Source organism: Gossypium arboreum, chromosome 6 (genome assembly GCF_025698485.1).
Source record: "Gossypium arboreum isolate Shixiya-1 chromosome 6, ASM2569848v2, whole genome shotgun sequence".
NCBI classification, from domain to species: domain Eukaryota; kingdom Viridiplantae; phylum Streptophyta; class Magnoliopsida; order Malvales; family Malvaceae; genus Gossypium; species Gossypium arboreum.
This window is the reverse complement of record NC_069075.1, coordinates 9432986-9505074: the sequence shown is the minus strand read 5'-3', so window position 1 is coordinate 9505074 and position 72089 is coordinate 9432986. Positions and strand designations below refer to the sequence as shown.

The window sequence follows — 72089 nt, the reverse complement described above, 5'->3', positions numbered from 1 at the left end:
CACAGGTTCGCAACTCCACATGGCCTATCACACGGCCATGCTTCATCATGTGTGACAACCACGGACGGGAAACACGGCCGTGTGATATGGCCGTGCGAAAACAGGGTAAAAGTTATCTTTTCCAACACAAGATGCGATAAGTGCCCACGGGCGTGTGACCTGGTCGTGGTCAAATATTCCAAATGAACACGGGTGTGTGACACGCCCGTGTCTAGCACCCATAGACAACATTGTCAAAATAACATGGGCGTGCGCAGAGCTACACGACCGTGGGAGAAGCGAACAACATCACAGACGGTCGTGTAACATGATCATATAGCCACACGGCCTAGACACACGAGCGTGCCCTAAGGCTGTGTGACGATATCTCACTTCACAATAAACACGAGCAAGACACGATCCACATGGGCGTGTGAACCGGCCGTGGCACTTGAAAAATTGCATTACCTATCTTATTTTATTTTTCTTTTATTAATTTTTGAAGATTATTTCATTTTTAAACACGGTTTATCTTTATGATTACTATCAAATTAGTCACCCAATTCTCCTTTTGTCCTTCATGGTTGTCCTCCAGCTTTATTTCCAACAACTCGCCCTCGCTAATCCAGGAATTTCATCCATTTTTAACTCAGGAAGTTTCACTTTTCTCCCTATCTTATGAACTTACACTTACATTTGTCAAAATATCTATCTTTGTACATTGAGGACAATGTACATCTTAAGTGTGGGGGGTATTCATTCCACTATCAGAAAAATCCCTAAATGACTGCCTTGTTCTCTTGAAAAGCTCTCATATCACATTTAGGATAAATTTTGATTGATTTATAATTTTGATTGATATATCCTAAATTAAAACATAGGCATTTATGCATTGATTGTTTAAACTCTAAGACATTAGAGAATCAAGCATGATAAGTAGACTTTTAAGAATTTAAAATTTTAGGTTATTTTTCCCAAAGTTTAGGTATTACTTTGAGTTGGAATTCACAAGTTTTAAACATCAAAAAGCCATAATTTTTGTGAGATTTTTGAGCATTTTGATCATCTATTAATTTTTTCATGCCCACTTTTATTATTGCTTTGAGTGCGTCAGTATTGAACTGTTATTCTAGAACTTGCTTGATTATGCATGTCAAGACCACACCATTTGATTTGATATGTCAAAATGACTAAGGCACTTAGTATTAACTTACTCATGCCATGAAAAGCCTACCTCCACGATTAACCCCTAGTGAACCCCCTTGAGCCTAACAAGCCATTTCTTGTATTACCCTTAATATTAACCCTTAACCCATTATTGTTAAAATCCCCTAAATTAATTTAATCCCTATTTTTGTCAAGATTTGAACTGAAATAGTTGCTCAGCTATGTGTTGTTCTTAAAAAAAAAAAACTGTGTATATACATTAGTAGTAATATTTTGTTTTTGAGCTTAAGTATTTAAATTCCATATTCTAAGAAGAAGCTCTATTGTATGCAAGTGATGATTAAATCTTTTTCTAGTTAAGTGATTTTTCAGTTCAATATCGATTCTAATCGTTTCTTTCAACTTGTGACCACACCCCTTTACCAAAGCCACATTACAACCCTCTAAAGACCTTTTGATTGATGTATCATCTCAATTTATAGTGGTGGGAATTTGATTTTCATGCAAGCCTATGGTAATGACTTTTCATTATTAACTATTGAGTGCTTCATTTATTGTCCTTAAACACCTCGAGTGATTTGAGTGAATCTCTGTGACATTTTGAATCCAAGGTCATTACTTAGACGAAGGGAGACACCTATATTTTCATGATAAAGTGCTCAACTTGGGATGTTTGGAACTTTGATGTTCTTTCAGTTAAATTTTCAATGTATGATTACCTATGGATTATTTTGAGATATTATCGATAGGAATTATAGGTTGAGAAGGATTTATTTTGATTATGAATTGAGAATTTTGCTTGAGGACAAGCAAATGCTTAAGTGTGGGGGTATTTGATAAACCGTAATTTATACATATTTTTACCCCAAGCTTAACACATTTTATGGATGATTTTTCCTTAGAATTGGTGAATTCGATGCTCCTAATGCCTTAATTTCATGCTTTATACTTAAGAGTGCATAAGAGAGCGAAAGGAACGAGAAATGAGCCAAAAATAGAGAAAATGGGCCAAAGTACGAATTCAACACGGCCTGGACCTCCTCACACGGGCAGACCACACGGCCGTGTCAATTTGGCAGAATCAAAGCACGACTCACATGGGTGGACCACAAGGCCGTGCCTATTTAACAGGCTCAAGCACGGCCTGAAGTAATTGCACACGGGCGTGTCACATGGGTGTGTCCCTGCTGAGCCCAAGTTGAGTCCAATTCAGAAAAGGCTAATTTCGAGGGTTCTTAGGCATTCCAAAGCCTATAAATACACCCTAGAGGAGGAAAAAGAGGGGAGGCACAGAGAAGAAGGAAGGAATTACTCGAAGAAAGTCGATTGTTCCATTTTAGAAGTCGGATTCATCATCAAGACTGAAGATCTCCACTCAATTTCCCTTCAAGAGTTTTGGGTTTTCTTTATGTTTTGTATTCGTTATTCTTTTGAGATGTTTTCCTTTTTAGTTATGAACTAAATCCCCTAAATACCTAAGGGGAATTAAACCTAAGACGAATCTTGTTATTATTTTTTGAATTGTATGATAAATATTTAACTTGTTTTTAATTATGTGTTCTTAATTCTTGTTTTGATATCCCAGGATACTGATTCAAGATAAGCTCTTATTCAGAGGAGGAATAGACCCTGTTTAAGAGTACATTTGTCATAATTAAGCGGAGTTGATTGTGCACCTAGAGATAGGGTGACAAGATTTTGTCGGATTAGGGTGAAACCTAATAAAGGGATCCATAGATCGAGTTAATGCAACCCTAGGGTGTTAATTAGAGAAAAGTCTCAATTATTAAATCTAGGGATTAGACGTTATTAGTCTTGAATAGGGATAATAACATAACTTAGGGATCTCTACAGAGCAAGTTAAATGAATAAATTGTCCAATTCAGAGCCAGAATAACAAGTAAAGTCTAAGTGGATTTTTCTTTAGGTATTGTCTTAATTCAATCGTTTTCCAAAAGTAATCTCCCAATTCTACTTTCTTTGAATTCTTAGTTTAGACAATTAGTTAGTTAAAACAAAACACCCTTATTTTTAGGCTAGATAATAAAAAGACAGTCATTACTAGTACTTTTAGTTCTCTTGGGTTCGACAATCTGGTCTTGCTAAAACTATACTACTGTTCGATAGGTACACTTGCCTACATCGTGATAATAGTTAGTTTCAAGAATGATTCATTATAAATATTTAAAACCTGTCACACGAAAATCGCGACCACTTATTCAATGGAGCAAAAGTCATTGTTTAAGAGTAGATCATTCATAATTAAGCAGAATTGCATGCAATCCTAGAGATAGGCCGACATAAATCTGCCGGATTAGAGTCAAATCTAATAACGGAATCCATAGATCGAGTTAATGCGACAATAGGGGTTTTAATTAGAAAGAGATTTCAATTTATCAACCTAGAATCAGTTGTTTTTAGTCTCAAGAGGGATATTAACATAAATTAGGGATTTCTACGGATTAAGTCAAGTGAATAAATCGTCTAATTCAAAGGTAATAGGTGAAGTCTGAGTGGATTCATCCTTAGGTATTGTCTTCTCCATCGGTTTTCCTAAAGTATTTTCCAACTTTTATCTCTGTCGTAGTCTTAGTTAATTAGATAGTTAATTTTAGTTTTTAAAACATCTCTTCGATTCTCAGGCTAGATAATAAAAAGATAGTAATTACTAGTACTTTTAGTCCTCGTGGATATGATATTTCAGGTCTCACCTCAACTATACTACTGTTTGATAGGTGCACTTGCCTTAGTCGAATTTTTAGTTAGTTTTACGACCATCAAGTTTTTGGCGCCGTTGCCAGGGACTAGGATATTAGAATCACTTAATTTTTATTACTTTAGCCATTTTTACGTTTATTGCAATTTACTTTTTGTTTTTAATTTTTAATTTTATTTTCTTTAACTCTTGGCAGGTTTTTGACAATTTATGACTAGAAGAAACCCATCAGGACCTTTGCTTTTTGACAGTGAGATCGAGAGCACAGCTCGCAGAAATCGAAGAGGAATAAGGCGAAGCCTACATACATAGAGGAAGAGCGTGAGGACGATATACATACTACAACTGAGGAGATGGTGATAATCAAAATAATCCGTTACCTCCTGTGGTTGCTGCAAATCCCGTAGATCAGAATCCTGCTCCTCGTACTATGTATGATTATGCTAAACCTAATTTAACAGGAAATAAATCGAGTATAGTTAGACCTGCTGTTGTTGCAAATAAATTTGAATTGAAACCTAACACGATTCAAATGATACAACAGTTTGTTCAGTTTTATGGTTTGCAGGACGAGGATCCAAACACTCATTTGACAAATTTTCTAGAATTCTGCGACACCTTTAAGATTAATGGTGTTTCTGACGATGCCATTCACCTTCGGTTATTTCCTTTTTCATTACAAAATAAGGCTAAACAGTGGTTGAACTCGTTACCTCGAGGGTCAATCACTACTTGGGAACAAATGACCGAAAATTTTTTACTTAAATATTTTCCACCTGCTAAAACGGCTAAATTAAGGAATGATATCTCTTGTTTTGTATAGATAGATCTAGAAACTCTTTATGATGCATGGGAGAGATACAAGGACTTATTAAGAAGGTGCCCTCACCATGGGTTACCTCTATGGCTGCAGGTTTAGACTTTTTACAATGGTGTGAACCCCTCAACAAGGCAACTTATCTACACAGCCGCCAGTGGAACTTTAAACATCAAAACACCTAAAGAAGCTTATGAATTTATTGAAGAGACGTCACTGAATAACTATCAGTGGCAAGTCATGAGAACAAAGCTGACAAAAGTAGCCAGTGTTTTCAACCTTGACGCCGTCATTATGCTATCTAATCATGTAGAACTTTTAAATAAAAAGATTGATGGTTTGTATGGTTCTACTCAGGTACATCCAGTGATGAGGTGTGATTTAAATGGAGGAGGAGTACACAACACAGATTATCCATCCTTCAACCCTAGCACCGAGGAGGAACAAGTCCACTATATGGTAGTAATTCTAGACCTCAAAATAACTCGTATAGTAACACTTATAATTTAGGTTAGAGGAACCATTCCAATTTCTCATGAGGTGGTCAGGGATTCAAAGGCCACAACATCCTCCAGGTTTTCAACAACCATCTTACCAACAAGAGAAGAAATCGAACCTTGAAAAGATGTTCACAAAATTCATCTCGGTGTCAGAAACTCATTTTCAGAATACCAAAATAGTGCTTAAGAATCATCAAGCATCGATTCAAGGGCTCAAAACTCAAATAGGACAGATTACTAAGTTGATTTCTTAACGACCACAAGGTGGCCTACCAAGTAACACTGAAACTAACCCAAGGGAACAACTTCATGCGATTACTGTTCGAGATGAAGAAGGGTTAGTTGAACCTGAACCAGAACCAAAGCAAGGACTTGTGGTAAGTAATGGTAATGATGGGGTGAACCACAGTAAGTAGAAACTGGTATGCAAAGAGTATAAACCTCGTGTGCCATACCCTAATGCGACATGGAAAGACTACATAGACGAACAATTTGGTAAATTCCTTAAATTATTAAAAAAATTACATATTAACTTACCGTTTATTGAAGCTCTTTCGCAGATGCCAAACACAGTGAAAATTTTAAAGTAGCTCTTGGCTAATAAACTAAAGTTAGATGATGCATCGCATATGGAATTAAACGCAGTTTGCTCAGCCATTTTACAAAATAAGCTACCCAACAAGTTGAAAGATCCGGGGAGTTTTACGATTCCTTGCTTAATTGGTAATTTAAATGTTAACAATGCTTTGGTTGATTTAGGGGCTAGCATTAATGTCATGCCTTATAAAATGTTTAAACAACTAGGTCTTGGGAAACCCAAATAAACTAGGATGAGCATTCAATTGGAAGATAAAACAATTAGATTTTCTAGGGGTATTATTGAAGATGTGATTGTCAAAATTGATAAATTTATATTCCAAATTGATTTTGTTGTTCTAGACATGGAAGAAGACAGTGACGTGTCTTTGATTTTAGGACGACCCTTTTTAGCAACTGCTAGGACTATCATTAATGTCGGCACAGGAGAACTAATACTTCGTGTAGGGGATGACATGATTACTTTCCAAGCTCGTGATTCGATTAAAATATCTAGTAAGCAAGATGGTTATACAAGTTCTGTTGATATAAATAACATTATGGCTCAAACTTTTTTTCAGGAAACCCCTAGTGAGAACGTGATGGAGACACATTCTAGTCCATGTGACAAAAAACAGAACGAGTCATGAGGAACGAAGACTACAAATTGATGAACTAGACGAATGGCGAACACATTTCAATGAGAAACCAAAAGCACACGATAAATCAAAGCAACACCACGACAAGCGCAGGGATGAAACAATGCAATTTAAGGTTGGGGAAAAAGTATTGTTAGATGAAAAGTACCATCGAATTGTTACTTTAGAGCACAATACAAACGGAGCAATTCCTTTCATGGTATTGAAAACCTTCCCACATGGTACAGTCGAGGTAACACACACTGAATTCGAAACTTTCAAGGTAAATAATACTTGACTCAGACTTTATTTTGATAAAATTGATAGCAGAGGTAAGGAGTTTCAACTCTTCAATCCATCGTAATCACACGAAATTGAGGTAAGTCAAGCTTAGACTTTAAATAAGCTCTTCTCGAGAGGTAACCCGAGCACTAACACCACTAACTAGTTCATTTTAGCTATTTTTCGTGTATTTTATACAGGTACAGTGACCCACACGGCCTGGACACATGGGCATGTCCTTGACCATGTGAAAACAGGGCTAAAAATTCCCAAGTTTCAAGCCACACGGGCGTGCGACACGGCCATGTGGACCACACAGCCTGGAAACACAAGCGTGTCCTAGGCCGTGTAAAAATTGGAGCTAAATTTTTAAAATTTTAAACAAGTCAGAGTTACACGGATAAGGCACACGGCCGTGTGTTCGTACACACGGGTGTGTGGGATACCACATGGGCGTGGGAGAAGCGAAGGATAAGGAACACGGTCGTGCAACACAGCCATGTAACCCACACGAGCGTGTCCCCAAGCCATGTGACGATTGAGCATTCAATTTTCGCGATTAACATAGGCTAAACTCTAGCCACATGGGTGTGTGACACGGTTGTGTGGCCCAACACGTGGCCTTAACACGATCGTGCCCCTACTTTAACCTCCCAAACCCTAATTTTTTTTCCTTTCTTTTCTTTGTCTTCTTCTTCCTTACACCTCCGCCACAGCTTCCTTTTTCTCCACTACTCTAGCCATCATCGACCACAGCCGATCACCCCCCTCTTCACCTTCCTCACCCCAAAGCTATTTTCCCCCACCCTTACGCCTCACGCACACATATCACCTTCCCCCATCTGATCCCCCAACCTTTCCCCCTTGTCCCTTCCAAAACCAAACCGACCACACCAGCAGCCCCCTCCCCCATCTGACCGACCCTCTCTCGCTTCTCTTTCACCGTCGGCCACCTACCACCATCCCCTCCACCATAACAATCGGTTCTTGCATTCTCTTTTCTTTATTATTTATTTATTTATTTATTTTCTTTTCTTTTATTAAGTGAGATTTATTTTTAATTTTGTTGATTCTTAGTAGTTATAATATTATTTCTGAATAGCTGGGATTGGGGATTGCACTATATTGCTTCTTGATTTTCGTTCACCTACTATTTTACGCATAAAACCTTTGATATTTGGGTGGGCTTAGTGTGTCATCAATATTAAGGTCTTTAACACTTATTTTTTTCATTGCATTGGTTTTTATTTTTATTATTAATATTGCTCATTAATTAAATACACTGTTAGTTATTTATTTTCTGTTAGTTTTGACATGTTCAATTATTAGTGCATATAGGACTAGATTATACATGCCAACCATTTTTATTTTATCACACTAGAGTCTTCCAAGTCACACTTTTGTCTTATTCACATTTCTCCTCCTCAGTTTCTCGATAGTTTTGATTGGTGATATATATTCTTGTTTTACTAATATTGAACTATTCTACTTTCAGGAATACCATGACAAACACACGAGGCAAGAAAACTGTCGTTCCCACTTAGAAAAAGTGAAAGGGTCCCGGTGCAAGCTCTTCGAGCACTTCCACCGAAGCTCGCCATCTTCTGCTTTGATTCTCGTCAAGCCCACCTAAAGACCTGTTCCAGCTCTTGCGTGTGTGATTGCTAGGTTTGGGACGATGTATTGACTGGGCTACATTGGAACAGGTCGGACTAGTTGATGAGGTTCGTACTTTAATTACTACGGCACCATGGGACCGTTTCTTTGATATCGTCGAGCCCACATACATGGAGCTTACTCTAGAGTTTTGCTCGACATTCCACCTTCAGCGAGTGATGTCATCACATGACGAGCATGGTACCATTACATTCTGACTTGGTAGCTTAGTGTAACATATGAGCGTCCCTGAGTTTGGCACAGCTTTAGGCATCTAAACCGACGAGTTTATAGGTGCCAATAACTTTCTTCACCTCCACTGTCACATACATCACTCACCTTCGTGCTGTTGAATGGATCTCACAGCTAGTCAGATCCATTATGATGCGAGTCACTCGAAGGTGACATCTTTTTCTTCGGCTCTATGATACATTCATGCCTTATTAACTCACACCTTGACTGGGAAGAGAGAGAGCACCAGAGTAGTTAGCACCACCGATGCTTATTTCCTATGGAGCATCGCCACTAGTCACGTCTTTGATCTAGCATATTTTATAGCGCTTGCTTTTAGCCATTAGACGGACTGCCATAGGAGGGGCCCCATTTGCCTTGGCCCCTGCGTGTGTAACGCCCCAATTTTCGGGAATCCTGTGAATGTTGGCATAAGTTTAATTATGTTAGTGGGCCTCTAGAAAGCCCAAACTTAAGATAGAACCCGACAATTTTAGTTAATTTTGTTCCATAACAAAAGGGGTGAAATTATGAAATAGAACCTATGTGAAAATGTTTGAAAATGCTATAGGCTAAATTGAAGTGGCCAAATAAATAGGAGTGCAAAATAGGAGGATTTGCATGACAAACCTCCCATTTTACATGAAGTGGCCAGCCATCATGTTGTTGTAGGCAAAATGTGCACTTGATATCCATAATTTATAGTACAAATTGATACAAATTGATAATAGGTTAGGTAAATGTTCCATGATAATAGGTTAGGTAAATGTTCCATGATAATGGGTTAGGTAAATGTTTCATGATAATGGGTTAGGTAAATGTTTCATGATAAGAATTTCATGTCTTTTGTATTAAAGAATTAAATGGATGAAATATGAAGTTTTATTAAAAGAAAAAGGGGTGAAAAGAACAAAGTTTTGTCCATCTTTGTTCATCATAGCTGAAAGTTAGAGAAGAGAAAGGAGAGGAGAAAGCTCTTGAGTGTTCGGTCACCTGGGGAAGAAAATTGAAGGTAAGTTCATGGTAGTTGGCTTCTAACTTGATGTTCATGAGTTCATCTTGATTCTACCTTAACTCTTGAAGCATATTTTTGTTTTTGGTTGTATTGTGAGCATTTGGTCATGAATTAAAATGAAGGAAATGGTTGTTGTTTCATGTTCTTTTGATGAAAAATGGAAGATAAGTGAAGTTGAGCCAAACAAATGAACATGCATGTGCCTTAGATGCTAAAGGGAAAAATCGGCTAACATGTTGTGCTTTAAAATGATGAAATGGAGATTATACTTAAGTAAAATCATAGATATGTGATGATTGATTGGTGATATACATGTTTAAATAACATGCATGCAAGTTATGTGTGAAAGAGTGAATTTGGTAATAAATCTGCTTGGGACAGCAGCAGTAACGTGACTTTGGAAAATCACCATAAATTGTGGGAGATGAATTAGAAGCTGAATAAATTATGTAATTAAATCTTGTTGAGTCTAGTTTCAAATGAAATAAACGAGAACATATTTTGAATTCTGTACAATGAGAAATTTGATTCGTAATGAAGAGTGGTCAGATTAGTCAAACAGTGAAACATGCGAAACTTTGAGAAAAATCTGGTATTAATTGGCCAAACCAAAAATATTGAAAATTTTATGGATAGAAGATATATGAGTATATTTTTAGGGAAAATTAACGACACTTGATTTGGAGTTTCGTAGCTCCAGTTATAAATGATTTAGTGACTGTTGCTCAGGAAAACAGCTTGCAGTGAAATTATGATTATGTGGTAAACATTGACAAAAATTTGTTAATGAGTTGCTTATTGATTTCTTATAAGCTTACTATGATCTGTAGGTGTGGTTGGCGAATATTGTAAGGGGTTAATCGTAGTTCGTATTTGAATAGTTAGATTAATGTGTTAGTAATCCAATTGTAGGCGCTTAGTGTGTGGATCTCAATCAAGATATCGTCGCAAGCAGTGTGTAACTAACACCCTCTTTCTTAGTCTGGATCGGCAAAAGTCGAAAAGCGAAATGCTGAAAACGGTATTTTGTAGATTTGCGAGTGTGCGAATGCTCGTGAGGTAAATCGATTAATGTTTTTGGTAAGCTGCAAAATTTGGACCGCAAAGTGCATGATTTACGTGCCCTCGATATTTTTGGGCTTAATGGGCCAAAATTGGAATGATGGGCCAGTGGGCCCAATTTGGTAAGAACCCTCGATGCGTGATTACATTAGTACGTGAAAAGTAAGAATATGCATGAAAACCCTAAAATAGATAAATTACTGAAATACCTTTAAAAGTGGAAAATTTACAGTTTTACCCCTAGTAGATAAATTATCGAAATACTTCTAGGGTTAAATTGACCTAAATGCATGTTTGACTGTTGTTATTTACTGCATGCCATGTTGTTATTATCTGATGCATGGGATTGGGATATTGACGGAGGAAGTACTGAAAGTGGCTTGTCCACATCTTGGAGGTTTTGCCTCAATTCTTTGTTAATCGAGCAGACAAGGTGCAAGCTGTGGAGTGTTAAATTTGGGTGGGTTGAGCTATTCCCCACATGGAGTGTATGGCTGATGCGGGTGGAGTGTACTTGGTTGGTGGGTTGAGTAGTCTCCCAAATGGGCTTGCATATGTTATTGATGTTGCATGTATTTCCAAATGGGCCTATGGGCCATCTTGTTATCTGAATAAGGGCTAAGGCCCGTTTATTATGTCTGAAAAGGGCTCGGCCCGATACCACTGCACATACTGAATGGGCTTAGGCCTAATGGGCTTGAGCTAACTTGGGCTTTGAATGGGTTTTCCTTACACACTGAGTTTCCCCAAACTTACCCCTTTTATTTTCATCCACGCAGGAAATCCCCAACCATAGTGGGCTTGGAGCTATGAGGGAATTCGGAGTGGCCACTCGTTCTGAAAGTTTGATTTTCTTCTGGTGAACTAGACATCCTTTTTTTTACGTTTGAAGTTTTAGGTTTTTAAATGTAATAAGGCCGCTTAATTATTTTTGATGGTGTTAATATGTGTTACTAAGATAAGTATTACTTATTTTAACTATTGAAGTTGGAAAGCTTTAGGGCGCGTTTTCAAAAACAACAATTGATTTCAAAATAATACGACAACAAGCAAAGCTTCCGCAATGAAAGTATTTTCCAAAATTAATCACTTTTCCTAAAAATGACTTAATCAAAATCAGTTTCCTAGAAATATCCATGACGTTAAGGTGTGGCAATAGCGGTATGCATGTCTAAGATTGGATCCGAAGGGAGCTTGGTACTTAAGCAATCCGATGGACTCACCACCTCTTTTCCGGTTTCCTACCTGGTGCACAGCTTCCATTCACTTTAACCTTTAATGAATTAATCTTTTGAACATCAAGTACGATTTTCTGGACTTAGAATGGAAAATTTTTTTTAACGTTTTTGATGTGGCATGCCAGATCCGGCCATAACTTCTGGGCCGGGTTTGGGGTGCTACAACGTGACTTGCCTCGCTCAACACTTCGACCTCTTTGACACTCTAGAGACGTCATCAGCAGTCACACTAGTAGGCCAGATGTGTCCTCAAGGAATATCTAGTATGATCCACATAAGGATGATAAAATGACACGATGGAATTGACCCCCCTCAGTAGAGACTCGTCCATTCTGATGACCAGAACGAGCCAGAGGACATTACTGATAATGTCCCTCCCTCTCACGAGGACCTACACCCACCACCACCACCACTGAGTCACCGACCTCCTGCTGCCACTTTGACAGACATATCCGAGCGACTCACTCGCTTTGGGCAGTAGTGTTTTAAGTGATTAACAGCATCGATGCCGCTCTTCAACAAATTTGCCACCACCTCCACATCTCTCCTTCGGCACCGTTGACCCACGGGGCATCCGATGATGAGGACCTCTAAGTCCCTTTATTTATTTATTTATTATTATTATTTTCATTTAAATTATATTTTGATTTTTATCTATTTTTGAAGACTTATGTTTTATATTTTTAACTATATTTATCTTTATGTTTTTTCTCGAGTAACCCTTTGATTATCTTCCACAGTTGTGTTTATTTTTTTACTAGTAACTCAGAATCATGCCTTTCATTAGCACTATCTACAATTCTAGCGTTTGCTATTCCAAGGATTTCATCCAAAAATTCAAGGCAGTTTCGCTTCTCTCCCTCTCTTCTGATATTATGATTATATTGTTATTATGTATCTTTGTACATTGAGGACAATATACATCTTAAGTGTGGGGAGATTATTTAGATGATTATTAGAAAATCCCTGAATTTTTATCTTGTTCTCAAATAATTTTCTCATCTTATTATTAGAGCAAATTCTAATTGATTTATGATTTTTATTGATATGTTTTGAATTAAATCCTAGGTAATTGTGCATTGATTGTTTAACTTTAAGACATTAGAAAATCAAGCATGATAAGTTGAAACTTTTGAGAATTAAAATTGCTAGGTTGTTCCCTTGAATTGGGGTATTATCTTAATTTTTGAATTCATAGGATTGGCATCAAATATCTATAATCTTCGTAAGATTTTGAGCCTTTTAGAGCATATATCTTTGTTGCTCACTGATTTTATTAGTTATGAGTGTGTCAACATTGATTTGTTATTCTAGAACTTGCTTTGATTATGCATGTTAAGACCACACCTTTGATTTGATATACTTAAATGATAAAGCCACTTAGGTTTCAACCCATTTACTCCACAAAAAGCTTACCCACATAATTCACTCCTAGTGAACCCCTTTGAGCCTTAACTATTATTTCCTAGTTTTCCCCTTAATAATCCTTTTTGATTCGTTAAGAATTTCTCCCTTTTCATTGACTCCTTTTTATCGAGATTTGATTTGATTAGTTACCTAACTATGTTCGTTCATTCCAGTTGCTGAATTATTTCTTATTATATATTTTCCTTTAAATACTTGTTCTTATACTTAAAAAAATGTATACTCATATTCATTCAATTGCATATCGTTCTAAAGAGCTTGGGTAAGTTAAAGTTGTTATATTGAGAAAAAGCTCACATCATTAGTTTCGGATAATTCAAATTTTGGCATTTTTTTGTAATTCAGTGATTAGCTTTTTTTTTCTAAGTTTGGTAATGTATTAAATTAGTGTCGATTCTAACCCTCTTTTTCAGCCTTTATCCACACCTTTAACCTAAGTCCCATTACAACCTGGTTAAAGACCTTTTGATTTGTGTATCATCTCATTCATAGTGGTGGAGATTTGATTTTCATGCAAGCTTATGGTAATAACTTTTCATGTTTGACTATTGAGTGTTTAATTATTGAACCTTAAACACTTTGAGTGATTTGAGTAAATCATTAGTGAGGATGTCAACCTTGTCAATTTGGAATTAAAGGTGATTACTTAGATAAAGGGGGATACCTATAATTTTATGATTGAAATGCTCAATTTGGATTGTTTGAAACTTTAATGTTCTTTTAGTTAAGCTCTTAACGTTTAATTACTTATGGATTATTTCGAACATTATCAATGAGAATTATAAGTTGAGAAGAATTTATTTTAATTGTGAGTTGAGGATTTTGCTTTACGACAAACAAATGCTTAAGTGTGGGGATATTTGATAAACCGTAATATATACATATTTTTACCCCATGCTTGGCATATTTATGAATGTTTTTTCCTTAATTTTAATAAATTTGATGCTCCTAATCATTTAATTTCATGTTTATACTCAAGAGAGCTTAGAATAGCAAAAATAGCAAGAAACGGGCCAAAAATGGACAAATTGGGACTAATTCAATGTTTCACACAGCCTAGGCACTTCCATACGGGCAATTCACACACCCGTGTGTGAAACATGGGTAGACCACATGCCCGTGTTTTATGGACATGTCAACATGAAACCAAGTTAGAATTACATACAGCCTGAGCATTTTCACACGGACGTGGCACACGGCCATGTCCCTATCGAGCCTAAGTCTAATTCTACTAGGAAAAGGCTAATTTTGGGTTAATTTGGGCATTCCAAAGTCTATATAAACACCCTAGAAGAGGATTAAAGACACACGCAGGGTAGAAATCAGAAAATACCTTATGACAGCCATCAGAATCAACTCGGAGGCAGGATCTACATCAAAACTAAAGATTTCCATTCAATTCCTTAAGGGTTCTTTGGGTTTCTTTATGTTCTGTTATTTTCTAAATCTTGAGATGTTTTCCATCATTATGAACTAAACTCCCTAAATACCTAAGGGAGATGAAACCTAAGACGGATCTTATTACTATTTGAATTATATGATAAATACTTGTTCTTATTCTTAATTGTGAGTTTTAAATTCTTGTTTTAATATTCTAGGATATTAATTCAGGTTTTTGATATACTTATTCAGTGGAGCAAAAGTCCCTATTTAAGAGTAGATCGTTCATAATTAAGCGGAGTTGCATGTAATCCTAGAGATAGGACGACATAAATCTGCTGGATTAGAGTCAAATCTAATAAGGGAATCCATAGATCGAGTTAATGCGACAATAGGGGTTTTAATTAGAAAGAGATTTCAATTAATCAACCTAGATTCAGTTGTTCTTAGTCTCAAGAGGGATATTAACATAAATCCGGTATTTCTACAGATTAACTCAAGTGAATAAATCATCTAATTCAAAGGTAATAGGTGAAGTCTAGGTGGATTCTTCCTTAGGTATTGTCTTCTCCATCGGTTTTCCTAAAGTATTTTACAACTTTTATCTCTGTATTAGTCTCAGTTAATTAGATAGTTAATTTTAGTTTTTAAAACATCCCTTCGATTCTCAGGCTAGATAATAAAAAAATAGTAATTACTAGTACTTTTAGTCCTTGTGGATACGATATTTCCGGTCTCACCTCAACTATACTGCTATTCGATACGTGCGCTTGCCTTAGTCGAATTTTTAGTTAGTTTTACGACCATCAGGCATCATAAATTTGTTGAAAAAATAACAGTCTTGCTTTCAATTCAGCTATTATCAAACCATCATCAGACATAGCCATATGCACATTCATTGAACGCAAAGCAAACAGTGATTTTCTGCTTAAAGCATTAGCAACAACATTAGCCTTTCCTTGGTGATAGTTAATCACAAGCTCATAGTCTTTTAGCAATTCTAACCATTGGTGTTGTCTCAAGTTTAGATCTTTCTAAGTCATCAAGTATTTCTGGCTTTTGTGATAAGAATAAACATGACATTTCTCACCGAACAGATAATGGCGCCATATCTTTAATGCAAACACAATAGCTGCCAATTCTAGGTCGTGTGTCGGATAGTTCCTTTCATGCGGCTTTAACTATCTCAGGGCATAAGCTATAACTCTGCCTTCTTGCATTAAAACATAGCCCAAACCATTTAAAGATACATCACTATAAATAAAAAATTCTTTACTCGATTTTGGTTGAACTAGCACTAGAGCTTCGGTTAAGAGGGCTTTCAACTGATCAAAGCTTTTCTGACACTTTTCTGACCACTCAAACTTAACATCTTTCTGTAATAGCTTTGTCATCGGGGCTGCAATCATAGAGAAGCCTTTCATGAACCGTCTATAATAACCAGCAAGTCCCAAAAAGATTCGAACTTTAGAAACATTCTTAGGAGGATTCCAATCGAGTATGGCTGAAATTTGACTCGGATCAACCTAAGTACCCGATGCTGATACAACATGGCCCAAAAAACTGACTTCACTTAACCAGAACTCATATTTACTAAAATTCGCATACAACTGCTTATCTCACAAAGTCTGTAACACAAGTCTCAAATGTTCGGCATGTTCAGCTTCATCACGAGAGTAGATCAAAATGTCATCTATAAACACAACCACAAACTGATCCAGATACAGTCTGAGGATTCGATTCATCAAATCCATGAAAATAGTAGGTGCATTAGTAAGTTCAAAAGGCATAACCAAAAACTTGTAGTGTCCGTACCTCGTTCGAAAAGCAGTCTTTGGAACGTCGGAGTCTTTAACTCGCAACTGATAATAGCTTATCTCAAATCTATCCTTAAAAACACTGTAGCCCATTTCAATTGATCAAACAGATCATCAATCCGTGGAAACAGATACTTATTCTTTATAGTCACCTTATTGAGTTGTCTATAATCAATGCACATTCTCATAGTTCCATCTTTCTTTTTCAAAAACAGTACTGGTGCACCCCAAGGAGAGAAACTTGGATGCGCAAAACCTCTATCTGTCAAATCTTGCAACTGAGCTTTCAATTTTTTTAATTCTGTAGGTTCCATTCTATACGGAGCTATGGATATCAGAGTCTTCCCAGGCATTAACTCAATACCAAACTCTACCTGCCGAATAGGTGGCAAACCCGGTAATTCTTCAGGAAATACATCCGGATACTAGCACACAACATGTACTAATTCAATGTTCCTTTTGGCCACTTTACTATCAAACACATACACAAAGTAAGCTTCGCAGCCTTTTCTCACATATTTTTGAGCTAACATCGAAGAAATCACTGCTGGTAACCCATTCAGATCATTAGATTCAATTTGAATAATCTCATCATTCTTGCACCGTAAATCAATAGTCTTTCTTTTGCAATTTATGACAGCATCATGCAAAGTCAACCAGTCCATACCCAAAATTATGTCGAACTCATCAAATGGAAACAACATCAAATCAGCCGAAAAGCACAAATCTCGAACCATCAAAGGACAATTCTTACACACTTTTTCAACCATAACACACTGGCCCAAGGGGTTTGGCACTCTAATCACAAACTCAGTAGACTCAACAGGCAGAGCCTTACTGAATACTAATGTCTTACACACATAAGAAAGAGTAGAACCAGGATCAATCAATGCAATTACATTAGTATCATAAAAAGTGAATGTACCAGTAATGACATCTGGGATGAAGCCTCCTCTCGCGCGCTAATAGCATAGGCTCTAGCAGGTGTACGAGACTCAGATCTGACTGCTGTATCTTTAGTCCCTCTCTGACTGCCACTCACATTACTTGCATTTCTGGGTGGTCTACCTCGAGCTGCAGTATTACCCGATCTTGTATTCTGTACTGGATTTTTTTCAGCTAACATTGGGTAATCACGAATATAATGATCCATCGATCCACATTTAAAACAAGCCCGATCAAGCAATCTGCAACTGCCAGGATGTCGTTTGCTGCAGTGTTTACACTCGGGTTGGTTTGATCTGACATTTCCCATACTAGCTACTAAGGTAGTTCTCAAGCTCATAGGTGGTGTCCTCTGATCCCGTCTAGAACAAACCGAAGTGGCTTTAGAACGGCTGAGATCATCTCGAAACTTCTTTGGTGCAGACTGGAATGGCTTATCGGATGTTCTTTTATGTTCTTCTCGCTTCAAAGTCAGCTTTTCTTTTCTCTTTCCCGAGTTCTTTAGCTTTACAGGCTCGCTCAACCAGTATATGCCAACTAACAGTTTGATGTCTTCGTTCAACCCATCTTTAAATCTTTTACACATTATGGCTTCAGCAGAAACACACTCTCGGGTATATCGGCTGAGTCTCACAAATTTTCGCTCATATTTTGTCACGGTCATTCGACCCTGTTTCAGCTCAAGAAATTCTTTACACTTCTGATTAATAAATCTCTGACGATATACTTCTTACAGAACTCAGTCCAGAAAAAGTCCCAGGTAACCCGCTCTTTCAGAACCACCGATACTAGGGTATTCCACCAGTGATATGCTGTGTCTCGAAGCAAAGATATGGCACATTTCAAACACTCATCCGGGGTACAGGACAGCTCATCAAACACACGGATAGTATTATCAAGCCAGAACTTAGTCCGCTCAGTATTATCATCATCAGTAGCTTTAAACTCTTCAGCCCCGTGTTTTTTAATTTTATCTGCAGGTGGCTTATATAATCTCAGCGGATCACTTACTTGAGGTACAATAGGCATTGAAGATGGACTAGTCGAGGGTAGAGGTTGTTGTGCAGCCAGGTTAGTCCGGATATACTGAGTAAGCCAGTCATTCATCATTTGGTAAAAGACTTGTCTAGCCTCTCCTTCCTAGTTACTTGAAATTGGTCGAGAATCAACCGACGTTGTCCCTTGCGCGGGAGCAGACGCTACACTTTCGACATCATCAGCTACAGCTCTGTCGGGATCCATTTACTATATGAAAACACATTTGCAAATGTCAGAAGTCATCACACTATCGCAGTATATAATGTGGCATGTATAGCTAGTCTCACACGCTCTACGTTAGTCCTAGAACCGACTAAACCGTAGCTCTGATACCAATAAAAATATAACACCCCTAACTCCTGTCTGTCGTCGGATTAGGGTTACGAGGCATTAATGAAAAAAACACATTTACTAATAATCACACACACATACACACACACATATATATAAGTCATATCCGAGTGTCTTACCCAATTCTGAATGGTTCATCGGGTAAATCTAAGTTGTGATCAAATGTATAAAATGAGCTAAATGGGCAAGTATGGGTTAGCTTGTTGTCTACTTGAAATATGGTAAGTATGTGACTTGAAACATGTTGCAAATTATGTATAATGCAAATGTGGATTTCATGTGAATTTAGTATGAATATTTGGCTTTTAATACATATTTATATGTAATTATGACCATGCATATTCGGCCAAATAAGATGTACATATTCATAATGTTTTATTATGATTTTCGAGCTTATTTTCATGAGTGTATATATAAATGATTAAATAATGACTTCATAGATTTGGAAGTTTAATGAGATTTGGTTAATTTTGCTTATGTGAGTATTCGGCTAAGATATAGAATATGTATGAAAATGTATTAATCATGTATTTGTAATTTAAGGTTAAGCATGTATCGTTAATACAATTTGGTTTGGTTTAAAAATGAGATATTTATATCATTGTGCTATTTATTTGCTTATGAGTTACTAAGCTAAGTTAGAATGTTTACCCTGTTTTATAGATTTTAGATTCACGTTACAAGCTCGGAGATCGTCAGAAAAGTTCATCACACTATCTACTACTTTGGTACTTAAAAAGTTGAACTTGAATTATGGCATGTATAGGCTAGATTACATTTTGAAATAATGAACTCGCACACATATATCAGAATCACATATCGATGCCATGGTCTTACTCGCACACATATATCGGAATCCAATGTCATGACATATGTATCCTAACTATTCTTAAGGTTCATACGGGGCTTTCGGACGTCGTAACTCGGTCAAAACGAATTCAGAAATGTAATGGCCAAGCTTTCTCATATTCGTCCATAACATGTATAAAGTCATACATTTCATACCAATATATATTAAAAACATAAATTCAATTAAATAATAATCATGATTTAATTAAAGATAATATAATTTACAAATCATATTAAAAATAACTCAATAATATTCGAATACCTAGAAGAAATCAAACCATTTATAACTTATTTTACTCTAGCACATCTTAAACACTTTAAAATGTTTACATTATACTTTATTCAATAGCAAAAACATACAATATTATCAACTTTATTAAATGGTCTTATAAATAACTCATATAGTTAACTGTAATTTAATAATGAACTTCCATCCAAAATACATCAAACAACTATGTTTATTCACTTAAACCAAATCTGTATATTTAACTTTTAACTACAATTTAGCACGTCTATTTGCTTATAAACTTACCTCGGACGATACAGAACAGAACAAGGCAACTAGTTGACAACTTTCGTTTTCCCCCGATCCAAATTCGATTTCTTTGGTTCTTGATCTAAACATATTCAAATTAAGCTCATTCAAACATATTTTCATTCAATTTAGTCCAAAAACACATAAATGGGCAAATTACCATTTTACCCCTAACATTTACACTTTTTGCAGTTTAGTCTCTATTGCACAAAATAGAAAATATGCAAAATTTCCCTATACCCATGTTGGGCCGAATATTCCTAGTGTTCATACAAGTCCATATGTTTCATTTATTTCACATTTTTGTCCCTCAAATTACTATTTTTGCAATTTAGTCCTAATTACTCAAAATCATCAAAAACCTCCAATACAAAACATGTTAATCTAAAACATATCTTTCATTTTTTCATCATCAAACAACAAAAATCACAAGCTATCATCAATGGAATAACTCAAAATATTCATCAAAATAAAAAATTCAAGCATGGATTTTGTAGTACTCGAAGCAACGATCTAAAAAACATAGAAATTATCAAAAACCAAACAAAAACGAACCTTGATTGAGCTTGAGTAAGTGCCGAACCTAGCTTTCTCTTATTTCTTTCCTTTATTTATGTTTTCGGTGGATGATAATGTAAGAACATGGCTTTATTTTTTTTTATGTTATAAGATATATAATAACTTAATATTTATTTTACCTTTTTAACCTTAGTTAAAAACATTATACTTTCACTTATAAATGTCCATTGCCGTCCACCCATTTTAATAATGGTCTAATTACCTCATAAAGGCTTCCATTTAAAAAGCCAATAGCGTTTTGGCCCTTTATACATTAAACTATCAAAATTTTAATTTACGCGATTAAGTCCTTTTATTTAATCGGATACCTAAACAACAAAATTAAGTCACAAAATTTTCATAGATATAAATTTCATATATATAAATAAATAAAATAAATTCAATTAAATAATAATCATGATTTCATTAAAGATAATATAATTTACAAATCATATTAAAAACAACTCAATAATATTCGAATACTTAGAAGAAATCAAACCATTTATAACTTATTTTACTCTAGCACATCTTAAACACTTTAAAATGTTTACATAATATTATCTTACAAAATATATCCATGTGCTGCTCCTTGGAATGAATTGTATGTATAGTAATATATTAAATTTTGTATATTTTAATTAAATATAAATATTTATTGAATAACATTCAAATTAGTTTGCTCAAATATTTTATGTATGCTTATAGTGCATTTTCAATAATTAAAGGAGAGGAAAACTATTATATTAAGTAGATCATGCTTTTTAAAGGATTTATTTACCATCTTTTTGTTTAAAATATATGTTAGCTATTTTGTTACCAATTTCATGGAAACATTGTCGTTTTTTGTCGTTCTCCCCCGTTTATAGTATTATCAACTTTATTAAATGGTCTTATAAATAAGTCATATAGTTAACTGTAATGTAATAATGAACCTCCATCCAAAATACATCAAACAACTATGTTTATTCAATTAAACCAAATCCGCATATTTAACATTTAACTACAATTTAGCACGTCTATTTGCTTATAAACTTACCTCGGACGATATAGAACAGAATGGGGCAGTTAGTCGACAACTTTCGTTTTCCCCCGATCCAAATCTAATTTCTTTGGTTCTTGATCTAAACATATTCAAATTAAGCTCATTCAAACATATTTTCATTCAATTTAGTCCAAAAACACATAAATAGGAAAATTACCATTTTACCCCTAACATTTACACTTTTTACAATTTTTCCCTATTGCACAAAACACAAAATATGCAAAATCTCCCTATACCCATGTTTGGCCGAATATTCCTAGTGTTCATACAAGTCCATATGTTTCATTTATTTAGCATTTTAGTCCCTCAAATTATTATTTTTGCAATTTAGTCCTAATTACTCAAAATCATCAAAACCTCCAATACAAAACATGTTAATCTAAAACATATCTTTCATTTTTCATCATCAAACAACAAAAATCACAAGCTCTCATCAATGGAATAACTCAAAATATTCATCAAAATAAAAAATTCAAGCATGGGTTTTGTAGTACTTGAAGCAACAATCTCAAAAACGTAGAAATTATTAAAAACCGAACAAAAACGAACCTTGATTGAGCTTGAGTAAGTGCCAAACCTAGCTTTCTCTTATTTCTTTCCTTTATTTATGTTTTCGGTGGATGATAATATAAGAACATGGCTTTATTTGTTTTATATTATAAGATATATAATAACTTAATATTTATTTTACCTTTTTAACCTTTGTTAAAAACATTATACTTTCACTTATAAATGTCCATTGCCGTCCATCCATTTTAATAATGGCCTAATTACCTCATAAAGGCTTCCATTTAAAAAGCCAATAGTATTTTGAACCTTTATACATTAAACTACCAAATTTTTAATTTATACGATTAAGTCCTTTTATTTAATCGGATACCTAAGCAACAAAATTAAGTCACGAAATTTTCATAGATATAAATTCACATAAAATAAACATAGAAAATAATTTTAAAATATTTTTTTGACTCGAATTCATGGTCGTGAAACCACCATTTTGATTATGGCCTAAATCAGGCTGTTACATAAAATATGTTATTTTTATAGCTTGTCAAATATCCCCACACTTAAGAATTTGCTTGTCCTCAAGCAAAATCCTTAACTCAGAATTAAAATTAATCTTTTTCAACTCATAATTCTCATCAATCATGTTTCGTAATAATTCACAAATAATCATACATTGATAATTCAACTAAAAGAGAACTAAAAAGTTTCAAACAATCCAAGTCGAACATTTTTAAAGCATGAAAACATAGTTCCCCTTTATCTATGTAATTACCTTTAATTCAAAATCGATAAGAATTGAAATCCTCACTACAGATTCACTCAAATCACTCAAAGTGTTTAAGGTTCAAGAATAAGCACTCAATAGTCAAACATGAAAAGTCATTATTATAAGCTTGCATGAAAATCAAATCTCCATCACTATAAAATGAGATGATACACAAATCAAAAGGTCTTTAAAAGGTTGTAATGGGGCTTAGGCTAAAGGTGCGGAGAAAGGCTGAAAAGATGGTTAAAATCGATATTGAATTGATAAATTACCAAACTAGAAAAATAAACAAATGCTGAATTAAAAACAATTACATCAATTGAAAATTATTCAAGAAAACCACGAGCTTCTTCTCCAAATATGAATCTAACTGTTCAAGCTCAATTAACATAGAACTAAATAATAATCAATATATATATATATGTAATTTTTTTAATTTTATTCTTTTTCGATTTTTTTTACAATAAGAAATAATTTAGCTAAAAAAAACAAAAGGCTAAGTTAGGCAATTAACCAAATCAAATCTCGATAAAAAGGGAGTTAATAAAACGAGAAAAATTCTCAATGAACAAAAAATAAGTTATGGGTTAACATTAATGGGTAATTCAAGAAACGATGTGTTAGACTCAAAGGGGTTCACTAAGGGTTAATTATGTAGGTAAGCTTTTTATGGGATAAGTGGGTTAAAACCTAAGTGCCTTTATCATCTCAGTATATCAAATCAAAGGTGTGGTCTCGACATGCATAATCGAAGCAAGTTCTAGAATAACAAATCAAATTGACACACTCAAAACCAATAATAAATTATGGTTGCTCTAAAGGCTCAAAATCTCACAAAAAATTATGGTTTTTGATGTCAATCTTGCAAATCTCAAACTTCATGGTAATGCCTCAATTTAGGGAAACAACCTAAAATCTATAATTCTGAAAATAAACTTATCATACTTGATTCTCTCATGTCTTATAGTTTAAATCAACCAATACACAATTATCAGTAAATTAATCTAAAACACATTAATAAAAATCACAAATCGATAAAAATTCATTCTAATAGTAGTATGAGAAAATTACTTAGACACAAGACATATTTTAGGGATTTTCTATTAATTATATAAATAACCTCCCTGCATTTAAAATGTACATTATCCTCAATGTACAAACATAGATAATCACAGTATAAACAAAATAACATAAGAAGGGGAGAAAACTGAAACTGCCCTGAATATTGGATGAAATCCCCAAAATAGTGAAAAGTGGAGTTGTAGTCAAATCTAAATGTAGAGCACGATTTTGAGCGAACTAATAATAAAATAAACACAAACAGTGAAGAAGATTAACGTATTAAAACTTGATTAGAAACAACCATAAAAATAAAAAATATAGTTCAAAATATAAAAAAAAACAAAATAAGTCTAAGAAAATAAAAATAAACATAAAATAAAAAAAACAAATGGACTCAATGGTCCTCATCATAAGACGTGTCGGTGTTGTGAGTCGGTGGCGTTGAGGAGGAAATATGGAGATGCTGATAGATCTGCTGCAATATCGCATCAATACTTTCGAACCTCTGAAAGCAATGTTGTTCAAAATGAGTAAATCGCTCGGAGAGGTCTGCTAAAGTAGCAGCAAAAGAAATAGGATGGTGACTCAAAGATGGAGGATGAGGTGGATCCTCGTGATGGAAAGGGACATCATCAGTGAAGTCTTTGGGTTCATTCTAAGAGTTAGAATGAAGTAATTGGTACTGAGGAGGATCTACTCCATGACGTCGCTCGATCATCCTTATAGAGATCATGCTCAAAATTCCCTATGGGGACTTCTGGCCGATGAGTGTAAGTGTAGAGGACTGCTCCGGTTTGTTGAGGAGACCGAAGTGTCGAGCAAGTCAAGTCACATAAGGGCCTAAATAGATGGGACCCTTCCGGTGGCGGTCAGTCTGATGGCGGAAGGCTAAAGTGATTAAGTATGCTAAATAAAAAATATACCCTGTGGCCATGTTTCATAAAAAATATGCATCGATAGTACTAACGACTCCGGTGCTCTCTCTCCTACCGGTCAAAGTATGGGCTAAAAGGGCATGAATGTACTGTAAAGCCAGAGGGAGAGAAGTCACCTTCGAGTGAATCGCGTCTTAAGGGGTCATACTCGACGTAAGATCTATCCAATAACAAGCTGGTGAGTAGTGAATGTGCCGATGTAGGTGGAGGAAGTTTTTGGCACTCATAAACTCCTTAGTGTATAGTCGCAAAATAGCGCCGAACCCAGGGACACTTATATGCTGTACCAAGCCACAGAGTCTGAATGTGATGGTGCTTGGCTCGTTATGAGTCGTCATCGCATGCTGGAGAGTAAAGGTTTGGCAAAACTCCAATGTCAGCTCCATGTAGGTAGGCTCGATTACGGAGAAAAATCGGTCCCATGAGGCTGTGGTAATAAAGGCTCGAACAATATCAACTAGGTGGACCTACTCCAAAGTAGCCCAATAGATACATCGGCCTAAGCCGAATGGTCGCAATTGAAGTAGTTGAAATAATTCCTCTTGGGAACCCATTGAAAATCGAAGATAAGGGTGGCAAGCCTCGGCAGAAGCGCTTGAAGAGGAGGTTGCGCCAGGGGTCTTTTTCTTTCTCGAAGTGGGGACGGCGACTTTGGACTCGCTACAAGTGTTTGTCATGATGAAACTACAAGAAAATAGAACAGTCAAGTATTAAAACAAAATGAAGCAGATAGATGAATCGAGTATAATAAAAGCAAGCCAATATCCTATGCTATAATCGAAGGTAATATCAATAAGTAAACGAATTAAAGAAATCAATAGTGAATATACTATAAACAAGAATTATATTTTAGAAATACCAAAAGACAGAACGTAGTTGTAACAAGGCAAGTATAATGGTACTAAAAATAAAAAGAAGCTTGTAAAAATCAAACTAAACTAAAAATAACCACTAAAACAAAACTTTGCTAGACTAAAAATAATATGCATAAACAAAACAAAACTAAATGGAATAAGAAAAATAATGAGAAAGTCAATAGAGCAGAATTCAACAAAATAATAAAGAAAACTTAAAAGAAAACTAAAATCAAAGCAAAATAAAACAAATAACTAATAAGAATAAGAATAGAGGAATAAAATAAAAATAAATGATAATCAAATAATCAAATAAATAAAAATAAAATAAAATAAAAAGAAAGAATGAGCAAACAGTGGGTGACCAACTGTGAGATGATGGTGGTGGCTGGTGAGGAGATGACGGTAGAGCAGTGGTGGTTCGGGGTGGGTAGTGTGCATGGTTGTGATGGGAGAAGGCTGGTGGGTTGGGGTTGAGGAGATGGGGAAAAGAAAGGGGAAAAAGAGGCAGCTCGTGCGTGGCTCAAAGGGAGGAAGGACAGCGGCGAAGGAAAGAAAGAGGAACGGCGGCTAGGTTTTGGTGCTTGAAAATTTGGGAAAGATGAAAGTAAAAAGAAAAAGTTAGGGTTTGGGGGTTAAAAAGGGGGACACGATCGTGTAAGGGCTAGTGTTGGGCCACAAAGCTGTGTCACACGCCCGTGTGAGGTATTTTCAGCCCATGTACGTTTGAAAAATATAAGCCCAGTCTTCACATGGCCTTGGACACACCGGTGTGTCTAGGTCGTGTGTAGCCTCCTTCGCTTCTCCCATGCTCGTGTGGTTCGACCGTGTCTCGGACACAACTGTGTGCCTTGCTTGTGTAACTCTCTGACTTGATTTAAAAATGAAAAAAATTAGCTCTAAGTTTCACACGGCCTAGGACACACTCGTGTGGACTATTTTAAGCCGTGTCTCTATTAAATTTTGGAAAAATTAAGTCCCAAGATCTACACGACCAAGGACACATCCTTGTATCCAGGCCGTGTTGGACCCCTTTTGGTGTACACGGCCTGGGACATGCCCGTGTGTCCAGGCCGTATGGGTCAAAAAACACTTTTTTATTTTTTTATTTTGAAGATTAATTAATTTTTAAAAATATCATGAAATAAAATTAAGAAAAATAGCAGTGTTAACACTCAGGTTACCTCCCGAGAAGTGCTTATTTAAAGTCTAAGCTCGACTTACCTCAAATTTGCATAGTCATGATGGTTCACGGAGTTGAAACTCCTTTTTCTTGCTAGTAATTCTATTATCAAAATAAGGTTTGAGTCGAGTACTATATACCTTAAAAGTGTCGAATTCAGAATGAGTTACCTTGACTGTACCGTATGAGAAGACATTTGATAAACCATAAAAGTAACACATTTTAATCCCATACTTCGCATATTTTTGAATGGTTTATCATAAAATTTAGTGAATTAGATGCTTTTAATCCCTTAATTTCATGTTTTATACTTAGGAGAGCATAGGGGAACAACAGGAGCATAAAATGGGCCAAAAACAGACAAAACGGGCTGATTGAAAGATCCACATAGCCAAGATGAATTCCACACGAACTGAGCACATGCCCGTGTGAGCCACACGGGCTGGCCACACGCCCATGTGGCAGCCCGTGTCGATATCGCTCCCTGTTTCCCTAATACGCAAAAAAAAGCCAAATTTTAGGGTTTCTAAGCATTCTAAAGTCTATATAAACACACTAGAAGCAGACCTAAAGGGACACGCAGAGCAAAAAGTAGAAATTACTCGAAGGAAGCCGTTGGAATCATCTCAGAAGAAGATCCACGTCAAGATTGAAGATCTCCATTCAAATTTCTCTCAAAGTTTATTTGTGTTTTTCATGTCTTGTTGTTTTTCTAAATTTGAGATGTCTTTCTTTTATATTATGAACTAAATTCCCTAGATACCTAGGGAAGATGAAACCTAAGACGGATCTTGTTATTTAATGTTCTGAATTTAATGATAAATACTTGTTCTTGTTCTTAATTATGAGTTCTTAATACTTGTTTTAATATTTTCAGGATATTAATTCAAGATTGATGTGCTTATTCAGTGGAGCAAAAGTCTCTGTTTAAGAGTAGATCTACCATAATTAAGTGGAGTTGCATGCAATCCTAGAGATAGGACGATATAAATCTGTCGGATTAGAATCAAATCTAATAAGGGAATCTATAAATCGAGTTAATGCGACAATAAGGGTTTTAATTAGAAAGATATTTCAATTAATCAACCTAGAGTCAGTTGTTCTTAGTCTCGAAAGAGAGATTAACATAATTTAGGGATTTCTATGGATCAAGACAAGTGAATAAATCGTTTGATCCAAAGTCAGAATAATAAGTGAAGTCTAGGTGGATTCTTCCTTGGGTATTGTCTTTATTATTGGTTTATTCGATTATCTTCTTCACTCTTTGTCACGTTTAGTAGTTAATTAGTTAGTTAATTTTAGATTAAAACAGATCTATTATATTTTAGGCTAAATAATAGAAAGATAGTTAATACTAGTACTTTTAGTCCTTATGGATACGATATTTTGGACTCACCATAACTTTACTACCATTAGATAGGTACGCTTGCCTTTGTCATGATCGTAGTCTAGTTTAGTGAATCATAAGATGACCATCAAGTTTTTGGTGCCGTTGTCGGGACTAAGATATTAGGAACGCTTGATTTTTATTAATTTAGCCATTTTTTATTGCATTTAAATTTTTTTTTTAGTTTTATTTTTAATTACTAATTTTCCTTTTGTTTGCTTCTGGCAGGTTCTTGCTTCTGGTAGGTTCTTGTAGTTTATGACTAGAAGGAATCCATCAGGACTATTATTATTCGATAGCGAAATTGAAAGTACAGCTCGTAAAAATCATAGAGAAATAAGGCGGAGCTTACAGTATGTAGAGGAAGAGCACGAGGATGATACCAAACTACCGAAGAGATGGCTGAAAATAGGAATAATCTGCTACCTCCAGTGGTTTCCGCAATTCCTGTAAATCAGAATCCTGCTCCTCATACTATGTACAATTATCTAAGCTCAATCTCACTAGGGCTAAATCGAGTATTGTTCGGCCTACCATCACTGCAAACAATTTTGAACTGAAGCCAAATACAATTCAGATGATCCAACAATTTATTTAGTTTGATGCTTTGCAAGATGAGGATCCAAATACTCATTTGGCCAACTTTCTGGAATATTAAAACACTTTCAAGATCAATGCGTTTCTAACGATGCCATTCGTCTAAGGCTATTTCCCTTTTCGTTAAGAAATAAAGATAAGCAGTGGTTGAATTCGCTACCGCGAGGTTCAATCACTACTTAGGAAAAGATGACCGAGAAGTTTCTACTAAAGTACTTTCCACCGGCTAAGGAAGCCAAATTGAGGAACAATATCTCTTCCTTTGTGCAGATGGATTTAGAGACTTTATACGACGCATGGGAGAGGTATAAGGACTTACTAAGAAGGTGCCCTCACCATGGGTTACCTTTATGGCTCTGAGTTCAAACTTTTCACAGCGGTTTGAACCCTCAACTAGGCAAATGGTCGTCTGTTTGCTGTGGAACCATAAAAAAAAAAAAAAACATGAGGAGACTTATGAGTTTATTGAAGAGATGTCACTGAATAATTATCAGTGGCAAGTCATGAGGACAAATCCAACAAAAGCCACTGGTGTTTTCAACCTCGACATAGTCACCATGTTATCAAACCAGGTATAACTCTTAAATAAAAAGATTGATGGTTTATGTGTCTCTACGCAGGTATACTCGGGGATGCAATGTGACACAAGTGGAGAAGGAATGAATAATCCAGAATGCTTAGCTTACGACCCTAGCAATATGAATGAACGAGTCAACTATATGGGTAACAATTCTAGACCTCAGAATAGCCCTTATGGTAATACTTGCAATGCAGGTTGGAGGAACCATCCCAATTTCTCTTGGGGTGGTCAAAGCAATCAAAGACCACAACCCCCACCAGGCTTTCAACCACCTTACCAGTAGGAAAAGAAGCTGAACCTTGAGGAGATGCTAATGAAATTCATCTCAGTGTCAGAAATACGTTTCTAAAACACCGAAATAGCGCTTAAAAATTAGCAAACGTTGATTCAAGGGCTCGAGAATCAAATAGGTTAGCTTGCTAAGCTGATCTAAGAAAGACCACAAGCTAGCTTGCCTAGCAACACCGAGACTAACCCAAGAGAGCAACTCCATATTAACTTACTATTTGAGATGAAGAAGGGTCAGCTGATTCCAAACCAGAACCAAGGCAAGAAGGCATGGTAAGTAAAGATAAGGTGGATAAAAGCCACAATAAACAAAAACTGGTGAGCAGAGAATATACACCTCGCGTGCCATACCCTAATGCGACAAAAAAAGACCGCACAGATGAACAATTCGGTAAATTTCTTAAACTTTTGAAAAAGTTTCATATTAACTTACCGTTTATTGAAGCTCTTTCATAGATGCCCAACTCAGTAAAATTTTTAAAGGAGCTTTTGGAAAACAAACGGAAGTTAGATGATTCATCGCATGTGGAATTAAATGCAGTTTGCTCAACGATTCTACAAAACTAACTACCTAACAAGTTGAAAGATCCAGGGAGTTTTACTATTCCCTGTTTAATTGGTAGTTTAAATATTGATAATGCTTTAGCCGATTTAGGGGCAAGTATAAATATCATGCCCTATAAAATGTTCAAAGGACTAGGTCTTGGGAAACCTAAACAAACTAGGATGAGTATTCAACTGGCATACAAGACTATTAGATTTCTTAGGGGTACTGTTGAGGACATACTCGTTAAGATTGATGAATTTATATTCCCAGTCGAAGTTGTTGTTCTAGACATTGATGAGGATAGTGACTTACCTTTAATTCTAGGTCAGCCGTTTTTAGCAATTGCCAGAACTATCATTGATGTTGGTACAGGTGATCTAACGCTTCATGTAGGTGACGAAACAATCACTCTTCAGGTTCGTGATTCTGTTAAGACATCGAGTGATGAAGGTAATTTTCTAAATCCTGACAATAAGACTAATCACGTGGTTTAACCCTCTTTGTAGGAAATATTTTCGAGAAGCATAAATGAGCCACGTTCTAGTTCATGCACTAACAATGGAACCATCCATGAAAGATGAATGCTACAGATATATGAACTAGATGAATAGCGGACTTATGGCAAGAGGGGCAGAAGCAACATCATGTCGAATTTAAGAATGAGTCGAATCACTTTAAGGTCAGGGATCAGGTATTGTTGGATAAAACAGACCCTTGAATTGTCGCTTCAAAGTCTATTGCAGACAGAGCAACTCCCTTCACGCTACTGAATATTTTTCCATACGATATAGTCGAGGTAACACATATTGCATTTGGAGCTTTTGAGGTAAATAGTACTCGACGCAAACTTTATTTTGATAGATTTGATAACAAGGATGAGGAGTCTCAATTCCTTAAACCACTGTGACCATGCAAAATTGAGGTAAGTCTAGCTTAGACTTTAAATAAGCGTTTATCGGGAGGCAACCCGAGCATTAACACCACTAGTTAATTTATTTTTATCTATTTTTCGTGTTTAAATGCAGGTTTTTAACCCCCATGGCTGGACACACGGGCATGTCCCAGGCCGTGTGCCCTAACAGGGATTAAACAGTGAGTTACATGGCTTGACGACATGGCCGTGTGACCCACATGACTTGGACACACTGGTGTGGCCTTGGCTGTCTGACCCACATGGCTTGGACACACGGGTGTGGCCTTGGCCGTGTGGAAACAGGGCTTAAATCACCAAAAATTGACAGACACTGGCTAAAAGAGGCCACACGGGTGTGTGACATGGCTGTGTTACCTACATGGCCTGGACACATGGGCGTGTCCTAGGCCGTGTGAAAACTGGAGCTAAATTTCAAATTTTAGCCAAGTTAAAGATCTACACGGGTGAGGCGCACGACCGTGTGTTTGGGCACATGGGAGTGTGGGATACCACACAGGCATGGGAGAAGTGAACAACGAAGCACACAGCCATGCGATAAGGTCGTGTAAACCACACGGCCTAGACACAGGGGCATGTCTAAGGCCGTGTGACGAGTGGGCCATTAATTCCTTGATGAACACAGGTTAGAAGTCGAGCCACACAGGCATGTGACACTATCGTGTGGCCCAAGACAGACTGTTACATGACCATGTCAAATTTAAACCCCCTAATCCCTAATTTTCTTTTACTTTTGTCTTCTTCCCCAACCCTAGCCGCCTCAACACCCCCACACCCACCGTCCGGCCACCACCTAGCTCCTTCTCCCCTTTTCCTTTTTCCTTCCCCTTCCCCTTCCTCTTTCTTTTCTTTTCTTCCTTCCCCCACCCTTTCTTTCCCTTTCTTTTCCTTTTCCTCTCTCTTCTTCCCCTTTCTTTTTTCCCTTCGACCACTGTCCGCCTCACCTTAGCCCGAACCACCTAACTGTCATTCCCCCGAATCTGTCACCTCCAATCTTTGTTCAGTTGATTTTTTTTTTTTTAACCCTTTCTTTCTTTTTTCATTTATTTCTTTATTTCCTTTATTATTATTATTATTATTATTATTATTATTATTATTATTATTATTAGGATTTCTTTTTATATTAGTTTTCTTTTTATTATTATTAGTTATTTAGTTTATCATTTACGCTATTTTTTGAATATTAATTTTTAATACTTCACTTGCATTTCATCATTATTCTGCTACTACTTTGTAGGTTTATAATCATTTTTATGATGCATTCTTTTCTTTTTCTTACTCTTGAGTTATTTGGCTAAGTGTTGCGTTTTTTGTTTCTAATATTAGGATTATATATTTGTTTATGGTTGCTTTTACTATTATTTTTCTAAATTTGGGTTTTTCATGTCTTGTTGTTTTTCTAAATTTGAGATGTCTTCCTTTTATATTATGAACTAAATTTTCTAGATACCTAGGGAAGATGAAACCTAAGACGGATCTTATTATTTAATGTTCTGAATTTAATAATAAATACTTGTTCTTAATACTTGTTTTAATATTTTCAGGATATTAATTCAAGATTGATGTGCTTATGCAGTGGAGCAAAAGTCTCTGTTTAAGAGTATATCTACCATAATTAAGCGGAGTTGCATGCAATTCTAGAGATAGGACGACATAAATCTACCGGATTAGAGTCAAATCTAATAAGGGAATCCATAAATAGAGTTAATGTGACAATAGGGGTTTTAACTAGAAAAAGATTTCAATTAATCAACCTAGAGACAGTTTTTCTTAGTCTCGAAAGAGATATTAACATAATTTAGGGATTTCTACGGATCAAGACAAGTGAATAAATCGTTTGATCTAGAGTCAGAATAATAAGTGAAGTCTAGATGGATTCTTCCTTGGGTATTGTCTTTATTATTGGTTTATTCAATTATCTTTTTCACTCTCTGTCGCATTTAGTAGTTAATTAGTTAGTTAATTTTAGATTAAAACAGTCTCTTATATTTTAGGCTAAATAATAGAAAGAAAGTTAATACTAGTACTTTTAGTCCTTGTGGATATGATATTCTGGACTCACTATAGCTTTACTACCATTCGATAGGTACGCTTACCTTTGTCGTGATCGTAGTCTAGTTTAGTGAACCATAAAACAACCATCAACATTCAGTACCGTAAAAGGAATTGCTCCATTTGCATTAAGCCTTGAAGTGGCAATACGTCGATCCATTTTATCTAATAGTACCTTGTCCCCAACCTTAATTTGGTTTGTTCCATCCACATGCTCATCATGGAGTCACTTTGGTTATGCATCATGTATTATTAGTTTCTCCTTGACATGTGTTTGCCATTCGTCTAGTTCATCGATCTATAGCATTCGTTCTTCATGAGTCATTCTGTTTTTGTCGCATGGACTAGAACATGGCTTCATCGTGTTTTTCCGAGGGATTTCATGCAAAAAAGTTTGAGCCACAAGATTATTCATATTAACAGAACTCGTATAATCATTTCGATCACTAGATGTTTTAACAAAATCATGAGGTTGGAGTGTAATCATGTTATCAACTACACGAAGTATTAATTCACCTATACCAACATCAATAATAGTTTTGGCAGTTGCTAAAAAAGGCCATCCTAGAATCAAAAGTACGCCACTATCCTCATCCATGTTTAAAACAACGAAATCAACTGGGAATATGAATTTATCAATTTTTACAAGTACATTTTCAATAATACCCCTAGGAAATCTAATGGTTCTATTTGTTAATTGAACATTCATCCTAGTTTGTTTAGGTTTCCCGAGACCTAATTGTTTAAATAATTTATAGGGCATGACATTAATACTAGCCCTTAAATCAGCCAAAGCATTATAAACATTCAAACTACAAATTAAACAAGGAATAGTAAAACTCTCTAGATCTTTCAATTTGTTGGGTAGTTTATTTTGAAAAATGCTTGAGCATATTGCATTTAGCTCCACATGTGATAAATCATCTAACTTTCGTTTGTTTGCCCAAAGCTCATTTAAAAATTTAACAGAATTGGGCATCTGTGAAAGAGCTTCAATAAACGGTAAGTTAACATGCAATTTTTTCAAAATTTTAAGAAAATTACCAAATTTATTGTTCATGTGGTCTTTCTTCGTCACGTTAGGATATGGCACTCGAGGTTTATAATTTTTACTAACCGATTTTTGTTCATTCTAGCTTACCTTAACCTTACCATTACTTACCACAATTTCTTACCTTGATTCAGATTCAGATTCAACTAACCCTTCTTCTTCATGATTAGTAATTGCATGAAGCTACTTTCATGGGTTAGTTTCAGTGTTGCTAGGCAAGCTACCTTGTGGTTGTTCTGAAATCAACTTTGCAAGTTGACCAATTTCGTTCTTGAGCCCATTAATCTATGCTTGTTAATTTTTAAGTGTTTTTTCAGTGTTTTGGAAGCGGGTTTCTGACACCGAAATAAACTTCGTCAATATCTACTCCAGGTTCAGCTTTTTCTCTTGTTGCAAAGGTTGTTAAAAGCTTGGAGGGGGTTGTGCTCTTTGATTTCCTTGACCACCTTAAGAGAAATCGGGATGGTTCCTCCAACCTATGTTATAGGTGTTACTGTAAGGATTATTGTAAGGCCTAGAATTATTACCCATATAATTGATTTGTTCGTTCTCTGTGCTAGAACCGTAGGGCAAATATTTTGGATTGCTCATTCCTCCTCCATTTGTATCGTATTGCATCACCAGATGTACCTACGCAGAAACTCATAATCCATCAATTTTCTTATTTAATTGCTCAACCTAATTTGATAACATAGTGACTACATCTAGATTGACAGTTTAAGTGTTAAAAATACTTTGGCTGATTTAGGGGCTAGTATTAATGTCATGCCTACAAAATGTTTAAGCAACTAGATCTTGGGAAACCCAAACAAACTAGGATGATCATTCAATTGGCAAATAGAACAATTAGATTTCCTAGGGGTATTGTTGAAGACGTACTCGTCAAAATCATAAATTTATTTTCCTAGTTGATTTTGTTGTTCTAGACATGGATGAGAATAGTGACGTACCGTTGGTTTTAGGACGACCCCTTTTAGCAACTATTAGAACTATCATAGATGTTGGTACAGGTGAGTTAATACTTCGTGTAGGTGATAACACGATTAAACTCTAAGCTCGTGATTCTGTTAGGATATCTAGTGATCGAGATGATATTACGAGTTCTGTTAATGTTAATAACCTTGTGGCTCAACATTCTTTGCAGGAAACACCTCGAAAAAATGTGACAGAGTCGCAGTCCAGTTTACATAACAAAAACAGAACAAATCATGAAGAAAGAAGATTACAAATCGATGAACTAGATGAATGATGGACACACGTCAAGGAGAAACCTAGAATACACGATGAACCAAAGCGACTCCATGACGAGGTTAAGGATAGGACAAACCAATTTAAGATTGGCGATCAGGTATTATTAGATAAAACGAACCCTCGAATCGCCACTTCAGAGCTTAATGCAAGTAGAGCAACTCCTTTTACGGTACTAAATATTTTCCCATACGGTACAGTCGAGGTAAGTCATTCTAAATTTGGCACTTTTAAGGTAAATATTACTTGGCTAAAACCTTATGTTGATAATAGAATTGACAGTGAGAAAAAGGAGTTTCGACTCTGTGAACCACCGTAATCGTGCGAATACGGGGTAAGTCGAGCTTAGACTCTAAATAAGCGTTTCTCGGGAGGCAACCCGAGTGTTAACACTACTAATTTTCTTAACATTATTTCATGATTTTTTTTATAAGTAATTAATTTTCAAAATAAAAAAAATTGTGTATTTGACCCACATGGCCTGGCCACATGGGTGTGTGGAGCACACGGCCTGGCCACACGGGAGTGTGGGATCTCACATGGGCGTGGGAGAAGCGAAGGAAAACACATATGGCCTGGCAATATAGCCATGTGACCTGCATGGCCTGGACACACGGGCGTGTCCTAGGCCGTGTGAAACCTGGAGCTATTTTTTTTCAAAGTCAGAGAGTTACACGGCCTGGCCACAGGGGTGTGTGGAGCACACGGCCTGGCCACACGGGCATGTGGGATCTCACATGGGCATGGGAGAAGCGAAAGAAAACACACACGGCCTGGCGACATGGCCATGTGACCCACATGGTATGGACACAAGGGCATGTTCATAGCCATGTGAAAACTGGGTTAATCACCCCAATTTTATTTTATTTTATTTATTTTAATTGTTATATTATTTATTTTTATTTTACTAATTAATTAATTAATTAATTATTCTTATACTTATATTTTTCATTTTTATATACTTTTATTATTTTTTATCTATATATTTTATTTTTTATATACTTTTATTATTTTAAATTTTTATTTTGCTATTTCTATTTTTTTTCTTTTGTATTTTTTACTATTATCATTAAAATTACCTTTTAAGTTTATTAATATCATTGAGTTTATTATTATTATTATTATTATTATTATTATTATTTATCTTTCTTTTTAATTTTGTTTTAGTTGTTTTATTTTTTTCCTCTTCAACTTATTTTCATTATTATCTTTTGAAAGATTTATGGTTGTTTCTAATTGAGTTATAACCCATTACTTTTCTTTATTATTTGTTTTTACTCTCATGTTAGTTTGCTCGGAATCATGAGTTACATTTAAATTTGACAAATTCCACTTTTCACTATTCTAAAGATTTCATTCAATATTCAAAGCGATTTCGGTTTTCTCCTCTTTTATGCTATTATGTTTATCTTGTGATTATATATGTTTGTACATTGAGGACAATGTACATCTTAAGTGTGGGGAGGTTATCTATAGAATTATTAGAAAATCCTTGAATTATGTCTTGTGTTTAAGTAATTTTCTCACAGTACTATTAGAATGAATTCTTATTAATTAATGATTATCATTGATGTGTTTTAGATTAAATTCATAGGTAATTGTGCATTGATTGTTTAAACTTTAAGACACTAGAGAATCAAACATGATAAGTCTATTTTCAGAATTAAAAATTTTAGGTTGTTTCCTTAAATTGAGGTATTACCTTGAATTTTGAAATTTGTAAGATTGACATCAAAAACTATAATTTTTATGAGACTTTGAGCCTTTAGAGCATACACCTTTCTTGCTCACTTTATTATTGGTTATGAGTGTGTCAATATTGATTTGTTATTTTAGAACTTGCTTCGATTATACATGTCAAGACCACACATTTGATTTGATATATTGAGATGATAAAGGCACCTAGGTTTTAACCCACTTATCCCATAAAAAACCTACCTTCATAATTAACCCTTAGTGAACTCCTTTGAGCCTAACAAACCCTTTCTTGATTCACCCATCAATATTAACCCGTGACTTATTTTTTTGATTTGTTGTTCTCTTTTTATTGACTCCCTTTTTGTCGAGATTTGATTTGGTTAGTTGCCTAACTATGTTCTGTTATTTCAGTTGTTTAATTTTATCTTATTATTCATTCAAAAAAAAAATAGAAGAAGACAAAAACAAGTAAAAAAAGTTAAAAATATATATATACATATATGTTGATTATTATTATTTCTTTGTTCTAAGATTAAGTAGTTAATTTCATAATCATGAAGAAGCTCGTGTTATTCTTTAATAATTTGGTTGATGTAATTATTCAGCATTAGCTTATTTTTCTAGTTAGGTAATTGATCAATTCGATCTCGATTCTAACCTTCTTTTTCAACCTTTATCCACACCTTTAAACCGAGCCCCATTACAACCCTGTAAAGACCTTTTGATTTGTGTATCATCTCATTTTATAGTGGTGGAGATTTGATTTTCATGCAAGCCTATAGTAATAACTTTTCATGTTTGACTTTTGAGTGCTCAATTTTTAAACCTTAAAGACTTTGAGTGATTTGAGTGAATATTTAGTGAAAATGTTAATTCTTGTCGATTTTGAATTAAAGGTAATTACTTAGATAAAGGGAAATACCTATGTTTTCATGCTTTAAAAAAATGTTTGACTTGGATTGTTTGAATCTTTAGTGATCTTTTAGTTGAATTATCAATGTGTAATTATTTGTGAATTATGATAAAACATTATTGATGAGAATTATGAATTGAGAAAGTTTAATTTTAATTTTTGGTTGAAGATTTTGCTTGGGGACAAACAAATGTTTAAGTGTGGGGATATTTGATAAACCATAAATGTAACATATTTTAATTCCATGCTTGGCATATTTTTGGATGATTTATTATGAGAATTAGTGAATTTGATGCTCCTAATCCCTTAAGTTGTTTCTATACTTAGGAGAGCATTTGGGAGCAAAAGGAGCATAACACGGGCCAAAAATGGACAAAACGGGTTGATTGAAAGATCTACACGGCCAAGACGAATTCCACACTAGTTGAGCACATGCCCATGTGGCAGCCCATGTCGATATCGCTCCTTGTTTCCCAAATACACAGAAAAAGAAAAATTTTAGGGTTTCTAAGCATTCTAAAGTCTATATAAACACACTAGAAGCAGACCTAAGGGGACACGTAGAACAGAAAGTAGAAATTACTCGAAGGAAGCAGTTGGAATCGTCTCAGAAGTAGATCCACATCAAGATTGAATATCTCCATTCAAATTTCTCTTGAAGTTTATTTGGGTTTTCATGTCTTGTTGTTTTTCTAAATTTGAGATGTCTTCCTTTTATATTATGAACTAAATTCCCTAGATACCTAGGGAAGATGAAACCTAATACGGATCTTATTATTTAATGTTTTGAATTTAATGATATACTTGTTCTTGTTCTTAATTATGAGTTCTTAATACTTGTTTTAATATTTTCAGGATATTAATTCAAGATTGATGTGCTTATTCAGTGGAGCAAAAGTCCCTATTTAAGAGTATATCTACCATAATTAAGCAGAGTTGCATGCAATCCTAGATATAGGATGACATAAATCTACCGGATTAGAGTCAAATCTAATAAGGGAATCCATAAATCGAGTTAATGCGACAATAGGGGTTTTAATTAGAAAGAGATTTCAATTAATCAACCTAGAGTGGGTTGTTCTTAGTCTCGAAAGAGATATTAACATAATTTAGGGATTTCTACGGATCAAAACAAGTGAATAAATCGTTTGATCCAGAGTCAGAATAATAAGTGAAGTGTAGGTGGATTCTTCCTTGGGTATTGTCTTTATTATTGGTTTGTTCGATTATCTTCTTCACTCTTTGTTGTGTTTAGTAATTAATTAGTAAGTTAATTTTAGATTAAAATAGATCTCTTATATTTTAGGCTAAATAATAGAAAGATAGTTAATACTAGTACTTTAAGTCCTTGTGGATACGATATTCTGGACTCAGCATAACTTTACTACCATTTGATAGGTACGCTTGCCTTTGTCGTGATCGTAGTCTAGTTTAGTGAACTATAAAACGACCATCAACATTCAGTACCGTAAAAGGAATTGCTCCATTTGCATTAAGCTCTAAAGTGGCAATACGTGGATCCATTTTATCTAATAGTACCTTGTCCCCAGCCTTAATTTGGTTTGTTCCATCCACATGCTCATCATGGGGTCACTTTAGTTCTACATCGTGTATTCTCAGTTTCTCCTTGACATGTATATGTCATTCATCTAGTTCATCGATCTGTAGCATTCGTTCTTCATGAGTCGTTCTGTTTTTGTCCCATGGACTAGAACGTGGTTTCATCGTATTTTTTCGAGGGGTTTCATGCTAAGAAGTTTGAGCCACAAGATTATTCATATTAACAGAACTCGTATAATCATTTTGATCGCTAGATGTTTTAAAAAAATCATAAGGTTGGAGTGTAATCGTGTCATTACCTACACGAAGTATTAATTCACCTATACCAACATCAATAATAGCTCTGACAGTTGCTAAAAAGGGTCGTCCTAGAATAAAAATTACGTCACTATCCTCATCCATGTCTAAAACAACGAAATCAACTGGGAATATGAATTTATCAATTTTTACAAGTACGTCTTCAATAATACCCCTAGGAAATCTAATGGTTCTATCTGTTAATTGAATACTCATCCTAGTGTGTTTGGGTTTCCTGAGACCTAATTGTTTAAACAATTTATAGGGCATGACATTAATACTAGCCCTTAAATCAGCCAAAGCATTATTGACATTCGAACTACAAATTAAACAAGGAATAGTAAAACTCTATGGATCTTTCAATTTGTTGGATAGTTTATTTTGCAAAATGCTTGAGCACACTACATTTAACTCCACATGTGATAAATCATCTAACTTTCATTTGTTTTCCCAAAGCTCATTTAAAATCTAACAATTGGGCATCTGTGAAAGAGCTTCAATAAGCGATAAGTTAATATGTAATTTTTTGAAGTTTAAGAAAATTACCAAATTGATTGTTCATACGGTCTTTCTTCGTCATGTTAGGATATGGCACTCAAGGTTTATAATCTTTACTAACTGATTTTTGTTCATTAAAACTTACCTTAACCTTACTGTTACTTACTACAATTTCTTACCTTGGTTTAGATTCAAATTCAACTAACCTTCTTCTTCATAAACAGTAATTGTATGAAGTTGCTCTCGTGGGTTAGTTTCAGTGTTGCTAGGCAAGCTACCTTGTAGTCGTTCTAAAATCAACTTTGCAAGTTGATCGATTTGGTTCTTGAGCCCTTGAATCGATACTTGTTGATTTTAAGTGTTTTTTGGTGTTTTGGAAGTGGGTTTGAATCGATGCTTGTTGATTTAAGTGTTTTTGGTGTTTTGAAAGTGGTTTCGACATCAAAATAAAATTAAATCAATATCTTTTCAAGGTTCGGCTTTTTCTCTTGTTGGAAAGGTTGTTGAAAGCTTGGAGGGTGTTGTGCTATTTAATTTCCTTGACCACCTCAAGAGAAATTGGGATGGTTCCTCTAACAAACGTTATAGGTGTTACTGTAAAGATTATTCTAAGGCCTAGAATTATTACCCATATAATTGATTTGTTCGTTCTCTATGCTAGAACCATAGGGCAAATATTCTGGATTGCTCATTCCTCCTCCATTTGCATCACATTGCATCACTAGATGTACCTGCGTGGAAACACATAAACCATTAATTTTCTTATTTAATTGCTCTACCTAATTTGATAAAATGATGACTACATCTAGATTGAAAACCTTGGTTGCTCTATTAGGCTTTATCCTCATAGATTGCAATTGATAGTTATTCAATGACATTTCTTCTATAAACTCATAAGCCGCTTCAGGTGTTTTATTGTTCATAGTAGCACCAACTGTTACATCGATTAACTGCCTAGTTGAGGGATTCAAACCGTTATAGAAGGTTTGAAACTGTAGCCATAGAGGTAAACCATGATGAGGGCATCTTCTCAATAAATCCTTATACCTCTCCCATGCATCATATAGGGTCTCTAAGTCAATCTGCACGAAGGAAGAAATATCATTCCTCAACTTAGTTGTCTTAGCGATTAGGGAAGTACTTGATGAAATTTCTTGGTCATTTGATCCTATGTAGTGATCGAACCTCGTGGTAAGGAATTCAACCATTTGTTTAGCTTTGTTCCTCAACAAGAAAGGAAACAAATGTAGGCGAATGGCATCATCGAAACACCATTTATCTTGAAAGTATCAACGACTTCCACAAAATTAACCAAATGAGTATTTAGATCCTCGTCTTGTAAACCATCGAACTGAACAAATTGTTGTACCATCTGAATAGTGCTTGGCTTCAGTTCAAAATTATTCACAGACAATAGTAAGTCTTACAATACTCGATTTAGCCCTAGTTAAAGTAGGTTTGGCATAATAATACATAGTACGAGGAGCAGGATTCAAATTTGTAGGATTCGCAGCTACCACAAAAGGTAGCTGATTATTCTGATTATTAGCCATCTCCTCAATAATGATAATAATATCCTCTTGCTCTTCCACTATATTCTATCTATTCTGCCTTGCTTCTCTATGGTTTCTGCAAGCTGTATTTTCAATTTCACTATCAAATACTAATGGTCTGATGATTTCTTCTAGTCATAAACTAAAGGAACCTACTAGAAGCAAATAAAATAAAAATTAGAAACAAAAATTAAACTAAAAACAAAAATAAAATGCAATAAAAATAAATGGCTAAATTAATAAAAATCAAGTGTTCCTAATATTTTATTCCTTGACAACGGTGCCAAAAACTTGATGATAACTAAACTAACTATAATTGCAACAAAGGCGAGCGCACCTATCGAGAAATAGTATAGCTATGGTGAGTAGGAATATTGTATCCACGAGGATTAAAAGTACTAGTAATTACCTTTTTCTATTATTTAGTTGATAAATTAGAGTGATTGTTTTTAATCTAAAATTACTAATCTAATTTAACTACTGAATGCAACGAGAGAACAAAATAGGAAAATAATCAAAGATAACCAAAGAGAAAGACAATACCGGAAAGAATCCACCTAGACTTCACCTATTATTACGAATCAATTAAACTATTTATTCACTTGTGTCTTGATCCGTAGAAATCCTAAATTATGTTAATATCTCTTTCGAGAGTAAGAACAAGCGACTCTAGATTAATTAATTAAAATCTCTTTCTAATTAAAACCCTATCATCGCATTAACTCGATCTATGGATTCCCTATTAGATTTGACTCTAATCCGGTAGATTAATGTTGTCCTGTTTCTAGTATTGCATGCAACTCCACTCAATTATGCTAGATCTACTCTTAACGGGGACTTTTGCTCCTTTGAAATAAGCACATTAAACATGAATAAAAATTACGTCACTATCCTCATCCATGTCTAAAACAACGAAATCAACTGGGAATATGAATTTATCAATTTTTACAAGTACGTCTTCAATAATACCCTAGGAAATCTAATGGTTCTATCTCATTAATTGAATACTCATCCTAGTGTGTTTGGGTTTCACGAGACCTAATTGTTTAAACAATTTATAGGGCATGACATTAATACTAGCCCTTAAATCAGCCAAAGCATTATTGACATTCGAACTACAAATTAAACAAGGAATAGTAAAACTCTATGGATCTTTCAATTTGTTGGATAGTTTATTTTGCAAAATGCTTGAGCACACTACATTTAACTCCACATGTGATAAATCATCTAACTTTCATTTGTTTTCCCAAAGCTCATTTAAAAATCTAACAGAATTGGGCATCTGTGAAAGAGCTTCAATAAACGATAAGTTAATATGTAATTTTTTCAGAAGTTTAAGAAAATTACCAAATTGATTGTTCATACGGTCTTTCTTCGTCATGTTAGGATATGGCACTCAAGGTTTATAATCTTTACTAACTGATTTTTGTTCATTCTGGCTTACCTTAACCTTACCGTTACTTACTACAATTTCTTACCTTGGTTTAGATTCAAATTCAACTAACCCTTCTTCTTCATAAACAGTAATTGTATGAAGCTGCTCTCGTGGGTTAGTTTCAGTGTTGCTAGGCAAGCTACCTTGTAGTCGTTCTAAAATCAACTTTGCAAGTTGATCGATTTGGTTCTTGAGCCCTTGAATCGATACTTGTTGATTTTTAAGTGTTTTTTTTGGTGTTTTGGAAGTGGGTTTGAATCGATGCTTGTTGATTTAAGTGTTTTTTGGTGTTTTGAAAGCTGGTTTCTGACATCAAAATAAAATTCGTCAATATCTTTTCAAGGTTCGGCTTTTTCTCTTGTTGGAAAGGTTGTTGAAAGCTTGGAGGGTGTTGTGCTATTTAATTTCCTTGACCACCTCAAGAGAAATTGGGATGGTTCCTCTAACAAACGTTATAGGTGTTACTGTAAAGATTATTCTAAGGCCTAGAATTATTACCCATATAATTGATTTGTTCGTTCTCTATGCTAGAACCATAGGGCAAATATTCTGGATTGCTCATTCCTCCTCCATTTGCATCACATTGCATCACTAGATGTACCTGCGTGGAAACACATAAACCATTAATTTTCTTATTTAATTGCTCTACCTAATTTGATAAAATGATGACTACATCTAGATTGAAAACACTGGTTGCTCTATTAGGCTTTATCCTCATAGATTGCAATTGATAGTTATTCAATGACATTTCTTCTATAAACTCATAAGCCGCTTCAGGTGTTTTATTGTTCATAGTAGCACCAACTGTTACATCGATTAACTGCCTAGTTGAGGGATTCAAACCGTTATAGAAGGTTTGAAACTGTAGCCATAGAGGTAAACCATGATGAGGGCATCTTCTCAATAAATCCTTATACCTCTCCCATGCATCATATAGGGTCTCTAAGTCAATCTGCACGAAGGAAGAAATATCATTCCTCAACTTAGTTGTCTTAGCCAGTGGGAAGTACTTCAGTAAGAATTTCTTGGTCATTTGATCCTATGTAGTGATCGAACCTCGTGGTAAGGAATTCAACCACTGTTTAGCTTTGTTCCTCAACAAGAAAGGAAACAAATGTAGGCGAATGGCATCATCAGAAACACCATTTATCTTGAAAGTATCACTGACTTCCACAAAATTAACCAAATGAGTATTTAGATCCTCGTCTTGTAAACCATCGAACTGAACAAATTGTTGTACCATCTGAATAGTGCTTGGCTTCAGTTCAAAATTATTCACAGCAATAGTAAGTCTTACAATACTCGATTTAGCCCTAGTTAAAGTAGGTTTGGCATAATAATACATAGTACGAGGAGCAGGATTCAAATTTGTAGGATTCGCAGCTACCACAAAAGGTAGCTGATTATTCTGATTATTAGCCATCTCCTCAATAATGATAATAATATCCTCTTGCTCTTCCACTATATTCTATCTATTCTGCCTTGCTTCTCTATGGTTTCTGCAAGCTGTATTTTCAATTTCACTATCAAATACTAATGGTCCTGACAGATTTCTTCTAGTCATAAACTAAAGGAACCTACTAGAAGCAAATAAAATAAAAATTAGAAACAAAAATTAAACTAAAAACAAAAATAAAATGCAATAAAAATAAATGGCTAAATTAATAAAAATCAAGTGTTCCTAATATTTTATTCCTTGACAACGGTGCCAAAAACTTGATGATAACTAAACTAACTATAATTGCAACAAAGGCGAGCGCACCTATCGAGAAATAGTATAGCTATGGTGAGTAGGGAATATTGTATCCACGAGGATTAAAAGTACTAGTAATTACCTTTTTTCTATTATTTAGTTGATAAATTAGAGTGATTGTTTTTAATCTAAAATTACTAATCTAATTTAACTACGAATGCAACAGAGAACAAAATAGGAAAATAATCAAAGATAACCAAAGAGAAAGACAATACCCAGGAAAGAATCCACCTAGACTTCACCTATTATTCTGAATCTGAATTAAACTATTTATTCACTTGTGTCTTGATCCGTAGAAATCCCTAAATTATGTTAATATCTCTTTCGAGAGTAAGAACAACTGACTCTAGATTAATTAATTAAAATCTCTTTCTAATTAAAACCCCTATCATCGCATTAACTCGATCTATGGATTCCCCTATTAGATTTGACTCTAATCCGGTAGATTAATGTTGTCCTGTTTCTAGTATTGCATGCAACTCCACTCAATTATGCTAGATCTACTCTTAACAGGGACTTTTGCTCCACTGAAATAAGCACATTAAACATGAATTAATATCCTAAAAATATTAAAACACGAAAAAAGCATGCATAATTGAGAACAAGAATTAAGTATTTATCATGTAAATCAGAAATCAAATAATAAGATTCATCATAGGGTTCATCTTCCCTAGATAATCTTTTCTAGGTATCTAGGGAATTTAGTTCATAATATGGACTAAAAACATCTCAAAGTCAGAAAAATAATAAGACATAAAGAAAGTCAATAAACTTTGAAAGAAGTTAAAAAGAGATCTTCAATCTTGAAGGAGATTTGCTTCTGAGTTGGCTCCGATAGTGTTCTTCGAGTAGTTTCTTCAATGTTCTCTGTGTGCCCCATTAGGCCTTCTTTTAATTGTTATTTATAGACTTTAGAATGCTTAGAAAGCCTAAAAATTGAGTTTTTCAGTGTGTTTGAGAAACAAGGTGCGAGGTCGACACGGGCTGGCCCATGGGCGTGTGGCCAACCCGTGTGCCTCACAAGGGCGTGTAGCCAGCCCGTGTGGAAATGCCCAAGCCATGTGTATCCTGGAAACAGCTTTATTCGTCCGATTTTGGCTCGTTTTTTGCTCCTTTCGCTCCCAAATGCTCTCCTAAGTATAGAAACATGAATTTAAAGGATTAGGAGCATTAAATTCACTAATTTATATCATTAGTCATCCAAAAATGCATTAAGAATGTGATTAAAATATGTTAATTTTACAGCTTATCATCTCAAAACAATCAAACTTCAAAGAAAAAATACCTAAAATAAATTGAAGTCTGTCTCGAGACAAAATGCCCTCTGTCTAGAGACGCATTATTGAAAATTGATAATAGAGTTTGGATACAAGTTCTACTTCTTAAATTGACTTAGTATCATGCCATAACTTGATGGGTTATATTATTTCACTCATCAAATGTAAGATTACGATTGAAGTGGAATTTTTTTTTGATATGATTAATAATCGTGCTTAAAATGATATCATAATAATAGTGAATTAGCCGAGTTGCTTCGTCAACGTAATGTGATGTCACAAATTCGAATTTGATGGCTGATTTGGGTTTGGGGTGTTATACAATATTTCCCCCCTTTTTTTTTCTTTTAACATTGTAATACAAGTTTTACGCTTAAAAAAATTGGGTAATCTCTTAGTTTCATATTTATTTATTTTTGAAGCAAAAAAAAAATGGAAGCAAATTTACTACGGATTGAAAGTAAGAAACTAGGGTTATCAAGATTACGCAATTTGGGTATTTAATATTTGTTTTGTTTTGTCATTTGATATTTTTTTCCTTAGTTGATTAAAAGCACTCAAATAGTTTCTAGAAATACAATACCAAATACCAAAAATTTTAAAGTGAAATTCTCGCAATTTTTTCCAGAAAAGAAAAACAAATACCGAATACCCAAATTGCTTAATCTTGGTAATCTTAATCTCTTACTTTCCGTTCCATTGTAAATTTGCTTCCAATTTTTTTTCTTCAAAAGAAAATGAAATTATAGAAATCTTTTTGTTCCTAAAACTTGTATTACATGGAGAAAAAAAAAGATTAGGTGTTGTGCTCTTTATTTTAATGAGGTAGATTAAATGTTAAGTCTAAAACTTAGATTTATTCATTTTGATCTAAAGTTAAAAAAAAAAAAAATTAATTCTCATTATTCTCATTTTAAGAGTTGTGAGATTTACCCAATTTTCACTACAAATTTGTTGGTAAAACCAAAGGTTTCAGTCCTCAACAGCGACACCAAAAACTTGACCGTATGTAAATGTGTTTTCGTTTAGAGTATAAATACCACACCAAAAATATATAATTAAATCAGTGGTGTCCACAAGTATACGGGTCAAATTATAGTATAGTAGTGTTACAACGAAACACTGGTAAGTATTTGAGGATCGTACCCAAGGAATTGCAGATTTGATAATCTTATTATTAAATTAATCACAGAAAATAATTACTAATCTAATTGAGTTACAAGTTAGTAGTTTGAGACCTATTAAAGTATTAATTAACTAATTAAATTAGTTAACCTGAACTAACCTAATGGAATTTCCCATTCCTAGTGTCAACAATGCGAGTTTCTGACCTGTGATGGATTGAATCCCTAATTAACCATTAAGTCGCTAATTATCCTCAATTAAGTTATTTACCACCATTAGCTAAGAGTATCCTCTCGGTCTCATCTTTATTAAGGATTACCACCTAAGTCACCCTTTCGGTCTCTTCTTAGGCATACGAATACCCTTTCGGTCTTACCACTTGGCACAAGTTATACTCGACAAGATACCTTCTCGATCTCCCCTGTCTAGATATTCTACTTGGGCGTTACATCACCCTTTAATATACTCAGTACTTTTGAATAAACACCCAATTTTGGATAAATAATTCCTTAATCGATTAATTAGTTCCATAATCGAAACATGCAATATATGAAATAAATCACAATAATTTATTCCAATATTCATACAAACGTTAATTGGCTAGATAAGCGAAATATAAATAAAAGAATAAAATAGAAGAGTAAAAAGAATGCTCATGAATAAATATATTTAAGCGCGGTTCCAGAGCAATCTCCACTCGCAATTATCTTCACATTGGAATAGGAAAAATTCCTACTACAAAAAAAAAAAACCTAAAGAAAGAAAACTATGTGGCTAGGTCTAAAATTGATTGTCTATTAGGGTTATAGGAACCTTTTTCTATAGGCTAATTTTGGTGTGCTTTATGCCTAAAATACCCTTAATACTTTGGGTGAAATCAAAAAACAAAATCTAAGAAAATTTGCCTAGATACGATTGCTGACGTCATCATTGCTTGCGCCCCATGTTCAACCTGTGTCTCAACATAGGGGGTGTGTCGTGACACGACACTGATTTCTTGAGTTTGGAGTTTTGGTTACACGTGTTGGGTCTCGGGAAGCTTAGGTATCGTCTTAAGGCTTTTGGGCTTAGAAATACACATCATACACATTCAAATAGACCGATTAGCACTACCTAAAGCTTGTATTGGCCTAATAGGTCAATAACATCAATTATTGCGTAAAAACACTTATTTTGCTAATAATTAAATCTAAACTAAGAAATGCAAAAATGTAATAAAATATATTAAAATGCATAGAAAATAAGCTCATTAAGTGCTGAAATGTACCAAAACTACCACTACGTTTGGCAGCAGGTCAATACCCATGCTTGGATATTGCGGTATTACTGTGAAGTGCCTTGATCTTCTTCAATTCAGCACTATTAGGGGTATCACGAGTTCCAAGCTTTGATGTCACAATACCCTCTTCTAGGTGATATTTTCGCTCATGTTTGGGCTTCTGATGACTCCCTACAACACTCAATCAACCATTAGGATCCCTATGACGCATTTGACCAATTCGGGTCTCAAAAGTAGCATAAAATACACTAATTCACTTATTAAAGCAAAGAACTAAAACTAAGTAAAAACACCACAAAAACATATAATTTGCTCGAGAATAAGTTCATTAAGTGTAATGGAGATCTAATTTGAAATATCAAATTACGGTAGATCATGGGTTGGGCGAGGGTTGTTAGAAATGTGATATCACACATTCAGATCCGATGATCGAGTCGAGTTTGGGGTGTTACTCAATATTTTCCTTTTTTTTTCTTTTAACATTGTAATGCAAGTTTTAAGCTGAAAAAAAAGTGGTAATCTCTTAGTTTCATATTTATTTATATATTTTTGAAGCTGAAGAAAAAAAAAATTGAAAGTAGAAAACTAGGGTTATCAAGATTGAGCAATTTGGGTGTTTGATATTTGTTTTTGTTTTGTTATTTGGGAGTTTTTTTTTTCTTGGTTGATGAAAAGCACTCAAAGGGCTTCAAGAAATACAATTGAATACTGAATACTCAAAATTTTAAAATGAAATTCTCTGCAGTTATTTTTTTTCAAAAAAAAAAAAAACAAATACCAAATACCCACATTACTTAATCTTGGTAATCTTAATCCCTTACTTTTTATTCCGTTGTACATTTGCTTCCAATTTTTTTCTTCAAAAGAAAATGAACTCAAAATCTTTTGGTTTCTAAAACTTGTATTACATGGAAGGAAAAAGAAAGAAACTTAGGTGGTGTGGTGTTTATTTTAATAAGGTAGATTAAAACTTAGATTTATTGATTTGGTCATTTTAAGAATTATGACTGTAGTTGAGATTTTCACTAGGAGTTTGTTGTTCCTTTGAGCAGACAAATTGTTTTTCTTGATTACATATAACGACCTTGTTATTGTAGTTTAAATTTCTTCTCTAAGACTCTTAAAAGTCTGCAACAAACTTCACCAACTCTGTTAATAGTTCCTCCGGTTTTGTTCACCTATCTATTCCTTATCCTACCCCTTTCTCTTTCACTAAGACAATTTTTTTTTATCACTAAATTTATTATTTTTGTAGTTTACTTATAACTGTTACTTGTAATAGAAGAGAGTAAGCGTTGTGGCTTAAACTTGTTTTTGGCCTTTCTGAGTTGCTGCCAAAATATTCATGCAATTTGAACAAACTAATAAACCTAGTCCTTGAAGATGAAATCATTTTTTCTTCTTTTGCAAGACATTTTCTCCAAGAAAAAACAGTTGATAACCAATAGCACAGGGCCTGATCTTCATTAATTTATAACATAGGCCACTAGAAAACAACCACAACTTAGTGGTAAATTTTAATTAAAATATAATAATATCAACATTTTTAAATTTTGGTTCAGTATCTTTATTGTTCTTACAGTAAATTGACAGCGACAGTTTTCTACATTGCAATTTCGGACAAAAGTCTCTATTACGTTGCTTTTATTACAACTTTGAGGGGAATATCTCATTTGGTTACCTAAATTATAAAACAACCAAATTTCACTGCAAATTTGTTGGTATTGTAACATCCAATGTCATATGAGCTGAGTATGAAATTCCGTTATGAAACATATGCTGAACCTTAAGTTCTCACTAGCTGATCTCTTTTTATGAGATACATACACCCATCTTTTATGTCTCATGGTTTTATTTTTATTAATTGCCTCAAACCTATAGGGTAGCTGATATGGGTGTTGAATGGTTTGAAATTGTTGTTGAAGTGAATTAATAAAATATTTGACGAATTACATTATATTAAAATCTTTTTCAGAGTTTTTATATAATATTTTCTTATCACATAAACTTTAACTAAAACAGATAATTTTAATATCATTAAACATTAAGATTTTATAAACAACTCCTACTTTGGGATTCTCTTACGATGTAACATTTAATCTTATATTTCAACCGACTATTGCCATGATATCATTTACGAAAATTCACACTTAACTTGCAAAGCATTATACCAATTGAGTCTTAGCGGCATCGGTATTGTTATCAGTGCAGGATGACGTGGGCTTAAGTGCGTTGAAGCGCATTATCCTTCTATTTAAAAAGAACAAATATAATAACAACATATAATGAGATTAATATTTTAAAAAAACTTGAAAAACATTATCTATATTGACTCGATGTTTCACAAATATAAACTCAATTATATACCTATATCCTACCAAACCCTCAAATTAAAAAATTCCAACAGTCAGCATTATCCAAAACTACAAACATGTTCCAATTTTGGTAATAAAAGATTGATCACTCAATAAAGAAAAAAACTAAATGATACTGACATACCGTATTACAACACACTTAAGACTTTTAGCATGACAAATGCGATTTTGAATGACAACGTGAGCTAACAAGACTGGAATGAACTTTTCTAGTTCAGCAAACATGACAGCATGCGTGTAACATAGATCTTCTCTTAACTGTTTGTAAGATAATCTAACTAATTTCAATTATAATAAAATTCTAAGTCACTGGTTGAAGTATCCACCCGACATGTCGTTAAGAAATCTGCTGTTAGACTCAATCAAATCTCTTTATTTTAATAATAATTGCCACCTAACAAAAGTGGACTGATTTATTTATTCAATATGTCCTTTCTTTGAAAATATACATTCAAATCTTTTAGATTTTAAGCCTGCATTTAGCCTAAACTGATTTGCTTTCAACAAACTTTGCTTAATCTCACGTGTCTATCATATATCTTCCCTTTACATTTTCATGAGCTGACGTTGGAAGACTTTGGTAAATTCTGAAAATTATATTTAAATAGGCTAGTGTGTAAAACCACATCTACATGACAAGAGCTGGTTCTCAAGAAAATAAAGAATGTTGACTTGGTTAATTCTACTTCAATCTGATTAATTTCAAGTATAAATCATGACTACATGTACATGAGCAGGGTATGATTAATTTTCAAAGAATGAGTTTATCATCTAACTAATTTGGAAAAAAAAATTAAAAGGAATTATAAGAAAATTTGTTGATCTAGAAAGAGAGAAAAAATCCTTGTGAAGCAAGCATTGAAGACATAATTCAGTTTTAATGGGCTAGTGGGTGCAACAACTCTGTTGCAGGTTTGAACCTAGTGTAAAGATCACCATTTTAGCCCAAGCAAAACCTAATCTGACAACCTCTAAACAACTACTCTAATCTTTCCTATAAAACCCCTGTTCTCTATCTCTGTCTCATATCACTTCTCAGACCAATAAGCAAAGCTTTTTGCTCTCTAAGCTTTGATTAAATGGGGATTTTCAACAAGTTTTCCTTCATTTTCCTTGTCATTTTCCTTTCATTGTCTGCAAATGCTGAAGTTCAACGACATCGATTTGTTGTATGTTCTTTTACTTCTTTCTTTTGATATATATATATATATATATATATCTTTCTGATAAATTGGTTGTCATTAGACATTTAAATAAAAAAACTTGATGTTGGTTGGTGAATGAAACAGATTCAAGCAACAAAAGTGAAGAGGCTGTGCAAGACTCACAACACCATCACTGTTAATGGCATGTTTCCTGGACCTACCTTGGAGATCAAGAATGGCGACACCCTTGAAGTTCAAGTTGTCAACAAAGGCCGATATAACGTCACCATCCACTGGTAATTTAATAACTGCAAATTCGTTCATGCATGCATGCCATGCACGCATGTCATCAGCTTTCATTCATTTCTAGTTGTCATTTGCACGTTTGAATTACCCTAACCACTTTGATATACAGGCATGGTGTGCGGCAAATGAGAACTGGATGGGCAGATGGACCAGAATTCGTGACTCAGTGTCCGATTAGACCGGGAGGAAGTTACACTTACAGATTTACAGTTCAAGGACAAGAAGGAACATTGTGGTGGCATGCTCACAGTTCATGGCTTAGAGCCACTGTTTATGGAGCTCTCATCATCCGTCCCAGAGAAGGCAAATCCTACCCTTTCCCTAAGCCGAAACGCGAAACACCGATTCTTCTCGGTAAAGATTCCTTTTCGGTTACGAGTACAAATGGTTGTGATGATCAAAATGAAATGTTATGCTGATGAATACGATTATGATTAGGCGAATGGTGGGATGCAAATCCCATTGATGTGGTGAGGGAAGCAACAAGAACAGGGGCAGCTCCAAATGTCTCTGATGCATATACCATCAATGCTCAACCTGGTGATCTCTACAAATGCTCCTCCAAGGGTAATTTGCTCCGAACCAATTGAATTCGTACCGCACATTCGGGTGACAAAGCCGATGTTATTAACTGATGTTTCTTTTTTGCAGAGACTACAGTAGTTCCCATCGACTCCGGGGAGACGAATCTCCTCAGAGTGATCAATGCCGCCTTGAACCAGCCGCTTTTCTTCAAAGTAGCCAACCATAAGCTCACTGTTGTTGGAGCTGATGCTTCCTATACCAAACCCTTCACCACTTCCGTCCTCATGTTAGGCCCCGGCCAAACCACTGATGTTCTTATCCGAGGTGATCAGCCACCATCTCGATATTACATGGCAGCTCGAGCCTACCAAAGCGCGCAAAACGCACCATTTGACAACACGACCACCACCGCCATTCTCGAATACAAGTCTGCCTCTTGCGCTGCCAAAAAATGCAATGCACCCACTCCAATCATGCCTTCTTTACCAGCCTACAACGACACCAACACTGTTACCATCTTCAGCCAAAGCTTTAGAAGTCTAGAAAAGGCCGAAGTCCCAACCGATATAGATGAAAGCCTGTTCTTCACAATCGGCCTCGGACTCAACAAATGCCCACCCAATTTCCGAAAACGTCGTTGCCAAGGACCCAATGGTACACGTTTCACAGCGAGCATGAACAACGTCTCATTCGTGCTCCCGCGCAACTTCTCTCTGTTGCAAGCTCACCAACAAGGAATTCCAGGCGTTTTCACCACAGATTTCCCAGCAAACCCTCCATTGAAATTTGACTACACCGGAAACGTGAGCCGATCGCTCTTTCAACCTGTTCCGGGAACCAAGTTGTACAAATTGAAGTATGGTTCAAGGGTACAAATTGTGCTCCAAGACACAAGCATAGTGACACCTGAGAATCATCCAATTCATCTTCATGGATACGATTTCTATATCATTGCACAAGGTTTCGGGAACTTCGATCCTAAAAAGGATACTTCTAAATTCAACCTTGTTGATCCACCTTTGAGGAACACTGTTGGAGTGCCTGTGAATGGATGGGCAGTCATTAGATTCGTCGCTGATAATCCAGGTAAACACTCTTCTTCATCATTTCAATTACTGCTACTTTTTCTTTTATGAAATAACCATTCATTTTGAATTTTGTTAATAGGAGTGTGGATCATGCACTGTCACCTGGATGTTCATATCAATTGGGGTTTGGCAATGGCTTTCCTTGTCGAAAATGGAGTTGGTGAATTGCAGACCATCCAACTGCCGCCGCCAGATTTGCCCATATGTTAAGAGAGTTCATCAGTTATCACACCGTAATCAATGAAATTCATAAGCCCACTACCAAGGGTGATTCCATTACCATATTTTTGTTATTAGTGTTTTTCTTAATCATTTTCATAGTATTGTAGCATACCAATTCTTCCCTGAATTTGGGAAACTAGTTTAATCCTCCGTTTCATTGGATAGCTTTGTTGTATTCTTTTCATTACAGAGAAACTTCTAATCATAAATTTGGTTGTTGTATTCTTTTCATTACAGAGAAACTTCTAATCATAAATTTGGAATCTTTAATTTTCATTTTAATTTTAATTATCCCTTTACGGATTAAAGAAAATACCCTACCTTAATTAACAAACTCAATTGCGTAATTCATTGAAATTAGAACATCCATTCTCATAGCCTAACCCAAATTTCCTCTTAATCTATCTATGTTGTGTTGGAATATTTTCAAATATAATTGTTAATACAAAAACACCGGTGAGAAAAAATCTCGAACACATAAACGGAACTTGAACAGAAAAAGAAGAAATAGGATAAGGCTTCAAGGTGTGTATCAAGCCACTATCTTTAAGGTGATATTCACCCCCAGCTATCTTCGGTGTACAAAAGAGTTACAAGCAAATTAATCTCGAGGATACAATGAAGCCGATGGCTATTTCTTTTTTGCATTGACGAGAATAGTTCACTAAGCACTGAGCAATGTTGTAACACCCCAAACCTAGCATAGACATTATGGCCAAATATTGGAATGTTATGAATTAGGGTCATGACATTCGCTTATCATGTTAAAAACCTCAAGAATATTTTTACCAACGAGTCCACATTTTAGGAAAAACATATTGTTATAATCTTTAATGAAATCGTCAATTGCTTGTTCCTTTAAGTAAAAAAGAAAATTTGCAGCGGAAAGTTATATTTGAAAATTGAGCTTGTATTTTCAAAAACATTTGTTTGCGTAAAACCGAGGTTTTGTAAAATATCGTAGGATATTGTAACCTTCCAAACCCGGCCTAGACGTTATGCCTAGATTGAGAAGGCTATATGAGCCACCAAAATGGCTAAGTTAACTTACATTACTTTTTAAGACTTTAAATAAACTTATTTTAAAGAAACCGTAGTTGTATTTTGAGTTAGCTTAAAAGCATTCATTCATTAGGTCATGTATGCTTAGGATTCATTTTATTGTTGATAGTGTTGTTTTAGAAAAATCGTTTGTTTGTCACTCTTCTTTAGAAAAAAAATCGAAGTTAAACTAATGCAGCGGAAAAATCAATTTTCAAGTCATTTTAGAAAATTAGTTGCCTTATCAATTTGTTTTTCAAAAAGCAGTTTTTGCAATGTAGGGAAACTAGGAACAGTATCAAAATTTAATTAAGCCTGATATCATGCAGTGTCTTATTATGCTTGAGTAATTCATGTATGCAAAAATCCCCAAAAGAAAAGTTACCAAGCCACAAACTATAAATAATTAAAAATTACAAGTCAAAGCCAATAAAGACTTAAATAATACTTAATTAAAAATAATAATCCGAGGTCCAAGTTGATTCTCTGAATGCTGAGTCTGATCCTAATTTTGAGGTTTACCTGAAAAGTTTAACACTATTGGGTGTGAGCTTATGAAAAGCTCAGTGTTAGTCGAATAATTATTTGAACGGAAAAAAATATCAAATACAGTGAAACATATTAGCATTAGTAGAATAAAATAGAACCATCATATGAATTTCATGTCATGCCGCCGCCAGATTTGCCCATATGTTAAGAGAGTTCATCAGTTATCACACCGTAATCAATGAAATTCATAAGCCCACTACCAAGGGTGATTCCATTACCATTTTTTTGTTATTAGTGTTTTCTTAATCATTTTAATAGTATTGTAGCATACCAATTCTTCCCTGAATTTGGGAAACTAGTTTAATCCTCTGTTTCATTGGATAGCTTTGTTGTATTCTTTTCATTACAGAGAAACTTCTAATCATAAATTTGGAATCTTTAATTTTCATTTTAATTTTTAATTATCCCTTTACGGATTAAAGAAAATACCCTACCTTAATTAACAAGCTCAATTGCGTAATTCATTGAAATTTGAACATCCATTCTCATAGCCTAACCCAAATTTCCTCTTAATCTATCTATGTTAATTTGTTCTAATTATTAAAATAAAAGACAGTTACTTGTCAATTTACTCTAATAAATTATATATCATTTTAAATACTAAACAAGTAATATTTCTTAGAACAACACTAAGAATAATACTAAAAGGCGATTCTATCTATCTCGTAAAATAAAAGATACGCAAATATCATTAAGAAAAGATTGAAAAACGCTTTTACATCTCACAATTCTATAAAACAAAGCTTTTGTCTATGTCTTTGGGTAGGAAAATAAATTTAGTTACTCGTAATTAAAAGATGTGCCGTAGATTTTATTGTAAACTTAGGAAAAGAACATAATATTCAGATTAAGTTTTTGTTAATGAAAAAATAATCTTTTATATGAGAAAGCTTGTATTCCAACCAATCCTTTACAGTGATAATACAAAATAAAAATATTTAATAACAAATAACATCTATCATATATTAATAATATCGCTTAACAAAAATTCCTAATACAAAATAACCATAAATCTTAAAGTCATATTAATCTAAAAGTCCTTTCAAAATTGCGCCACACACCAATCACACTTACACACTCAGAGACAAAAATAAAATAAAATAAAATAAAACCAAAACATCACCAGAAAACGAGACTCCTCCCAATGTCTCCTAGATTCACCATTTACAATTACAACTTATAGCTCCTTTTTCGGACCAAAATTCAAAGGAAGTTCAAGTTACATATCAAGGACGTCAGCTTTAAAGCTAACTACCCGACCGCTTATCATGTAAGCTACCTTTGCATCATGAGGTTAAACCAATTTTGCTTGCTCGGCAATAGTTGTACCCTGAGTTGGAACTAGAGGAACATTTGCTTCTAATATGAACAAGATTTAGATCTTTCCTCTTCTTCATCTTCAGCCTCAAACTCTGATGTAATATATTTTCCTTTAGTCCATTTGCTTTAATACTTCAACTCAAATTGCTAAGGTTTATGTAACACTCTAAACCCGCCTAGATGTTATGGCGAATCTGGCGATGTCACATGGAATGAAATTTTGAAATCAAATTTATTAAGTTAAAACCGTTTCCGTTTGTTAGCTTTTATTTATCTTTCGTCAATTTCAAAACTATTTCTCGTTAAATTGATTCGTTTAAAAACACATTTTGTAGTGGAAGCTTTTAAAATTGTGATATTTAAAAAAAATCATTCGCATTTTAGGAAAAGCGTTGTCTTTAATAAAACCAAGTTTTCGTTGCAGTTCTAAAGTTCATGAAAACAGTTGAAATCCAAAACGAAGGCAAACAATTCAAAAGTCCCAAATTAAATCAAAATACCCTAGAAAACAAATAGGAAATAAATACCATAACTGAATTTAAAACAGTTCAATAATCATGTGGTCACTGTTGAGCCGTCTGCCGCACCGATTCGTCTAAGTCTGGGGATTACCTGTACAGATAAAACAGGAAGGGGTGATTTTACGTAAACTCAGTGTGTAATCCCCACAGAAGACATACATAAAGTCAAATGCAGTCTGGGCCTAAGCCCATTACAGATTCAGATACAGTTTAGGCCTTAGCCCATTCAAATACAGTCTCAGATATAAATTATGGCCCTAGCCCATCTCAAATACAGTATGCATACAGTAACAAAAATTAGTATCCTACCCACTAGCCTCTACACACCATCTCCGACCATCCCTACACACCATGTGGGGTTTAAAACACTCACCCGGCCTTACACACCAAGTCGTACAGAATGCAGCACATATTAGTAATATTGCAGCTGAGCTGCCAGATAATAGGCATGAAAGCCTTTCAATACACTTCCTCCAATAATCAATCATCCCATCCCAATGCAGATGCAACTAAACATGCTCAATACAGATATACAGAAATACGTGCTTACATGCTAATATCCAGTTATCAGTCATACATACAGATTAGTAAACATGCATATATTTAACATGCTCAATACATACATTGTATGGTCAGATCACACGATTTAGGGTCTAAGTAGCGCTTACCCACCCTACAGTAGGTTCACAGTCGACTTGGGGTCTCGTGCAACCCTAGGAAACATTTTAGCTAAATGGACCCACACGCCTATGTGGCTTGCCTGTGTGGGCCCACACGTCCAGATTGGCCTTGGCCCGTGTGAATCACACGGCCTGGCACAAATTTCACACGCCCGTATGGGCTTACACGCCTAGTTCGATTTAGCCTGTGTTACCCACACAGCCACACCCCGACCGTCACACCACCGTGTCTTGCGCACGGCCTAGCTTTCGTCTATCACACGGTTGTGTTGTCACACAAGGGTGAACACATGCCCATGTGGCGTCTACAGTTTGTAATTTTGGCTTCGCCGAATCCCATTTTCTGCATTTTTGGGTACACATTTGGTATCGATTCGATGTGAAACCACTCCCAAGCCTTCCAAAACCTATAAACAAAGCATCTAACCTCGATTTAATAACTTGTTTTAACGATTTCATTATTCAAATCAAAACAGAACTGACTTACCCCCGATTATAAATTGCCAAAAGTGCACTAAACCGAAGAGGTGCAATTCCCTGCTCCACAATCTGCTCCTAAATGGAATTAACACTCATCAATTACTATAAATTGTCATTGCTTAAAAGTCGAAACCAACAATCACAAGAGGGCAAAATTCACTTACCAACCAATTAAAAACTCACGAACCAGGCACAATCCAACGATAACAACCACCAACATAGTCGGAAAGGAAGCAAAATGAAAAGAAGTTTTATCGGAAGAGAAAAACGTGAGAACCCAGCAAGAAAATTGAAGAGAACGTCAGATTAAAAATTTGGAAGATGAGAGAGAAAATTTTGAAAACATAAAGATAATAAAAATAAAAATATAAATAAAATATGATCTCATCCCTTGATTTTCTCCCACTAATCCACTCTCTAGACTTTTAGTTTAATCGAACTTCTGTCTGATAATCGAGCAAAAATAATACCTACGCTCGTACAAGGATTCAAACACAGGACCTCCAGCCAACTAACATTCAACTTAACCACCAGAACAACAAACTCATTCTGATATGATTCTACCAATAATTAAATATAAGCATACTCTCCAAACACAAGGCTTAAATTAGATAATTATCAAAATTTGCCAAAAGCGGGACTTGAACTTGGGACCTCACACACACACTCAGAATACTTAACCACTGAAGCAGACATATATTTGTGTCACATTTTAACAGAAACAAAAATAAAAATTTTGGGGTGTTACAGTTTAGGTTCATCATCCTTAATCAGAGGAATTTTCTTATTTGTAACAAGATTTGAGAGATCAATGCAAGGAACGAAAAAATGTGTTGCTTTTTCTTCATTCTTGTATGTTTGAAAATCTCATCCTATATTAATTTTCCTAAATTAAGAGGAATAAAGGATGTTACCTTATAAAATACCAAAGCCATCTTTTTGTTGACACACATGCTGCCTTTGATGGCAATCAGTTCCTAATGGCAAAAGCCTAAAGTGCAACATATGTAGGTTGTAATTCATATGTCTAGAAATGTTGTCCCTCTAACCACATTTTCTTACGACCCTTAGTCAAAGATTGTGATAGGTGCTAAAAGTAAGATGTTTTAGTCTCATTCTTAATTCTTTTTTGGGTGATTATTCGATGTTCATGGTGAATTTTATGCTCATAATCCTTTAAATTCATGTTTTTATACTTAGGAGAGCATTTGGGAGCAAAATAAGCGAAAAATGAGCGAAAACTAAAAAAATTGAAGCAATGTACATGGGCCACACGGATTGGACCATTCCACATAGCTTGAACACACGGCCATGTATCAGGTCGTGTCAGTTTTGCAATTTGCACCCTAAACCTATAAAAAATGTGATTTTTAGCTTTTTCGGGCATTCTAAGACCTATATATGACAAAAATAAGAAGATAGGAGTGAGCCGTCATAGAATACTTAAGAAAATAACTTGAAAAACACCATTGAATCGGATTTTGAAGTAGATTTCTATCACGATTGAAGAGTCCCAGTTGATTTCTTAAGAGATTATAATGAGTTTCTTTATTTCTTTCAAATACACTATCTTTGAGAGTTTTTATTTGCAAGCATGAACTAATTTTATAAATACCTAGGGAAGATGAACCCTATGATGAATTCTATCTTTTGATTTTTATTCTACGCAATAAAGACTTATATCTTGTTCTCCATTATGTGTGCTTAATTCTTGGTTTAATATTTCTAGATTATTGATCCATGTTTGATTTGCTTAAATCAGAGGAGGAATAGCCTTTGTTTAAGAGTAGATCTAGCATAATTGAATGGAGTTGCATGCAATCCTAGAAATAGGATGACATAAATTTACAAAATTAGAGTCAAATCTAATAAGGGAATCCATTGATCGATTTAATGCGATAATAGAGGTTTTAATTAGAAAGAAATTTCAATTAATCAACCTAAAGCCATTTTCTCTTATTCTTGAAGAGAGATATTAGTATTATTTAGGGATTTCTATGGATCAAGATACTAAGTGAATAAATTGAGTAATTTAGATTGATGATGACAGATGAAATCTAGGTGAATTCTTTCTTAGGTATTGTTTCACTTCTTGGTTGTTTACTCTATTATTTTCCCGATTTATTTATTGTCACGTTCATAGTTAATTAATTTGTTCATTTTAGTTTTAATCGATCACTCAAATTTATCGGTTAAATAATAAAAAAAGGATAGTAATTACTAGTACGTTTAGTTTTTGTGGGAACGATATATTTGGTCACTGTAGTTATACTGTTAATTGATAGGTACACTTGCCTTAGTCAAATTTTTAGTTGGTTTCGTGGACATCAAGTTTTTGCACTATTGCCGGGGACTAAAATATTAGGAAAACTTTATTTCTATTAATTTAGCTATTTTTATTTTTGTTTTAAATTTAATTTTTACATTCTAATTTGTTTCGTTTGTTTGATTTTGACAGGTTCTTTTGGTTTATGACTAGAGGAAACCCTTTGGAACTATTATTTTTTTATAGTGAAATTGAAAAGACTGATGATCTGCCATAAATCATACTATTATTTACATCCTTTTTTACACATAATTATAGCTTGTTTAATAGTAAATCAAAATATTTTAGTATATATTTAGGTCGTCATACATAAAGTAGTAATTTATGCTTTCTAGTAGTTTTATTATGCTTTTATATATCTAAATAAGGTTATATGGTCTTGTAGGTCATGTCGAGAGCTAAAGATTCTTATTTTGGCCAAAACTGATGCCTATGTCTTAGCACCAAGATATTGATGTCTTAATGTCGAAAAAAAAAACTAAAAACAAGTTCTAGAGCAAAATTGCCTTTGATGTCGCAAAATCGACCTTTGTTGTCGTGACATCAGACTTGAATGTTACAAAACTGCAGGTCTGTGTTACAATCAACCCCTTGTGCAACCCAAAAACTCTTGCACATTTTAATTACGTTTTGGAGGGAAATTAGGTGTATTTGTCCCAATTGAACTCTAAGGACTTCAAGGATAATTTATGCACTTTAATATTTCGAGTTTAGCCTATATAAATGCCATTGTAATCAGTTTAAATAGACAATTTTTAAGGTTTTGATTTTTAGTTTTTTCTTTCATTCATAATTTCTACTTAGATTTTTTTTATGTTCTTGCAATCAAAAAATCCTATTCTGAAGTGAGACTTTTGCGAGTGGAGATTGTTCCAAAACCACAATTTCATCGATGAATCCATGATCATCTCTTTTCCTTAGTCTCTTCTTATATTTCTTTCTTTAACATTGTTAGATGAATGTTTCTGTAAAGATTAGAATCAATTTAATTAAGCCTGATATCATGCAGTGTCTGGTTATTATGCTTGAGTAATTCATGTATGCAAAAATCCCCAAAAGAAAAGTTACCAAGCCACAAACTATAAATAATTAAAAATTACAAGTCAAAGCCAATAAAGACTTAAATAATACTTAATTAAAAATAATAATCCGAGGTCCAAGTTGATTCTCTGAATGCTGAGTCTGATCCTAATTTTGAGGTTTACCTGAAAAGTTTAACACTATTAGGGGGTGAGCTTATGAAAAGCTCAGTGTTAGTCGAATAATTATTTGAACGGGAAAAAAATATCAAATACAGTGAAACATATTAGCATTAGTAGAATAAAATAGAACCATCATAGGAATTTCATGTCAGCCATTATCAAATTGATGTCTGCACAATAGGAGGTAGAAGTTTAGTATTCATGGGAGCCAATAATTTATTAATAGATTCAAAATCATCAAACATCATTTTAGGTTTATCTCCATAAGATGACTCAAAAGTTTTTTCTACTGATGAGTCAATTATGTCGACACGGTTTACGTCCAAGACTTCACTTGGGTGACTAATAGTGCCATAAACGTTAAACTTCACGATCTCCCCATCAAACTCCATCATGAGGGTTCCGTTTCATACGTCAATCTTAGTATTCGCAGTACTAAGGAAAGGTCACCCCAACAAGATGTCTGAAGACCCAGGAGCGTTATCCTCCTCCATTTTTATCACATAAAAATCTGCAGGGAAGATAAGCCCATTAACTTTGACTAATACGTCCTCGAGGACTCCTTCGGGATGCACAATGGACTTGTCTGCCAACTGAATGATAACACCTGTCTTTGTCAAAAAACCCCCGTTAAGTGATTCATAAATAGAATAAGGCATAACATTTATGGAGGCCCCTAAATCACACATAGCCTTCTTAATTCCTAAATGACCTATTTTGCAAGGTATTGCAAACATGCCCCTATCTTTACATTTCGCTGGCATTTTCTGCTGTAACACTGCAGATACATTCTCACCAACACTTACCTTTTCATTACCTGTTAATTTTCGTTTGTTAGTGCAAAGCTCTTTGAGGAACTTGGCATACCGCGGAATCTATCTGATGGCATCTAACAGTGGTAAATTGATCTCGACATTCCTGAATGTTTCGAGGATCTCCTTGTCTTCTGATAATGCTCTAGAATAACGTATTTTTATGTATTAATCATGTGTTTATTCTGAGCTTGATCCTACTAATTTGAGTTATTTATGTCTTTTTATCTTTTAGGGACTGATTTGGAGGCAAAAGCAAAATTAAGGGACAAAAGTGCAAATTTGGAGACACATTGAATGACATGCGTCTGAGGAAAAAGATTGTGCCAAAAGTGCGGCGTGGAAGACACAAGGACTAAAAGCATAAAAAGAAGAGATTTTATTCTATAAGACTCCATTTTATTTATATTAGGATAATTAATATTAAGATAATTATTAGGATTATTCAAATTTAGGATTTTATTTTAATTATCTTTATTTATCTTTAATTAAATGTATTTATCTTTTTAGAATTTAAGTTCAATTAGACTATCTCCCTATCATTATAAATAGGGGGTGAAGTGACTCTATTTGGGGTTCATCTTTTTCTGTAAACACTCTCCCCCTGAAAGTCTAGGCTTTTGTTTCTTCATATTTTCTTTCAATAAAATCTCTTTTTCCATTTTTTTCCTTTTCCATTTTTTTTCTTTTCCACCATTATCATGAACCACTAAAACCTATCTAGCCGAAAGTTGTCAATATTCCCCAAAAAGGGTTCTTGAGGCTTAGAATCCATGCTTAGCCTTCTCGCCAAGTATTCATCGTTTCTCCGCACTACAGGTTGACGCTTCCTTCCATGGCCCTTAAGAAGTAAGCTTTTCAGCATATGCAAAGGCAGCCGCTTTGTATGTTTTGGAAGGATTACACAATCGGTTCATTAACTTATTGTGTCAAAGGTTGGCAAGCCAAAGAGACAAAATGGCATGTGATTTGTCATTGAGAAGAGTTGATCTAGCATAGATTACTGGATAGAGTCAGGTTCCCTAAAAATCGTAAGTCTAATCTTTGGAGCTGGTGGTCGTAGGCGTCCTCTTCCACTATAACTAGCTTACTTGAGTTGAGAAGGGTTATTTAAAAGCTGAGGATTTAACCCAAGGCGGAATGAGACAATTGGAGGCTGGAATCTACCAATAAGAATTTTTTTCCTTTAACTCTCTTTATTATTTTTATATATTCTCCATCTCAATTTCCATCATTTATTTAATTTCGCATTTTCAATTTAATTTAAATACTATTTTTATTTTTCCAAATCGAAATTCTTAATTCTGTTTTTTTTTATTTTTTCAAGAATGCAAGTTTCTTGGCCAAGAAATTGTCCAAGATTTCAAGAAACGAGTATTCGTACAATCCGGTCCCTGAGGATTCGACCCTACTTCCCCTTTACTGTTATTTTTATTATTTTATAGGGAATAGGATATTTTTGGTGCTCTCGACGATCGCATCAAATTTTGGCGCCGTTGCCGGGGATCGGTAACGTACTAATCTTGTTTTTTGTTTCTTATGACCAGATCTGCTCCAGGAACTCTTGCGTTTGATTTGGAGATTGAAAAGACTACGAGAGCTAATCGCAAGGAAACAAAGCTAAGAAAAAAGCAGTCAATGGTGGTTAGAACTCAAAGCAATCCACCGCCAGAAATCAAAATCAAAGACGAAGCAGAGTCTAGGGTTAACGATAACCCTACTCAAACTTTTGAAAGCGAAAAAGTCGAAGTCGATTCCCCTGAAGAAGTGCTTAACACTAGGGTTGACGAAAACCCTAATTTAGCACCTCAACCTATGGCTCAGACAATTCGGCAACTGGCCGAAGCACCGACAAAACAACTGCCACTATGCATCGCGTATCCTACTATGGATACTGATTTTGAATTAAATTCAGGCTTGATTCAGCTACTGCCAACTTTCCGTGGGTTACAAAATGAAAACCCCCACAAGCATTTAAAAGAATTCCATATGGTTTGTTTGAGTATGAAACCTCAGGGGGTAACTGAGGATCAAATTAAATTGCGCGCTTTCCCTTTTTCCCTAGCAGATTCAACTAGGGAATGGTTATTTTATTTACCTCCTGGATCCATTACAACTTGGGCTGATCTATCTCGCTTATTTCTTAACAGGTTTTTCCTTGCATCACGAGTGGCTGAGTTAAGAAGAGAAATCGTGGGCATAAGGCAAAAAGACGTAGAGACTCTGTACGACTATTGGGAGCGATTTAAGAAGTTGTGTGCAAGTTGCCCACAACACGGTATAACGGAACAGTCATTGCTCTAGTACTTTTATGAAGGCCTAAAACCCATGGAAATGAATATAGTAGATGCCGCGAGTGGAGGAGCGTTGGTCAATATGACTCCACAACAAGCAAGACACTTGATCTCCATGATGGCTGCAAATTCTTAGCAATTCCGAGCTAATCCTAAACCCCCTAGAAGGGTTCATCAGCTAAGTAATCCAACCTTAGAATATAAAGTTGATAGAATTGCTAATATTTTGAGTTCTCTTGTTGCAGAAAAAGCAAAGACAACCCGGTTATGCGAAATATGTGCTACCCCTGAACATACAACTGATGCATGTCCCAGTTTGAATGATGATACTATGGCCCATTTAGATGTTGTGGGAAATTTTCCTGGGCCACCACAAAGGCGATACGACCCTTACGCAAATACCTACAACCCAGGATGGAGGGATACCCTAACTTAAGTTATGGGGCCAACCCACGATATAACCAACCATACCAGAACTGAGTTCCACAATAACCACGAGATTCAGGTAATTCTCTAGAAACTTTGGTCAATAAATTAGCAGCTAACATGCTTGAATTTCAATAGAAAATCGAAGCGTCTATAAGAGAATTGCCCACATCAATTGAGAAGATGAACTCTCAAAGGAAGCTGCCATCGCAAACAGAACCAAACCCGAGGCAAAATGCAAATGCAGTAACGCTAAGAAGTGGAAAGGTGTTGGAACCAATTCTTGGCAAGAATCTTGGTCAAAAAATCGCCCAAAAAACTCCAGAAAACGACAAATAGATCCGAGCGAAACCCCCACTACTGAAAATCCAACCTCCATTCCCAGGACGATTAAATCAGTGTTGAAAAAGTAAAGAAGACAAGGAGATACTCGAAACATTCAGAAATGTCGAGATCAACATACCACGGTTGGATGCTATCAGATAGATTCCAAGGTATGCCAAATTCTTTAAAGAGCTCTGCACCAACAAACGAAAGTTAACAGGCAATGAAAAGTTAAGTGTTGGTGAAAATGTTTCCACAGTGCTACAGCGAAAAATGCCGGTTAAATGCAAAGATAGGGGTATGTTTGTTATTCCATGCAAAATTGGCCATTTAGGAATTAAAAAGGCTATGTGCGATTTAGGGCCGTCCATAAATGTAATGCCTTATTCTATTTATGAATCACTTAACGTGGGTTTTTTTGACAAAGACAAGTGTTACCATTCAGTTGGCAGACAGGTCCATTGTGCATCCCGAAGGGGTCCTTGAGGACGTATTAGTCAAAGTCAATGGGCTTATCTTCCTTGCAGATTTTTATGTGATAAAAATGGAGGAGGATAACACTCCTGGGTCTTCAAACATCTTGTTGGGGCGACCTTTCCTTAGTACTGCAAATACTAAGATTGATGTACGAAGCGGAACCCTCACGATAGAGTTTGACGGGGAGATCGTGAAGTTTAACGTTTATGGCACTATTAGTCACCCAAGTGAAGTCTTGGACGTAAACCGTGTCGACATAATTGACTCATCAGTAGAAAAAACTTTTGAGTCATCTTATGGAGATAAACCTAAAATGATGTTTGATGATTTTGAATCTGTTAATAAATTATTGGCTCCCATGAATACTAAACTCCTACCTCCTGTTGTGCAGGCACCAGATCTGAAATTAAAACCACTTCCCGAACATCTCAAATGCACATTTTTGGAGAATTATGAGACCATTGTCGACTTAAAAGGGATCAACCCCTTGGAGGAAAATACGGAACCAAAGAAAGAGGCACAAGGATGATTAAACCCAAATATGGTGGACGTGTTAAAAAATGAGAATTTCTAAGCTCATAAGAACAAACGAATTCAGCTGAAACAGCCCCAATACTAGTTGGGGTGTCAAGCTAGCGACGTTAAACAAGCGCTTGTTGGGAGGCAACCCAATTTTTATTTTTTTATTTTATTTATTTTATCTTATTATTTTATTATTTATTATTTTCAGATATTAATAAAATTCTCTTCTTTTATCTAGGTAAACCGAAGCAACAATAGGGAGAACTCATTACCATAATGCGCGAATGACAGTAACTATACGGGGAGTTCTTCTAAACTTTTCTTCTACCTATTTATTTATTTATTCCACACCGAGGACTATGTGGTTTAAGTAGGGGGAGGTAGTTGTTCCTGTCATTTTAGCTGCTGAATTTTTGTTGTTGCTGCTGGTTTGGTTGTTGCTATTGTTGCTGGCTCATTATTTTTTTGAAATATCTTGCCTCTTTTCATGCCCAAGAATTTAATCATGACTTTGCCACTGTTTGACTTTCATGCATGATTCTTGCCTTCTAGGGAAGTTATGATTTTTCCTATAATTGATGCCATTTTCGCATGGCTAAAGTTATACATATTCAAGGTCGAACAAAATACATATTAGCCTATACATGCCATAAGTTTGAAAATAGACTTTTAAAAGTACCGAAGGTTGGCGATAACATGCATGACTTTTCTGACGATCCTCGAGCTCGTAACTTACAACAAAATCTATAAAACAGAATAACAAAGACACACACAGAGTAAGCTAACTTAGCTTAATAAGTCATAAGCAATTTTAACATTTAAAATAATAATCAAACATTAAAAATTAACCAAATTAAAACATTGATGTTGTACATTATCTCGAACATATCATCTCTTTTATTTATTTCTAACTTATACTTTTACACAAAAGGGTTACCTTGGCCGAATGCCAACAATTCACATTTAGCATAATGTTATTCAACTTTTCATTCTCAAAATAACATTATCTCAAATATGTTTACATTCAAATATATATATATATATACTCGTGAATCAAACTCAACTTAAGGGTTACAAACATGAAAATAGTTTGGCACATAGTATTGATCCCTATTCTTCTCCATTTAGTGACCCTTTCCCGCTCACCACCCTATTTCTCCTTCTCTTACCTTCATTATCTCTCCACATAGGAAATCATAACATGACATGGTAACTACGGCTAGCCTATGAGTTTTTTGTGCACTAATGAATGAGTTTTTTTTCTATTGTTGTGACTTTGTCACTTTCTTTTTCAACTTATCTCACTCAAGAATGTTTTTTGGCTTTTCAGGTACTCTTTCTACTCGCATGGACTTTCTTTTTGGATTTTTCTTTTTGTTTTGCACTTTCAGGCTAACCTATAATTCCCATATCACACTAATTTTTCCTATTTCACTCTATTTTTACAAACTCTACCTTGATATATCTACTTAATGCTCAATACATATGGCCATATGTCTATAATAGTACAGTGTAGGACCAAGAATGAGGGCAAATACAAATTGACATGTTCAGGCTTGAGGCTTGTAATGTGGCTCATCAAGAAGTGTCAACAGGCTCAAAAATTGATACTAAAGGTGAAATATAATTAGGAAAGCTTTTTGGCTCTAAATGTATTCCAAACAATACCTTAGGCCGTCCCTAAATATCTCAACATGGACAAATTTAATCAACCAAACAAATACAGATTCAACTATTTATAATTCGTACTAGCATGCTCATTTCCTTGTATTTTCTATATTGCTTGGTACAGTTAATTGCTTAATACCTATTTATAGTGTAACATATAGAACTTTGTAGTCTATCAATCAAAAATTTAAAATCACCTCTCATCATGCTAAATTTATTCATAAACACAAGCAACCTATGTACATGCTCCTAACCAATCACTTTTATTTTTACAGGCTGAAACACACAAAAGACAAGAAAAATAAAAGAAAATGTAAAAATTTGAAGCAAATTTTCTATGTTACCCCCACACTTTAGTTGACACATTGTCCTTAATATGTAGTCCATAAATAGATACAGAAGGAAGTTACTTGATTGAACGTGGTCTCTCCAATTGCTAATGGTGGTTGCTTCCTCCTTTGATCGTGTTTGCTTGAAAATTTTTTTTCCTCTTTGTGTTGGTTTCTACATAGAAAATTTAACAAAATGCAAAAAAAAAAAATGAAAAATTTAGTTATTATTCCTACTCCTACAAAGTCTAAATTAAAATCATCTAAAAATTAATACAAGTCTTTATTAAAATAGTTCAATCCTCCTCCTTATCCATCTCCTCACTCCTATCATTCTACTCATCTTCTCTTTCCTCCTCGCTTTCATGCATTTCTTCTTATTATTCCGTATTCGTCGACCAGAACATGTCAGGTGTATAATTGGGGACCCAGATGTTATTTTACGTTACGAATTCTTGGAATATTAGTCCTGACTCTTGCATCCACTGTATCATCCAATCAAGCTTTGGATGACTACTTTCACCGATGTTCTGTTGAGCTTGTGTCAACCTCTGTGGTGAAGTCGATGTAGCCGTCACTTCTTGCTGTTACTTGTTCCAATCCTTCATTTGTTTGGCTCGTAGTTCGATGTACTATTGGAATAAGGCATTGCCAATAATTCTTTCGGAAGGTTTCAACGACTGCCCAGTGGATGTCACAGGTACACCCGCCTTCCTATATAATGTCGTCACTAAGTGAGGAAAGAAGACTCCCACCTTCTGGCTACCAGTGCATCTTTTCATGTTCTAATGAATTCATTTACAGATACATACATGTTTTTTCTACAAAATAGCATAGAGTAACACTGCTCTAAAAGAATTAACATTAGAAACATTTAAAGCATATAAATTAGATCCACATTTTGGCCTCAGAAAACATGATTGCTTGATGAAATGATACTGGGATATTAGTACATGCGCGATATTTTCATTCACCCCTACCTTCAGTCAAGAAGTTTACAATACTATCCATATCTATATCTCTGAAGTATTCTAGATTGGTTTCATCAATGAAATCATTTTCATAATATGGAGCACTATAAAAATTGCAAATGATTTGAGGGATTACTCGCATTTCCTTCCCCCTCAAAAGTACCATATCCCAAATACGGCCTTTAGTATTTCTAGACTCATGGTCTCGTAAAGACGTATAAAACTCTTACACAGTGGGGACTACGACATTCTTTTTTGGGATCATCCAAAAATGTTCCCACCTATGATATCCAGCTAAAGGCCATACTTCCTTACACAAAACCACTAATGGATCGAATCCCCTCTATTGAATAAGGGTTTTTCCTTATAGTTCAGTAATATATTTCCTAATATCTGGGTTTTTTAAATTAGGGGGTTTGGATCCATTGATGGTTCAAATTCATTGGTTCTTCTAGCTTTTCTAGGAGGTATGATATCCTAGTACACTACTAAGCAACAATTCAATGGAACAATCAAAAGTTGAAATTAGGAACCCTTAACCTTTAATATATAATTGAAGTTCGTTTGAATTCTTTGGTTTTCCATGATGTTTCCATTCCTTTTTACCCCGAATATGGTTGAAGAATTTGGAAAGAATAAATAGAATGTTTAAGAAATTGGGGATTTAGAGTTTAAAAGGTTTTAAAGGATTTAAGAGAGTTTAGGGGATTGGGGATTAGGGGTTAAGGTGTGTTTTAATTAGAAGTAGGTATTGTTTTAGGTTATAAAATAGGGTTTTAAAAGGTTAAAAATCGAGTTAAAAAAATATTATTCCTCCAAGTTACGCGATTGGGTCGAGTTGACCTTGTAGAAAATTACAGCGATGTCACGACGCAAAGGTTCCATGTTGTGACATCCCTGGAAGACCTACAAATGTCATGACATTAAGGTTCAATGTCATGAGACACCCTACAATTTGAAGATCTAAAGGAAACTATTTTCTATGTCACGACTCCTTGGGGTGATGTTGCGACACTGATTTTGTTTCGGCTAAAAACTTCCAATTTTAAGGATGTTTTAGTTTAGAGATGAACCTACATAAAATAAAAGTCAAAATCTAAACTAGGTGATTAGTTACATATACAATAATTTACAAAAGTTAAGTAGCAATTCAAGTAATTTTTAAGTTTTACTGTCAGATTCATCTGATAGTGTCACCAATTCATCGATGGAGGATTTTCCTATTCTGTCGGTATTGGTCTATCTTCCATCGTGTTGTTCCACCTGTGCCTGATTGTCCCTTTCCATAAACTT

At 34.8% G+C, this 72089-nt stretch overlaps 1 protein-coding gene and 4 non-coding genes across 5 annotated transcripts; 3 read left to right on the top strand and 2 right to left on the bottom strand.

Moving 5' to 3' along the window:
• Positions 1–4652: 4652 nt before the first annotated feature.
• On the bottom strand, positions 4653–4759 carry LOC128294860 (small nucleolar RNA R71). Its single transcript, XR_008285167.1, has one exon. It is a non-coding gene; the product is annotated as a small nucleolar RNA R71 (small nucleolar RNA).
• Positions 4760–29345: 24586 nt separating this feature from the next.
• Positions 29346–29452, bottom strand: LOC128294851 (small nucleolar RNA R71). The gene has a single exon (XR_008285158.1). It is a non-coding gene; the product is annotated as a small nucleolar RNA R71 (small nucleolar RNA).
• A 12327-nt stretch (positions 29453–41779) lies between these two features.
• LOC128294229 (small nucleolar RNA R71) lies at positions 41780–41886 on the top strand. The gene has a single exon (XR_008284543.1). It is a non-coding gene; the product is annotated as a small nucleolar RNA R71 (small nucleolar RNA).
• Positions 41887–44637: 2751 nt separating this feature from the next.
• LOC128295058 (small nucleolar RNA R71) lies at positions 44638–44744 on the top strand. Its single transcript, XR_008285365.1, has one exon. It is a non-coding gene; the product is annotated as a small nucleolar RNA R71 (small nucleolar RNA).
• A 7700-nt stretch (positions 44745–52444) lies between these two features.
• On the top strand, positions 52445–55096 carry LOC108485060 (laccase-5-like). The gene is made up of 6 exons (XM_053029889.1): positions 52445–52737; positions 52858–53009; positions 53129–53373; positions 53458–53586; positions 53671–54630; positions 54712–55096. Exons 1-6 carry the CDS (start codon positions 52648–52650, stop codon positions 54840–54842), a joined length of 1707 nt encoding a protein of 568 aa, XP_052885849.1. The 5' UTR covers positions 52445–52647; the 3' UTR covers positions 54843–55096.
• Positions 55097–72089: the final 16993 nt, after the last annotated feature.

Bases quoted from the DNA above. Each gene is read 5' to 3' on its own strand.
- LOC108485060 (XM_053029889.1), top strand. From the start codon at position 52,648: ATGGGGATTTTCAACAAGTTTTCCTTCATTTTCCTTGTCATTTTCCTT. The intron at 53,587-53,670 runs GTAATTTGCTCC...TCTTTTTTGCAG, and splicing joins CTACAAATGCTCCTCCAAGG to AGACTACAGTAGTTCCCATC. The intron at 54,631-54,711 runs GTAAACACTCTT...TTTTGTTAATAG, and splicing joins ATTCGTCGCTGATAATCCAG to GAGTGTGGATCATGCACTGT.